The 71,903-nt window shown below is 48.7% G+C and overlaps 2 long non-coding RNA genes across 6 annotated transcripts; one reads left to right on the top strand and one right to left on the bottom strand.

The window, feature by feature from the left end:
* Positions 1 to 41,241: 41,241 nt before the first annotated feature.
* Gm32370 lies at positions 41,242 to 45,911 on the top strand. 4 transcript variants are annotated; one of them, XR_381889.2, is made up of 4 exons: positions 41,242 to 41,705; positions 44,288 to 44,405; positions 45,350 to 45,431; positions 45,551 to 45,616. It is a non-coding gene; the product is annotated as a predicted gene, 32370 (long non-coding RNA). The 4 variants fall into 4 exon arrangements; XR_381890.2 differs by lacking the exon at positions 44,288 to 44,405; XR_872963.2 differs by lacking the exons at positions 41,242 to 41,705; positions 45,551 to 45,616 and adding an exon at positions 45,819 to 45,911 and having other exon boundaries at positions 44,150 to 44,405.
* On the bottom strand, positions 45,597 to 48,614 carry Gm19554 (predicted gene, 19554). 2 transcript variants are annotated; one of them, NR_166752.1, is made up of 3 exons: positions 48,421 to 48,614; positions 48,089 to 48,324; positions 45,600 to 47,854 (listed from the first exon to the last, which is right to left on the bottom strand). It is a non-coding gene; the product is annotated as a predicted gene, 19554 (long non-coding RNA). The 2 variants fall into 2 exon arrangements; NR_166753.1 differs by lacking the exon at positions 48,421 to 48,614 and having other exon boundaries at positions 45,597 to 47,854; positions 48,089 to 48,219.
* Positions 48,615 to 71,903: the final 23,289 nt, after the last annotated feature.

The raw sequence follows: 71,903 nt of genomic DNA, 5'->3' as shown, positions 1-71,903 counted from the left end.
CTCTTTAAAACTGTTATCTTGTGTTTGTCACAGTGGCAAAAGCTGGCCGACCTCATGGCTGTAAGGTCCCCTCTGCTGTGGTCCTCACCCCAGAGACATAACCCGGGACCCACCCCACCCAGTGGCTACTTTTGCATTGCTCTATGTCCCACTTTCAAGGAAAGAAACTGATAATGACCCAGCCACTGTTACCCTTTGTCGCCAAGCTCTCCTGCCTTATTCACTCTGTAGCCTCCTCCTGAATGATGAAAGAATCACAAAGAAAACCAATTAAGGTCTTTAAGCTAAATGTGGTAGACCACAAACAGCTAGGCTAGTCACCCAGACCTGCGTGATCTCAAACCAGAGATCCTTGACAGAGGACATTTTCTACGGACAGGAGACTGTGCTTGGCTGTTTTATTTCTGTGCATCTAGTGCCAAAAGAATATATACTATGCACATACTCTAGGTGCTCGGCAAACATCGTGGGTACATGGTACTCAGGACAGGTCTTGGTGTACTGCCCCCTAGAGGAGGTATCTGGAATAGCGAATTACTGTGCAATCTGATCAATGAGGCAGGAAGCTGTGATAAAGAATTGAGAAATTATTTTCTTAGTTCTCTGTTAGTCAGAGGCCCCCACATGGTTTTGCTAGGCTGATCTCAAGGAGTAGCAGGGATGCTTTGCTCAGAGGCTGTTGAGGAAGAGAACATTTCTTGCACCCCCCCTCCTTAACCTCTAAAGCCACCATCTTTTTTTTTTAAGATTTATTTATTAATATATGTAAGTACACTGTAGCTGTCTTCAGACACTCCAGAAGAGGATCTTGTTGTAGATGGTTGTGAACCACCATGTAGTTGCTGGGATTTGAACTCTGGACCTTCGGAAGAGCAGTCGGGTGCTCTTACCCACTGAGCCATCTCACCAGCCCTAAAGCCACCATCTTTATGTTCCTTGGCTAGCTGCCTCTTGCTCTGTGGAAAGCCCCAACCTAGCACCCTGTTGTCTCTGTAACTTTGTCTGGGCAACAGCTTCCACCTCACTCTTAGAACGATTCTGTGGTCATATTTAAGGTCCTCTGGACAGTCCAGGTTAATCTCCCTTCCCCAGTTGTTAACTAAATCACATCTGCTCGGTCCCTGTTGCCATGAATATTCAGACTCGTGGGACTGGGGACCAGGATTCTGCCTCCTACAGCTGTGACAACTGAATCAACGCCACTGTGGTCTGCCGAGTGTCTGGCATGCTGGGGGACCTTGTCAAGGAGACTCTGGGAAGGGAAGGACTCGCATTGATTGTGGATCAATGCCCTGAGTCTCTCGGATGAGCAGTTAGAGGTTTAGGAAGCAGCTGAGCCAGGATTGAACACCAAGATGCCCAGCCCCTGTGCTAGTAACCTCACAGCACCCCAAACATGAAGCCCTTCAAGAGTTCAGACCGCAAACAGATGAACCCAGGGTGAGTGTACCCTCCACACCACAGCAAACCTCATAGCTGGCTATTGATAGACACACCGACCTGGATACTCATGGTAGGAAAGAGGGAGGCTACCCCCTACCCACCCACCCCATACCATTCTCATGTGATGCTTGGAGGGTCTGATCTGGGCTCTGTGCCCTGTAGGCACAGTGACCACTGCCCTCTCCCCTACACAGCATGATACCTTGTTAATGTTTTATTTTATTGCCTTATTGTGGGGGGTTGGTGTTGATCATTTGCAGCCTAATGTAATGGTGTCTAATGTGCACACTGCTAAATAATTCACAAGTCTCTGGCTACCATCTCTCAGGAGCCCGATCCCCTCAGCCTGCTAACCAGGTCAACTGTTTAAGTCCAGTCATCGTGAACCCTTCTCCTACAGAGCATTCCAGTGGAGTGGGTGTAACCGAGAGCCAGATCAGCCTAGCGGAGGGGTTCTCAGCCTTCCCAATGCTGCAATCCTTTAATACACTTCCTCATATGTGGTGACCGCCCTCCCCATAAAATTATTTTGTTGCTACCTCATAACTGTAATTTTGCTACTGTTATGAATTGTAATGTCAATTTCTGTGTTTTCTGATGGTCTTTGGGGGTCATGACCCACAGGTCGGGAAACACTGGTCCAGGGGAATCTCAAGCCCTGATGTGCAGGGATGTGCCCTGCCCCTTCTACACTGAGCAAACCTTCAGCAACAGATTGAATAATGGCCCTCTAAGATGTCCATGTTCTGACTCCAGGAACCTGTGGACATGTTGGGTCACATGGCAAGAGGAGGCTGGTGGGACTGAGTTAGTAAGTCACGATTGGTGGGCTACGTCCACTTTGTGTGGTGACAAGCATGATGGCAAACACAACTTTGTGGAGCAAAGAGTTCATTTGGTTTACACTTCCAGGTCACACACAGCCGATCACCATGGGAAGTCTAGGCAGGAGCTCACATAGAAACGAGAAGTCAAAATGGAGGGAATCAGCTTTCTGCCTTATTCTCTGGCCCGTAATCAGCTAGCTTTCATACAGTCCAGGACCACCTGCCCAGGGATGTCTCCTCTCAGAATGGGGTAGTCCTCCTATATCAGTTAGCAATCAACCCCTCACAGACAGGTCTGTAAGCCAAACTGGGAAAGACAATTGTTTGGCTGAGACTCTCTCCAGGAGATTCCAGGCTGCATCACGTTGACAGTCAATGCGAGCTAGTGCATCTGATGTATCCCAGTGGACCATAAAGGTGACCACACATGATGTCATAGGAGAGAGGACAGGGTCTGATGGAGGAGGCTTCATATCCCCACCCCCGGAGCTGCAGTTACAGGAGGCTACAGTCCTCCCTATGTAGGTACTGGGAACTGAACTTGGGTCCTGTGGAAGAACAGTGAGTGTTCCTCACTGCTGAGCCATCCTCTGGCCCCACGCCTGGAATGTTTAAGTTCTTGAACCTGAACTTCAGCCTCTGCTGCTCCACTTTGTCAGCTGAGCCATCCCCCCAGCCTCAGTCTTCTCTGGCTGCTGAACTCATCACAGCACAAACACAGCAGCTTTAGATGCTGGCTTCTGGAATGTTCCTGAGAAGTAGCTGGGGAAGGTGTTCTAGGAGGCAGGAATTGGGCCTTATAAAGTAAACATCAAAGTGTCAGCAGGGCCAGCTCCTTCTGGAGACTCCAGACGATGTCTCCTGGTTTTTCCCCACTTTTTAGAAGCTGTCCAGGATCCTTGGCTGGTGGCCTGTCCACTCATTCCCAATGCCAGGACTGAGACTTCTACAGGTATCTCTGTCTACATTGCCTCTTAGGGCACCCAAATTCACGTGCATACCTCCACACCACATACACACGTGATTTTAAAAATAAATCTTTAAAAAAATATATAGCAGGGGCCTGGGGAGATGGTTCAGCAGTTAAGAGCACTGGCTGCTCTTCCAGAGGTCCTGAGTTCGATTCCCAACAACCACATGGTGGCTCATAACCATTTGTAATGGTGTGTCTAAGAGAGCAGTGATGTACTCATATACATAAAATAAATATATAAATATTTAAGAAAAATATAGCAGGCATGGCAGAACATGTGTATATTTGGCACTGGCAGATAGAAGGATCTCTAGGGCTCACTAGCCAACTGTCTTAGTTAGGGTTTTACTGCTGTGAACAGACACCATGACCAAGGCAAGTTTTATAAAGGACAACACTTAATTGAGGCTGGCTTACAGGTTCAGAGGTTCAGTTGATTATCATCAAGGTGGGAGCATGGCAGCATCCAGGTAGGCATGGTGCAGGCAGAGCTGAGAGTTCTACATCTTCATCTGAAGGCTGCTACCAGAATACTCACTTCCAGGCAGCTAGGATGAGGGCCTAAAAGCCCACGCCCACAGTAAAACACCTACCCTAACAAGGCCACACCTTCTAATGGTGCCACTCCCTGGGCCAAGCATATATACACCACCACACCAACCAACCTGCATGGTGAGCCTCAGGTCAGTACAAAAGAATGGTTCCTGCGGAATGACACCCAAGGTGGTCCTATGGCTTACGCGCGCGCGCGCGCGCACACACACACACACACACACACACACACACACACACACACATACACTAACTAGGGCACTCACATATGCCTAGACAACCCCAGTCCATGAACATGCCTACACATGCTCACATTCAGAGCTGAGCACACAGGGAAGGCACTGCCATCTTCTGTGGTCTCAGGCATCAGCTTCACGGTGGAAGAGTCATAGGAGAACATTTGGTCATCTGCTGTTGCTGCTTGTCTACCTTAGAGGACACTGCACACACTTCCAGTCTAGTTCAGAGCTCTGGAATCCTGTGTGCACACAAGGTCTGGGAAAGCCAGGATCCACAGAGGCCATGAAGAGCCTAGCTAACTTTCTCCCATTACCCCTGGGTTTCTGGCACAAACCAAAGGAGCAATGTCGTGGTGGAGAGAGGGCTCAGTTGCTGGCTCCTTGCTGGCAGGTCCAGGTGAGAGAGAGAGAGAGAGAGAGAGAGAGAGAGAGAGAGAGAGAGAGAGAGAGAGAGATCCTGGTCTGCTCTCTTTGGGGCTGAGTGGGATGGCAAGTGTCGGTGGCCCTAAAGAAACACACTGAGCCAGGAGTCTTGTTGAAGCAGGAACTCAACTTTATGGCATCAGCTTCTCGCTTATATAAGTTTGGAACATAGGGAGGGTGTAAAGAACACAGCTTCAGAGGGCATTTTCCCTGAAGCTATGGAAATTGCCAGCAGAGGGGCCTCCATGACTGTGCTTCTTGCGGTAGACTTAGTGGATGAAGATGATAAAGAACGCACGTCCACTGCCCTGAGCTCAAGGCAGAGCAACGCCATGGACTCACCCTCGGCCCTAGATAACTATGAAAACCAGGCCATAGAGAGTGTATGCATGAGAGTGATAAAATAATGATATAAATAAAAGCATGAAATAATGGGTGGAACGCCCTAGTTGTAATTGGCTGGTTTTTAGCTTAAAAACTCTGGTCTGCCACGGCAAAATTTGCTCAACTCCCGAGAGCCTGGAGGAGAAATTTTAGGTCGAGAAATAAATCTGGGTGGACCCCACGTGGACATGGACATCTGCTGTTTAGACAGCAAAGCCTGCACGACCCAGCTCAGCTCCAGAGGACCCGAAGCAAGGAACATGAGTGGCCCCTTACCTGCTTGCCAGCGGGAGGTGAGGATGCGCCTGCCAGACTGGAAAGGTTAGTGAGAGAGTTTGTGTGAATCAATGAACAAGAGGCCCTTTTTAATTTGCTTTTGTGAATTTATGAATAAATAAAAGTATTAGAATTTTTTCCACCGGGTTTGAGGAATTTGCTTCCACCATGCTTTACAGCCCAAATCGTGACAGAGGGGGATTTTGGGTAGGGTAAGATGATGTAGGAGTCCGGGAACGGTGACAGAGGGTATGGAGTGACTGACAGGGCCAATGGCAAAGCTCTACATCAGCAACATCGGGGCAGAGGCAGGGTCAAACAGGTCTTGCTGAGTCACCCCTATGCGGAAGTCTCTTTTTGATGGGTCTCAAAACTGGAGCCAGGCTGGGGTTTGTCCTCAAGGCCCAAACCAGGGCCAACGTGGGGCCCAACACTCAGTCTATAAAGCCCCTGCCATGCAGGCGAAAGGACCTGAGTTCAATCCCCAGAACCTGAGTTAAAAAGCTGAGTGTGTCAGCCTGTGATTGTAACCCCAGCACTGGGGAGCTGAGACAAGAGGAGCATCCCTGTGGTGGGCTGGATGGCCGATCAGTCTTGTCTAATCTTCAGGTTCCAGGTTAAAATGAGGGAGCCTATCTGAGCAGGCAAGGTGGAGAGTGGGCTAGCTAACCGTGGTTGTCAGCTTGACTGCAGCTGGAATAAGCTAAACCCCAAGTTTCTAGGCACTCCCGTGAGCGATCTTCTTACTCAAATTGTCTGAAGCAGTTCCCTGATGCGTCCTAAATCTGAGCCACACTTCCTAGTGACAGTCCAGCTAAAAGGGGGCCTTTGATCTCCACCCCCTTGTTTTTGCTCTCTCTGGCAAGCTTCCTCTCACGTTGCTTTGGTTGGTATTAAATCCGGCTTGCTCAGGATTCTAATGTACAGTGAAGATCAGCAGCTCTCTTTAGGAATCTAAGAGGAACCAACCCAGTGCCAAATTTGCTCCTCAGACACATCCAGCCTTGTGGACTGAACAACTACTGGATCCCTGGCCTTTCCAGCATGATGCAGCCGTTGCTGGGGTACCTGGAGCACAGCCTGTAAACCACTAAGCAATCCAGTATCATTCTCATTCCTTTAGAGAGAGGGAACCCCAAGGTTGCCTCTGGCCTCCATACACACGTGTACACTGTGTACTTACATCAGTTCATATGCACACACACACACACACACACACACACACACATACACGTGCCACAAAGACGCACACAAAGCAGACTTCGTCTGTAAGAATGGAGCCAAGGTCCTTCTCTCTCCCACCACACTGTGGTCCAGGGTTAGGAGCTCGCTCAGGCAAAACTTCCTGGTGAGTATCATCTCTCGACAAAACTCACAGGGATTTCAGGATTTTCTAGGTGTTGCTGAGGCTGGGGCATCATGAGTTGCCCCACAGGAAGGAGAGGCGGGAGCTTTACAGAAAACTAACTAGTGTCGCTGAGGGTTGCTGCCCAGGTAGGACCTCAAAATTGAACCTGGGATGCTGACTGCAGCGAGCAGTTGCGGGGCTTGACAAGGACCACATCCTGGACATATGCTCTTCCTGGAAATGGCAGGCCTGGTTCCCATATGGAAAGACAGCCTGGGGCTCATCTGGACATGTGAGAGGGAATTGGGATGAGCTTGAGTGTCCAGTGGCAACTGGTCCTCAGGCATGGTGGGTATGGGTCTTTAGGCAGGAGGCCTCGGGGTTGACAGAAAGAGTCTCAGCTCTTTCCTCAGGGGCCCTCACTAGAAACTTGGGAAGTTCCCCCAGTGGAGATGGGTGCAGGTGCTGCACACCTCCCCAGGGCCCTAAGGTAAGTCTGCTGCTGGCATAGCACCGTCCTCTGAAAGCCTGTCCTCTTGTGTCCTGTGACCCAAGTGTGGACACAAGGACACTGGTCAAGCCAGCAGCCCATGTCCATTGGAGCACTTAGGCAAAGAGGGGCTCAAGGTATTGAGGCACTCTACTGATTACAGTGTTGTTTCTACATAGCCACCCCCGCCACTAGACAGTTTTTCAGAATCATGGACACAGATAGAGACCCCTGGATAAGCCTTACCTGACCTCTGTCAGTTTGAAAGAGAGCCTATTTTTCATATTCATCCATGAATATTTAGCAAGGCAACAAAAACACCCAGTGACACCCCAGAGACACACAAGTGCACTGCCCTCCCCACAAACTTCCACATCGCTCGGTGTCAAGCATTTTAACTGGACTGGGTTTGAAATGCAAGTCTCTCTCTTTTTTTTTCTTTCTGAGACAGAGTTTCTCTGAATAGCCCTGGCTGTCCTGGAACTCACTTTGTAGACCAGGCTGGCCTCAAATTCAGAAATCCTCCTGCCTCTGCCTCCCAAGTGCTGGGATTAAAGGCGTGTGCCATGCAAGTCTCAGCTCACAACAGTTCTCTATCCAGCTTTCTTCCTCTTTTCCACTTACATACTCAGTGCTTGCTCCGTGCAGACTCTGTGTGTGTGTGTGTGTGTGTGTGTGTGTGTGTGTGTGTGTGTGTGTGTGTACATGCAAGTGCATGCACAGATATTAGTGTCTAAGGGCACATATTAATTTTAGATAACTACTCACACACCTTCGATGGGTCTGTTCTAAGACTGCCTAAGGATGGGTGTGAGTCGTAGAGTTCTGAACTTTGACGAGCCCCTGTGGCAGGCTGGACCACAGCCCTCAGAGACACCTAGACCACAGTCTCAGGGACCTGTGAATAGTCTCTTATATGCAAAGAGATTTTTGCAGAGATGAATAAGTTGGAGACTCAGAGGTGGAAACAGGAGCCTGCCTTATCAGGAAACTTGAAGGTAAGCAAAGTGTCTCTTTGAGGTAAAAGGGAAGACTTGCCAGGTGGGTGGAGCCTCCAGGCATCACTTTGAAATTCTAAAAACAGAGCCACTGTATCTATGGGTCAAGGACTGAAAGTGACCACCAGAAACTACTACTACTACTACTACTACTACTACTACTATTATTATTATTATTATTATTATCATTATCATTATTTTAAAAGGTAAGAGCAGACTCTACCCTGGAGCCACAGGGAGAGCTAGGCATAGAGGCAGGCAGCTGGGCAGCCTGACCTCAGCCCGGTATCTTAGCCTGCTCTCTCTGGCTGTATATCCACACTGCATCTCTAGAAAGGAAACAGACCTCTCTTGATCTGTAACTCTGGAGTATGAATGTCTGTGAGTCGGAGGGAGCATGTGACATGGGCCACACACTGTAGCATGCCACTTTTAAACCAGACACGAGGCAGAAGAAGTGTGTGCCCGCAGAAGAGACAGACTCAAGGGCTGTGCATGTACACACACACACACACACACACACACACACACACACACACACACTCCCGAGAACTGACCCACTTCCACAAGAAATACAAGTCCTAGTTTGGTCCTCAGTTACTACAAGAAAAGACTGACCACCCCCAGCCATAACATTATTTTGTTGTTACTTCATAACTGTAATTTTGCTACTGTTATGAATCATGATGTAAATATCTGTGTTTTCCCATGGTCTTAGGCAACCTCTGTGAAAGGGTCATTTGAGCTCCTCCCCCAAGGGGTGGCAACAGGTGGGTTGAGAACCACTGGTCTAATAGTTTATTCTTTTGTGAAGTTGCCTCTCTTTTTCTTGTTATAGAAGATGTGATAATTAATACCTCGATGTAGAAATCTTTGCTCATGCACATACGTATATGTGTGTAGGCGTTCACATATGTGTGTGTGCGTGTGTGTGTGCGCGCGCACATTTACATATTGAGGTCAGAGGTTGCTACCAGATTTCTTCTTCAGTTATTTCACCATCTTTTTTTTTCTTTTTGACAGAGTCTCTCACTGGAGCTTATGAATTTGACCATCCAGTGAGCTTCAGGGCTTTGCCTGACTGACTCCCCTCCCCAGCTCTGAAATTACAGATGTGGGTCTCTGTGCTCTGCTTTTTATGCGGGTGTTATGGATACAAACTCAAGTCTGTAGGCGCGCACAGAAATCACTTGGATGGCTGCACCATCTTCCTATCTCCTTGCCACATAAGTTTTTTTCTACATTCCTGGCTTGTTTTCTTAGGGCCAGTTCCTAATGGGGAAATTACAGGAACATAGCTTACCCACTCGCCCCAAATAGCAGTGCCACACTGAAACACTTTAAAATCAGTCTGTTGTCTGGAGAGGAGCCTGGGGCTCCCTGAACATGGATGCACACCACTCTGAAGCTAAATTGATCCTCTAGACTGCCACTTCAGCAGAGGCCTCCAGCCAGCCAGCAGGAGACCCGGGGACTGGGATAGACCACTTGCTAGCTCTGTTACTTATCCTCTGGGAACCTAGACAGGTTTGCAACAGGGCAGGATGGGTGGTGACTTCAAAGCTTTCTTCTACCAAGAAAATTGTAGCAGCTCCTCTTGGAGGCTGGCACCTCCAGGAGAAGCCAGAGAAATCATGGACAACCCGTGCCAGATGATGGCATGCTGATTCAGTCAGCCATGTTTGCAAATTCAGCCATCATCCAAAGCGTGTTCCCGCCCTCCTCTCTGTGTAAGCCTGACATTCATTGTGTCTGCATGTTTGTTAAGGCATGTGCAAGCCTTCACCTCGGTGCATAGACTCTGGGAGGTACGGGTCTAATGTAGCAGATGCCACTCCATTCATGCATAGTCAGGGGAAACAAGAGGTGGTCCCTGGCTTGTGATTTGGCAGGGTCAAGCTACAATGTTGCCACCACCACATCAGAGGTGTGAGCCCTGTCTGCGGTACACAGCGACTCTCCTCCCATCAAGGCAACACTTCTAAGCAAGACATTGAAACTATTCCAGACCGCTCCCTCGCCACAGCACTCTTGGAAAATGGATGCTTGCTCATTCAATCTTCTGTTCGTTCGTTCATTCGTTCGTTCGTTCATTCATTCATTCATTCATTCATTCTTTCATTCAGTAAGTCAGTCAACAAACATCTGCCAGGAAGCCATACTGGAGCCTTTGTGGAGCCTGCTAGAAGATGACCACAATGAAAGTCACAAAAATCCAAGCTCTGTCTTAAAGAGGCTGTGAGATGGGGGGCAGTGGGGCTCACTTTTCATTCCAGACCACTGTCCCTCTCCTGTGTGTGTCTGTGGTGCCTGGGAGAGACCATTAATACTTAACCTAGGACCGTTATAAACAATGGAAAGAGCTACATGAGAATGTGTGGTGCAGAACCTGGTCCAGAAGAGATGAGACGCCTCTATCCCATCATCACCCTGACCTAGAAAGAAACACAGCTCAACAGGCCATTGACACAGGAGGCATCTCGGGCTAGCAGCGGCTTTTTACAGAGTTCTGTGGGAGAGGCAGGGGAAAACCAACGGTCCAAGTTTCCGCAGATGCACGAATGGAACTGTGGGAAGGGTGTAGGAGGACAGGTGAAGGTTCACAAGCCCCCATTTGCAGCCAAAGGCTTAGCTCGGTCTGCAGGGATCTGGAGGATGGGCGTTTAGTTAAACACATGTGCCAACAGCCTGCAGCGTGCGCCCAGGCTGGGGAACAGGGCCAGCGGGAGGGATGTGTGTGTTCAGTGCACAAGGAGGAACCGTGCTTGTGAGAGGAAGTGAAAGCTGTTTCCTTCGGATTAGGACAAGATGAGATCTACTTCTCCCCAAATCTAGACATCCGGGCCAAGTCGGGCCTGGGGAAGGATTTCTGCATTTGGAAGACAATCTGGTTCGATGGGGCCAGGCTTCTGTTTGCTCTGCCTCAGTTTGTCTCCTCTGTGCAATTTGCTAAGCTCCCGAGGCCAGGAAGACTCAGAAATCTAGGAAGATCTACCCTACTCTAGTTAGCACTGAGTATCAGCGAGTGGGGCTTCAAGGGTGTGTGAGCCTTGAAGGACGCACACTGTGGCAACGCTTGGATGTCCAACCCCTAGCAACCGCTGACACATCTGGTCATGACTGTTACTGATTAATGCTATCGGTGAGGGGCTGGTTGGTGCCTCTCTAACTCCATGCTTCTTTGAACCCCCCACCCCCACCCCAATTCTCACCTTGAGTCTTTCCATGCCATTATACAAAGTCAGAGCTTCTCCTGAACTTCTGATTGGCCAACAGTCCTCTTTTCTCGAGGCTCAGTGTGATGTTTGCTTTCATTGAGGGCAGGAGTAATCACGGAGTTCAGATCAGATAAAAATGATCTAGGTGTTTCCTCTGTTGTAGGGGCCACCCTTGGGGTGTCACCTCCCCTTTCACTGATGTTCACCCAACACAAGAAGCAGCAGTGTGAAGTAACTGTCTCAGAAGGCACAGAGAGGGCAGGTGACTTGCCTGAAGACACAAGATCGGGAGTAGCAGGGGCGACTGAGTCTTTCATTATTTCACATCTGAGGAGAGGTAGGCCCCCTTCAGGGGTCAGGTTGCCTTAGAAAAACCTACATAGGAATAGCACACCCCTCTACACTCAGGCCTCCCGGTTGCAAACAGAAAGACACCTGTATCCCAGCAGGAGATACACAGCATCGCAGACCAACAGTACTATCTGCCCTCACATTCTCTCAGTGTTGAAGGGTCTCCTGCCACCCCTTTCCAGTCTGGGGTCCTCTCCCGCCTCCTGCTATAAGCCCATTTAGACTGAGCATACCTTCTGCCCTGACACCCGCTCTGTTTAGGCCACATGGAATCATACCTTCTTCTCTCTGAGCCTGGCCATGTCGGGTCCCAGCCCCCACCCGTATTTAAGGAGCTGGTCTGTGCTGATCTTTGAGCTCCAGGTCTCAGATGAGTTCACCCCCAGGATAGTTGAACAGAGGTTTACTCTGTTCTGTCGTCAATTGGGACAAGTCCTTGTTCTCTCCGGGTGCTTCTGCACCACGGAATGCAGGGAATTCAGGAACAACTCTTTGTCTTTTTAAGGGCTTCTTCCGATAAGATCACCTTGCTCCACGGAGAAACCCTAAGAGGTAGGGTTCTTGCTTCCTTGGGCCCATACTTCTTTCTTTGTCTCCCAATGAGAAAACGGACCAGAGATGTGATGCTTGTCCTAGATACACAGCTAGGCGGTTGGCAAGAACGGGCTGGGACCACACAAAACCACAGCCCCTTCAGGAGCCAAGGACAGATGAGATGCTTCCCAGGCTCAGGTTGCTTCTCTTCCGTGGCCAGTCACCTGCGCCCCCGAGGGGTGTGGCCTGGGCCGGGGGGCGTGTCCTCCCGCCGTACAGTTCATCCCCCCCCCCCCCCCCCCCCACGACTGCCTGCAGCCTCGCAGCCAGCTGCCCTCCGCCTCTGCAGATTCCAAGCTTCTCTGCGAACTGGCGAACTGGCACCTAATCATGGCCATCTGCGCGCAGAGCGAGTCTTGGCTACCTCGTGATGCCTCTCCACTTGCAAGTTTTCAAAGTGACGCCGGGTTCTCGGTGCTTGCAAAAATGTCAGCTTCTGACACATCCAATCGAAACTGAAAATAGGGAAAGGTTTCGGGTAAACTGAGAGGCGCTGGGTTGGTTTTCCTCTTGGCTGAAGGGAGGTGGCTTCTCTTCTAGTCTTCTCTAAAATGCAAAGGGCTCTCTCTCTCTGTCTCCTCTCTTGGCATCTGAACAGGGATTTCCATCTTCGCCCGGGTTGTTCTCCAGGGTCCCCAATTGCTCATCGGGCTGTGGCTGATGTTGTGATGATGTGGTCCACTTTCTCCACTAGGTAGTCCCAGTTGTAAGAAGGGACAGATAGGGAGTGACAACCTGTATGGAGCTGACATCTGACCTACTGTGCTCTCTTTCAACCAAAGCAGCCATTTTCCTTTCCTCCACAGAGGTGAGGGAAAGGGGTATGGCAAGAGGGACCACCAGGCACCTGTCAGTGAATGTTGGGGCTGGGATTTGACCCAAATATTCTGTCACCTCCAGCAGATCATGGGTGACATGGGCTCAGGGGTTCTCATAGGAGCCAAGGGAAGAACAAGAGAGGCTGGGAGGGGTTTGGAGCAGGAAGGTTGTCTTAGTTAGGGTTTCTATTCCTGCACAAACATCATGACCAAGAAGCAAGTTGGGGAGGAAAGGGTTTATTCAGCTTACACTTCCACATTGCTGTTCCTCACCAAAGGAAGTCAGGGCAGAAACTCACATAGGGCAGGAACTTGGAGGCAGGAGCTGATGCAGAGGCCATAGAGGGATGTTTCTTACTGGCTTGCTTCCCCTGGCTTGCTCAGCTTGCTTTCTTATAGAACCCAGGACTACCAGCCCAGGGATGACACCACCCACAATGGCCCTTCTCACCCTTGATCACTAATTGAGAAAATGCCTTATAGCTGGATCTCATAGAGGCATTTCCTCAAGGGAGGCTCCTTTCTCTGTGATAACTCCAGCGTGTGTCAAGTTGACACACAACAGCAGCCAGTACCAAGGATCATGGGCCAAGTTGCTTCGGGAGACTGTGTGGTTGTGTTAGGTGTTTGTGGAGACCCAGGGTGCAGGCACACAGATCTGGGTGCTCACTTTCGAGGGAGATGCATCCCAAACAAGGGACAAAGGCTTGGTTAGTTAAAGTCAGCAACCATGGCCAGCCTGAACACAGACAGACCCGCCCCTGTTCTGCTCTGGCCCTCTCTCCCCTCCTCCACCCACAGTGCTCAGGGGACCAACCCGTAGGGCTGTGGGGAACTCAATTCAGGGCCTGGAATCCCCCCAGAAAACCAGCTCAGAGGCTCTAGGAGGCTCTAGAGGCCTTTAGGGCAGACAGGCTCCGAGGGCACAGCGGCCTTCCCCTGGGGAACTTCTCTCTCATTTGTGAGTGGCCAGGAGGCAGGATGCTTGGGAGTGGGCAGACCCACTAGGTTCTAGCTCCTTCCCTGGCCAGCACAAAAGGGGGGCACCCAGTGGTGAATGAAAGACAGCTTAGAGGAAGAGTGTGTAAAAATCCCACCCAACAAAGTAGACACAGGTGGCCAAGCCCCTCGTTGTGCAACACAGGTGAGACACCTGCTACTCTAGTGAATTATAGGAAAATATTTTAATAGTCCTATTTGATGCTGGTGCAGAAAACCCAAGCCTTCTTAATGTCTATTCCCCAATGGCAAAAGGCACAGCCTTCATAGAAGGCCTTGAGGGCTAGGGAAGTGGCTCTGTCCATGATATTCTCACCACATAAATATGGCCACCCAAGCTCAGGTCCCCAGAGACCGTGGACAAAGCAGGGACTGGCAACACACACCAGTAAATCCAGCACTGAGGGTGGAGACAGGCTCATCCTGACACCGTCCAGCCAGCCTAGCTGGGAAAGCATGCTCCAGGGTTAGTGAGGGCCCAGTGTCGGGCATGGTGGTGCCTGCCTTCAGTCCCAGCACTCTGGAGGCAGAAGCAGGAGGATCTCTGAGTTCAAAGCTATCCTGGTCTACAGAGTGAGCTCCAGGACAGCCAGGGCTACAAAGAAACACTGTCTCTAAAAACAAACAACAACAACAACAAAATATGCATAGATAAACACCCCCTACATACACATACATACATACACACACACACATAGACACACATACATGCACACACACACAGATACACAGACACACATACACACACACACAGCCTTTGACTCAGTAAGCCCAACTCCTGGAACTAAATCAGGAGCCAAGGACATGTCAGCTGAGTGTGCTGGTGTGCACTGTCCCTCCAGTACTCTGGAGGCCGAGGCAGGAGGGTTGTGAGTTTGAGGTTAGCATGGATTACAATAAAAACAGTGGCAGCGAGAAGACAACAAATCTCCAAAGCTTGGTGAGCACAGATATAAACCCAGGAGAGAAAGTCAGATGTCTGCTTCTAGTGGAATGGCTACCTGGGCTGTCATCTTTCTGCCGATGGGAATATTACGCAGCTTTGAACAATTACAATAATAAAGAGCCTCGCCGCTGGGAAGAATTTATGATGAGTGACTGGGAAAAAAAGCAAGGCATGACACAGATAGCATTTATGTTGCGCTTAGAGCACTGTAGGATGTGTGGTCACGGGCGCGTGCTAGAACAAAGCACACAAAAGCGGTAATAATTGTCGGACGATCTGGAGAGTCAGACTAAGGGATTTCTAACGCGAGTGCCGCATTGCTTAATCAATACAAATGAAAAGCAAACACCCAACCGTCTGTTGACAGTTTCCTCCCCCTACGATAATATAGCAGTGTCTATTTAAGGGATTTCGCTTTCAAAGCCCTACTTAGCGCCCCAACAAAGAGGGTCTAAACTTTTAGTTCATTTCGAATGAGCCCCTTGTAATAGGTTTATTCCCATTCACGGCGTGTGTAATTTGTACATTTTAGATGATTGATTATACAGGAATTCAGGGTTTTCATAATTTCCTGATGGGTTTTTGAAGCAGACAATGCACATTTCCTATTTCCTAAACAATCCGGATCACAGAAAATATCCAAAATAGCTCTGCCCAAGCCGTCCTTTCTTCCCTCTAATTTCGAGCGAGTTTTTTGTTGTTGTTGTCGTTGTCGTCGTCCCTCCTATGCCCCTGCGAGGAGGGATTTTGCTTTTGAAGCCGCCTGTCCTTGCAGACAAGAAATTATAGTCATCTTACCCTAATGTGCCGCTGGGTAAGAAAAGGACTTATTATCCTCCAAGAATCTGCACACAAAGGCTTCTCCCCAGCAGGCAGATGCCGGCTCTGTGGGGCAGGTAAACATCAAAGCTGACCCAGAGACTTCCCAGTGGATGTTTGCGTAGCCAATCAACGCCAGCAACTGCACCGATTCCTGTGTGGTGGGTCGAATCTCCAGGTTATCATTCAGCCACATGCCTGGGGAAACTGAGGCCCAGCAAGAGGCTATGGTGTTCTCAAGACCATCTTGACCGGTTAGTGACAGGCAGGGTTACCTTGCCATCACTCCTGGGGTAACACATCTTATTCAAAACTGGGGCCAAGCCAGGTGAATGCACTTGTAATCCCAGCAGCATCTCCAGGATGCTGAGGCAGGAGGATCCCAGATTTAAGGCCATCCTGTCTATATCAGCAAGTCTATGCATCCCGCCTCCCCCCCAAACATAGGGCTGAGTCTTCTAAAAAGTGAACATGTCCTACTTAGTTAGTTTACTTAGAATGCACAGAGGCCAGAAAACTACACACGTAGGACGTGAAGAAGTGTGGTGAATGCTGGTATAATTGTATAACTAGTTTTTTTCTGTTTTAGGTTGTCCTTTACAAGGGAAAAAAACCTTATTTAGTTATACATATAACATTATTATTATTATTATTATTATTATCATCATCATCATCATCATCATCATCATCATTATTATTAGGCTTTTTGAGACAAGGTTTTTCTGTGTAGTCCTGGCTGTCCTGGAACTTACCCTATAGACAAGCCTGGCCTTGAACTCAGAGATCCGCCTGCCTCTGCCTCCTGAGTGTTGGGAGTAAAGATGCGAGTCACCGCCACCCGGCACATCTAACTCTTACTACAAAAGAAAACGGAATTTAAAACAAGTGAGTACATTCCATCTCAGTCCTGTCACCTTGACACACGCTAGAGTCATCAGAGAGGAAGGTGGCCTCCATGAGATCCAGCTGTAAGGCATTTTCTCAACTAGTGATCAATGGGGGAGGGCCCAGTCCATTGTGGGTGGGGCCATCCCATGGTTGGTGGTCCTGGGGTCTCCAAGAGAGCAGGCTGAGCAAGCCATGAGCAAGCAAACCAGTGACCCCTCCATGGCCTCTGCTTGAGTCCCTGCCTCCAGGTTCCTGCCCTGTTTGAGCTTCTACCTTGACTTCCTTTGGGGGAAGTGGGATTAACCCTTTCCTCCCCAGTTGATTTTTGGTCATGGTATTTTATCCCAGCAATAGAGACGCCACTGAGACAGGTGGTTTGGGGGAGCCACTGACAGAGGAAGACAAACCCTGATGAACATACACTGACCCTAGACTAGGATGCTCTCAGATTGGTTTGCCCTGGAAGGAGAAAGCTCCCAGTTCAACCCTTCCAACAGAGACTAGGACAGAGCAGCCAGCTCCCTAGCATTGTGTCGGTCGGCATGGTAGGTGGGAGGGTGCCACTTCCTGGAAATGGGCCAAAGGGAGAAATGTTCTCGTGTGGAAGACCCACCAGTGATTCTGTACCAGTCACACATCTGGTATATGCAACACCCGTTCCATCCTGAGTTCCTGTTGTGTCCCATTTTTTTTCTTTTGATGTGATAAAATATCCCGGCAGAACTAACTTTAAGGTGAAAGGAGCTTATTTTGTTTACAGTCTAATTGCAGGGAAGTCGAGGCAGGAGCTTGAAGCAGCCACAGTCAAGGCATATGAACGCAGTCACGCTTACTCCTACTCAGCCCTCTCCTACGTTGGACATCCAGAGCCCAAACCTAGGGAATGCTACTGCCCATCATGGGCAGCTCTTCACACATCCATTAATATAATCCCAGTGATCCCACATGGACACACCCACGGGGCAGTTCTACCCAGACAATCCCTTGTTGGGACTCACTTCCCAGGTGACTCTAGGCTTTGTCTAGTTGGCAGTTGACACTAATAGTCTCTTGATGCTTCAGCATCAGAGCTGTCAGCAGGAAGAGCTGGTGTGGGCCCAAGTGTGCGGAGCGTTTCAGTCCATCACGGTGAGGATGGGACAATGGAATCGTCTGTTTGTAGCAGCAGGAGCTCATGATAGCTGTTTACACGGGATCAGGAATGAGAGACGGTGGGGCTGGAACTAGGGCCAGGATGTAACCTTCATATAACCTGGAGATCTCCTTCTGCTAGCCAGGCCTTTCACAAAATAATGCCTTTGGGAGAGAAACAAGTGTTCAAAACAGGAGCTGTGGGGGACGTTTTCAGATGCCAACCGGGACACCTACCAGGTTCTCTGCTGGAGCGAGACTGCTTTGTCCCACCCTGCATAGGCGAGGCAGCTGGTTCTGGACAGCAGCCTTCTTCCTTCAGGTCTGCGCAGATGCCCACAGCCTGTCAGGCCACTGCGCACGAGGCTCAGTGGCAGCAGAAGTGTTGGTTTTCAGCTGAGCCCACTCCATCTAGCTCTGAACGGGAGTCCATTAAGCGTGGTCTCTCCCCAGCACAGTGCCTGAAGGTTACGCTCCTCAGAGATAGCCGCTGGGTAGGCTATTATCACACGCAGAAGCGTGCTTCCTTAAGACAAAGGTCACCAGAAGCTTCCCCGGCTGCGAGCTCTGCATAATGCCACTCACAGAGGATGTGTAGCGAGGGGAGAAAGGAGCCTTTTATGGAGAGGAGGAGGAGGAATTTGCTGGAGGCGAGAGAATGCACCCTAGAAAGCTGTTTTTTGTTGAAAGCAGCGGACAAGCACGGTCCCCATTCAGTGGAAACAGATTCCATCAAGCTCATTTCCCTGGGGGTTTTGGATGACAATGGCATTGCCTATAGGGCACAGCAGACAGGCCTTGAACACAGGACTCTGAAGACCAAGGTGACACTTGCTTTGTAGTGCTCTGCCTATGTGCTTATTTTATTGAGTGCATTTAGTGGGGAAAAGGGTGGGAGGGGGATGGAGGGCCTTGTGCCTATTCGAGACTAGAAGGAGGCTGTAGGGCCTCTTGTGGTCTGGACATTGGAGGTTTAGTAAGAAGCATGAGGACACAAATGGCTTTTGTCCCTTCCCGATGGTGCTTAGTCTGTCTGTCTGTCTCCCCTCCCTTTCCTTCCCCCCTTTTTTGCACACATATACACAGGCGTGCACACACACAGAGCACAGAGGCTGACATCAGGTGTCAGTCCTCAGGAGCCATTCACCTTGGTTGGCCTCCAGCTCTCCAAGCAAGCTGGGCTGGCTGGCCAGCAAGCCCCCACAGTCTCGCCACTACCTCAGTATCCCTGGGATTACAAGCACGCACCACGGCACACACTGGTAAAAAGGAACCAAACAACAGCATGGTGTCTGGGGCTCCAGCTCAGACTCTCATGCTTGCAAGGCTAGCAGTCCTCCAACTGAGCATCTCTCAATCCTGTGAACCTGTGGTTCCAGCCTCTCCTCCCAGCCACCTTTATGTAGTTCCACCCTTTGGGTCTCAGGAGGTGCCAGGGAACACGAGCTGGACAGTTAACTGAAGACGCTCCATCTCTGCAGCCCAGGGGAGCCTTCATCCAGGCTGGGTACAGAGCTATTGCTTTGGAGTCACCCATGCTTCAGCCTCCTGCCGTTCTCTGGATTTAAGCCCATCATGACCTGTGGTGTCATTTTAAGTCAGTTTGTCATTGGGATCGTATGAAGAGAGGATGCATTGCTGTGAATGAGAAATGAACCATGGAAGACTCGGGCTTCCTCTTCTGACCATTCCACTGGATGGTCAGGCCCCTGACTCTGCTCTGCCCACAGCCTTCATATGTGCATCCTTCTGGCCATTGGCAGGCACCTGGTTTAATGTCCCACCTTGTCCCAACCTCTGGGACCATTGTGCAGCCCTTGCCTACCCAATTCACACAATCTTAGCCTTCCTTTGTCTTGAAATCAAGCTTTAGCCCCTTCCCTGGCTCTGTTCACCCTCCGGCTATCTATGTTTCCTGGCTCACATCTGGGTCCTGCAATATACAAACTCCAAATGCCCTTGGGCCCGTGTCTATCCCCAAAAGCCACCATTCTGTAATTATGGATAAAATCATCTTCCTAGGGCTGGTGGCTGAGTCAGTAAGGTGCTTACCTTGCAAACATGAGGACCGGAGTTTGATTCCTCACAGATCTTATTCTGCTCTTGCAGAGGTGCAGAGTTTTGTCCCAAGCACACACACTGAGTGGCGCACACTGAGAGTGGCACACAACCACTTATAACTTCAACTCCAAGGGATCCTGTGCCTCTGGTCTCCTGGGGCCCCTGCTCTCACACGCACATAAGCACACATAGATATAATTAAAGACAAACACTTTTGTGTGTGTTTTGGTTTTTGAAACAAGTTCTCACTGTGTAGTTCTGGCTGCCTTAGAACTCACGATGTAAACCAGACTGGCCTGGAACTTATAAAGATCCACCTGCTTCTGCCTCCTGAGATCTGATACCACCATGCCTCGCTAAAAAAAATCTTTCTGTTTAAAAGGGAAAAAAATTTGGACAGTAACTGAGGAATGATAGCCAAGACTTACTCTGGCCTCTGTACACATGTGCATGCGTACACACACACACACACACACACACACACACACACACCCTACAAACTATAGGGACAAGGACTATACGTGCCTATTCCAACTCTAAAATAAAAAATCATCTTTGCGCTTCCAAGTCCATTTCAAATTCCCTTTATTAGTGAGACTAAGAACCTAAAAGGGGATGGACATACATGTGCATATACATACACATGTGCACACACACACACACACACACACACACACACCTCCTTTTCAAATGAGAAGAGGAAAATGGACATGTTTAAGGTCACACCAAGAAGTTAGTTAGGAGAGCACGAAGTCAGCTTCACTCAAATCCCACCTGACAGTAGCAATGGCTGAAATCTGTTTATCTGTGTATGTGCCCCTGAGTGTAGTTCCTGCAGAAGCCAGTAGAGGGCATCAGATCATCACTAGAGCTGGAGTTACAGACAGTTGTGCGCTGCCATGAGGATACTGGGGATCGAACCAGGGACCTCTGGCAGAGCAGCCAGTGCTCTAAATCACTGAGCCACGGCTCCGGTGTTCATTTTGTCTTTTGTTTTGTTTTTTACATTTATTTATTTACTGCGGACGAGGCATGAGTACTGGTTAGAGGTCAGAGGACAATCTGTAGAGTTTGGTTCTCTCCATGTGAGTCCTGGGTATTTAACTTGGGTCAGCAGGCTTGGTGACAAGGGTGACAAGTGCCTTAACCTGCTGAGTTCACTGGCTGGCCCAGAAGTTTGAGATTTGTAGATTTGCCGGGCAGTGGTGGCGCACGCCTTTAATCCCAGCACTTGGGAGGCAGAGGCAGGTGTATTTCTGAGTTCGAGGCCAGCCTGGTCTACAGAGTGAGTTCCAGGACAGCCAGGACTACATAGAGAAACCCTGTCTCAAAGAGAGAGAAAGAGAGAGAAAGAGAGAGAGAGAGAGATTTGTAGATTTAATTTGAGGCATCTGTAGAGGTCGGTAAGTAAACAATGTTAGAACGTGTATGATAAAGGTAGAGGCAATAAGGGTTTGAGCAGGGATGGGAGGACGTGAGTGATGTAGAAGATGGACCAGAAACGGGTTAAAAGCTAAGATAGTGGCATATGCCTTTAATCACAGCACTTGGGAGTTAGAGGACAGCCTGGTCTCAGGACAGCCATGGCTACACAGAGAAACCCTGTCTCTAAAAACAAACAAACAAACAAAGAAAAGTTAAAGATACATATAAAAGCTTTGTGTACTACTTTATATGCTAATTTTTTTAAAAGATTTGTTTATTTTATTTATATGAGTGCACACCAGAAGAGAGCATCAGATCCCATTTCAGATGGCTGTGAGCCACCATGTGGTTGCTGGGAACTGAACTCAGGACCTCTGGAAGAGCAGTCAGTGCTCTTATCCCCTGAGTCCTATATGCTAATTTTAAAATATAAACATATTTAAATAAATAAAAATACGATTTTAAAGAAGTTTGAACAGAGGTTTCCTGCATAGATGGACAATGCTGGTCCCAGAAGACACAGGTTATTAACAGAAAAATGTTAGTGCTGGACACGTGATACCTTCCTAGAGTCAAGCCCTCAGAACAACCATTGGTCTTAGTTTCACACTGTCACTACATGGTGAGACCCACTGATGAAGGCAGGACAGAGAAAATAACCTGGAACTAACGTGGAAACTTCCTCCTTACTGGCTAGGTTCAAGGTGCCAAATGGGGCTAATGCAGGCTTGTGGGGGCGGGGAGAGGGAAGAAACAGTCATGGTCTTACCTAGTCCTGGACACTGCAGGCTACAATCCCGACCTGCCGGGACAGACATGCCTATGGGTGGAATATGTCACAGTAGTGTCACAACACTTATGGTGGCAACCAACGTCAATGTGATTGGATTTAGGGTGTGTTCTAGAAGAAGGGATCCATGCTTGGTTTGAACAACCTCATCAAAAGCCCATGGCTGGGCAGGTCAAAGACCCTGGCACTCCCCCATTTTGCTAAATGATCTAGATATTATGTTTACACCGAGAGGTTAGACCTGCTCTCAACCTTGGTCAGAGAAACTTCCTTTTGTAGTGGGTAGGAGCAATGCAGAGATCCAGGAATGGCTAAAGTGTTGAGACTACAGGACTGCCGAATGCTCACATCATACGTGGAATTTTTTTATCAACCCTTTTGCGCTCCAAGGCTCAGGGAGCCTTGCTGAGAGAGACCTCCATGAGTGGCTGTTCCCACTCCAGTCCAGTGGTCAGTGCAAACAACAGTGGGCAGACCCGCAGTGTGAGGGAGAGGTGCATCCGGGACCTGATAACCTGCATTCGGGTGAGGATAACGATACTTAAAAGCCATGATTTGGGCTGGAGCAATAGCTCAGCCAGTAAAGCACTTTTGTAGAAACAGGAGGACCTGAGTTCAGGTCCCTGGCGCTGTGTTAAAGACCGGGTATGGCATGACACATTTGTAACGTCAGTGCTGGAGAATATAGAGACAGGTAGATCCCCGGAGCTCCAGGATCGAGGGTACAAATGTATGCTGTGATGCCTCCGTGTTCAGGGAAAGAACTCGTCTAAAAGAGAAGTTGGCATGGCTGACAGTCATTGAGGAAGACACTGGACCTCAATCTCAGGCCTCTGGATATACACACACTTGTGCACCTGTCCTGCATGCACACCCGTGTTCACACTTTTATACATGTAACTAACAAGTCCTTATTCCACGCACACACATACAACCTTGACTTTGAGAGGGCTTGTTTGTATCAATTACTTACTAATACATCTCTCTCCCCGTGGCCATTACACCCCTATCACAAAGCTCCTCCACTCCTGAGAGCGAGATCCTGGCATCCTCTCCTGACAGCTCCACTTCTCTGCACAAGAATTTGTGCTTCAAATATCCCCACACTTGAGACCAATTGCTGGGAGGGTACGTCTCTCTCCGAGCATCCCATTAACAGAATGTTCTCCTAGGGGGAGAAAGCAGCAAGGCAAAGGCCGCTAGAGGAAGTCTTTGTTGGGGACAATGCCTTCAGAGAAGGCGCTCACATTCCCAGATCAGGCACTTAGCACGCGTCTTGGTTGGGGACAGAGGTCTCCCTGAAGCTGCCCACTTCAGTTTCCTCTTTGTCAAAAGAAGAAACATCCAAAGTACCTTGTGCGTACACTGAGCAGAGCACTGCTTGCTGTGTGCTTCATCTTCATTACCCAGTGCTCTCAGGATCACAGGAAGACCTTGACTCCGACACTGCCGCCTTCCGCTTTGGGCTCCTCCGCCCACGCAATGTGGGCATTGTCTGCCAGTGTAATTGACGCCAGATGCATAGACATTACAGAGCGCACCACTCCAGGTAAATGGACCCGTGTTCTGCTTCCTTTCAAGGCTTTGAGCCTTTCCCTCAACCCGATGAAGCCAATGGAGCGTCTCTGCTTAGGAGGTCAGCAGAGGCTCAAAGGAAAGTATTTTCCATGGGGACCCCCCCACTTGTCTCAGTAAACAGTGTGGGACACCCCAGGAGGAGAGTGGTGGTGTCTGAGCTGTGTGCTCTGATAGGGGGGAGGCTGAGTGGCAGGTGTGAAGGGGATGCGAGGTAATTAATTTTATTTTTAAAATTTTACACAGTGTGTATTGTGAGTGTGTGTGTGTGTGTGTGTGTGAATGAGCGTGAGTGTGTATGTGTAAGTGTGTGCATGAGAGAGTGTGAGAGTGTATGTGTGAGTGTATGTGTGAATGTGTATGTCTGAGCAGAGGCTAGGTGACTCTTGTCACAGCTTGTTCAATGAGGGCAGGGCAGGGCAGGGCAGGGCAGGGCAGGGCAGGGCAGGGCAGGGCAGGACAGGATCCATCTATATGGTCTCTGAGGTCCCCAGGTAATATGCATCCCAGACCACCAAGCAGAACTCTTGGGCACTTTCTGTTTTATCGTCAGCCAGGATGGATTAGACAACTGTGTGGCATGAGAGTGCCTTGGAGAGTCCATTAGCAGCCAGGGAGATGGCTAAGTGAATAAAGGTGCATTCTACCTAAACTGATGACCTAAGCCATTCCCCGGGGAATCACATGGCAGAAAGAGGGAGCTTGCGGGGGTGGGGGGGGAGAGCATGTTCTCCTACAAGTGATCCCCTGACTTCTCCATGTAGGCTATGGCTTTCAGGCACATTCCCTTCTCTCTCTCTCTCTCTCTCTCTCTCTCTCTCTCTCTCACACACACACACACACACACACACACACACTCCCTCTCTCTCTCTTACACACACACACATACACACTCACACAACACTCACACTCATGCATGCACACACTCTCACACAAACACACTGTACATGATTATTGAAAACAAGAACATTAATATGGCCAACGTTTCAGTGTGTATATTAAGAGTACCTAAAACCTGCTTTTAGCAAGTTTCCAGTGTGCAGAATCTGGCTTCTAACTAGTCCTTACGCTGTGTATAAAGACAGCGTCTTCTTTCTTTACTGCAACGTCATTTTCTTTGATGTGCTTGTCCCTCTTTTCCTCATCTGGTGTCTCGGGCTGGATGAGAATGGTACCCACAGGCTCATTTGTTTGAATGTTTGTCCTTTAGTGGTGGGACTGTTTGGAGAAGGGATAGGAGGTGTGGTCTTGTTGGAGGAAGTGTGTCACTGGGGTTGGGATTCGAGGTTTCAAAGTCCCCACACCATTCCCAGCGTCTCTCTCTGCCTCTTGCTTGTGGGTTATAATGTGGGCTCTCAGCTGCGGCTCCAGTGCATTCCTGCCTGACTGCTGCCATGTTCCCTGCCACGATGGTGATTGTCTTAATCACTATCCCATTGCTATGAAGACCATGACCAAGGCAACTCTTTCAAAGTGCTTAACTGAGGGCTTGCTTACAGCCTTGGAGGTTTACCAGTCAACACGATGGCAGGGAGCGTGGTGGTAGGCAGGCGTGGTACTGGATCTGGGTTCTCAAACAGAGAGGGCAACTGGCCCTGGCATGAGCTCAGAGCCCACCCCCAGTGACACACCTCCTCCAACCAGGCCACACCTTCTCCAACAAAGCCACACCTCCTAATCCTTCTCAAACTGTGCCATGCCCTGGTGACTAAGTATTCAAATATATGAGCCTATGGGAGCCAGTTATATTCGATCATCACAGCAATGGACTCTAGATCCTCTGGAACTGCAAGCTCCAAACAAACCCTTGCTTCTATAATCTGCCTTGCTCCTGGTGTTATACCACAGCAGCAGAAAAGTAGCTTAAACAGCTGATAACCTTCATTTTAGTGTGTGTGTGTGTGTGTGTGTGTGTGTGTGTGTGTGCTTGTGTATATGTTTGTGCGTGTATCTGTGTGTGTTTGTGTGTGTGTTTGCATGTGTATGTTTGTGTCTGTGTGTTTGTATATATGTTTGTGTGTGTGTTTGCATGTGTGTGTCTGTGTGTTTGTGTATGTTTGTGTGTGTATCTGTGTGTGTTTGTGTGTGTTGTGTTTATGTGTGTGTGTGTTTATGTTTCTGTGTTTACGTGTGTGTATGTGAGTGTGTGTCTGTGTGTGTGTACATGTATGTTTGTGTGTGTTTGCATGTATGTATTTGTGTGTGTTTATGTGTATGTGTGTGTGTGTGTTTATGTGTTTGTGGGGAGACCTGAGAGTGAGTTCAGGTTCTCAGGCTTGCATCTGATCCACGAACACTCTTCCCCACTGAGCTATCTCATCAGTCCTCTTTCGCCTTTCTTTAAAACTTAATTGCACATACAAGTGAGTCCAGGTTTAATTTGTCCTGTGTCTGGTTCTGTTGCTTAACATAATCTGCTCAAGTTTTATCCATATTGCCAAAAATGGTGAGCTTGCTTCTTTTTGAAAGCTGTATAATAATCCTCTGTTGTGATTTAAATGTGTCCCTGGCTATGATCATTGGGATGGCACTCCAGTGATCATGCCATGACTCCCCCTGCGCCTATAACTGGGGTCAGATGTCCTTAGACAAAGGCAGAGAGAATCTCTCCTTCAGCAGTTTGGGGCTATGTCTTACTTATTCTTCTATTGTTCCATGGCTCCTGTCAAAGGGCAGGCATGCCTCCACCCTCCCAATTTTGCTGACTACAACGCACTTCTCTCTCTGAGACTCGTTCCCTCCCTCCCTTTGTTAGCTCCCCCTGGAAGATAGCTCAGGCTCTGGCATCTCCAACATCTCGGGGTCTCCAGTGTAATACGGGCTCACCCCCACAGCTCCACACACTGGCCTCTTGGAGCCCCCACACAGGGACTCCCTTGGCCTCATAGCTCACCTTACCTCAGATGATGATTCTGCAAGCCCTTTTCCTTGTGTGTTCTTCATGACTCTAAAGCCAGAACCACGTGGACTTGAGGTGCTCAGATCTTGATCCACAGACGACCTGCAACATCTGCCTGCTTGCTTGGGATGGAGCCTGGTCCCTCGGAGTCACATTTAAAACCAGCTTTTGTTTATTGTTGCTTTTTAGGAGCCGAAGAGTCCTCAGGATTTTCTCTTTCACAAGTTGGGAGCTTAGCTGGGTGGGGATGGGAGTGACCTTGCCCTGAGGCCACTCCTACTTCTATTCCTCAATCTCCTTGTCTCTTTCATCACAGGCCTTGGCTCCAACTTTAAATTCCCCAGTGCTCCATTTCTCTTCAAACGGTACACTTTTGTTGTTGTTGTGGGTTGTTTGTTTGTTTGTTTGTTTGTTTGTTTCTGGGCTTTTGCCACATCTGCCCCTTTTCACTGTAGACCTGCATAAGAACAATTAGTAATAACCACACACACAGTCAATATTAGGCTGTCTCAAAATCTCTATCAAACAAATTAATCCATTTCTCTTCGATTTAGCCTCGGCAAGTTCTCAGGATGAGGACATGAGGCAGACACATTTTTTGCCAAAGTATCATAAGAATGGTCTGTAGCCCAGTTGCAAATATTGTTACCTTCTGCAAGCTCTTAAGCTGGGTCTCTGTAGTACACATGGCTCTCCACACTACTGTCTTCCAAGCTCTTTCTAGGATAGTCCACTAAGGTTGTCTTACAGCATTCAACTGCTTCTCTCATCCAACACCCTAAGACCTTCCAATTCATCAAAAGATCCACATGGTCAGATCCATCCAGAAATAGACCACTCCCTGGTACCAGCTCCTGTTCTGGTCACCTTTCCATCGCTGTGATAAAACACCAAGACCAAAACAACTTATGGGAGGAAGCATTTAAGTTGGCTTATGATGACAGAGGGTTAGTCCGTGATGGCCGAGCAATGGCATGGCAGTGGTAACAGCTGAGAGCTCACACCCTGAGACAGAGACAGACAGCTCAGGGTACAGTGTAAGTCTTTTGAAAACTCACCCCAGGGGCGGCTGAGCCCTGAGATCATTTCCTGAGGAACCTCTACATGGTCAGCTACAGCAGGTCACCCACCATGATCATCCTTGCTATTTTCCCCCTCCCACCCCCATCTCATGACTGAGGTCACTCTTTCAGAGCACACCTTTCCTGAGGTCTCTGTCCCTATCAACATCTTCAGAGTGTAAGGCTGCTGCTGCATTGGGGATTTTATACACACAGGCTCATCTGACCCTCACGGTAACCCATGGATTCTGCCAAGACCCTATTTACACACAAGGACTTGGCCCAGTAGTACAAAGTGACCAAGACCACAGTCAAGAATTGGGGTGCATGGAGTTAACCCAGGCTCATGTAGCTGCCAGGCTCAGCCACAGGCAGATGTAATTCCTTCTATCCAAGAAGCAGAGGCTGACTAAGAGCTACAGAAGTTGAAGTTCTTCTGATGGTAGGCACCAACCAGAAACTCAACCCCTCCCACGTGGGAGCTGCTGGAAAGCAGATTGCCAAGGGTCACCTTACCCATCATCTTGCACAGAACTTAGCCCTAGAGGTCACCTGTCAAGATGGCTGTGTCCTGGGGTATGAAAGGCAAAGCAAGGGCAATCACTTGTAGCTGCAGTCCCTGAACACAGGTTAAAAAAATGCAGACCACACATGTTATAAAACAATGCCGCCGCCGCCTTCTTCTTCTTCTTCTTCTTCTTCTTCTTCTTCTTCTTCTTCTTCTTCTTCTTCTTCTTCTTCTTCTTCTTCTTTCTTCTCCTTCTCTTTCTCCCTCTCCTTCTCCCCCTCCTCTCCCCCCTCCCCCTCCTTCTTGCAATGTTTAAGCAGTTTACAATTACACTGAGCCACATTCACAACCATTCCTGGTTAGGAACAGCCATGTGTGCCTTATGGGCTGCAGGTTGGACGCATGTGAAGACATTCATTCCAGTTTGCAACCTGGCTCCATTGATGAGAAAGGACCTGGGTTCTATCTCCCCTGCCCTGTGGTCTGTGCAAGGGAGGGAGAGTCCTACTGGGCAGGACCAAGGATGACATGGGCCTCATCAGCCTTCGTAACTGGTGACCATGAACCTCTGGAAGAGAAGTGTTGCTTCTAGGCTTCCAGCTCTTGTGGGTGACCAGATAATTTGCCGGATGATCCAGAAAGAGTAAAGGATGGATGATGGGTTCCGTGTGCAACGTGCTGGGGACGGGATAGGAAGTCTACACCGTGACTTGGACAAGAGCAGTGGGGGAGCGGCATGTGTTTAAAGGTGACCCCAGTAGGGAACGCCTTTGGAAATCACCAAACAGGTTGCTCAATGAGATGGCCCAAGCACAGGCATGAGAAGAGGTTGCTCAGAGGGTGCTAACAGGGACCAGGGAAAGAACAAGATGCAGGAGAGGGAGCCGCTGCTGTGATAGCCAGAGAAGGGGCGGGGCGGGGCGGGAGGAAGGCTGCGCATGCTCTGTGGTGGAATGCCCCGGCACTGACGTCTAACAGCCGTGGGAAAATATTAACAGTGTTCCAGAGAGCAGAGGGGCAAAACAAGAACTGTAATGCATGTGCTGGACTTTGGACCTTCCACAGGGAGAGCCACGTGACGACTGTTCTCCCCGCTGCCCCAGCACCAGTCCTCACCCCACTCCACAGTCTCACCTATCACTTGACATTCTTGCTTTGCCTAAGGAACCCAAAACCAGAGAGCCACGGCATCCTACAGTCCCCTGCTTCATTGAAGGCCAGGTGACGCCTGGCCCCTCCATAAAGACAGGAAGAGTGTCCCACTGAGAACACATAGAATTCCCAACTCCAGCAAGAGCTGGGCCCGTGTCACACGAGCAAAGACACCAAGGCCCTCAAAGGACCAGGACAAAAGCCTCCACAATTGGCTTTGATTTTTCAAAACCTACTTTTAATGGGTTCTTAAATGTTTTAACCTCTCTTCTAGCCCACCACCCACCAGAGGGAGTGGGAGAGAAAGGTTATTAGGATAAGTGGGGAGTAGACCTGTTTCCTATGGCCAATCTGGATTCCAAGACTTTTGGGAAAGTATATTAATGTCAGCTCCTGTATCCACCAAACATTCTTTGTCAACACCATTCATTTGTACGTTAATTTGGGTCTCTGATCATTGACCATGGTTTGTCAGAACACACGTTGTTTTCCAGTACTCCCCAAATCCCCTGTCCTTTCTCCTGGAGCCACCTTGCCCTTGATGTATGGAAACAACACCAGTTGAGCAATTCTGTCCCCCACATCAATTTGCATCTCCTTTGTCACATACGCCGTAAGTTTTTATTTCTTCCTTGCGATCCCCATCAACTATACCTGGATGCACAATAAATCCTTGAGAATTTGATCCACTTTTTCCCAAGATTATCCCCACTGTCCCTGAAGGTAAGGGACCACACACACCAGTGGGTAACTCGATGTACTTGAGTGCTCAGGAGACGGAGGCAGCACCCAGGAAGGGGACAGCCACGGTGACCTTCAGGCCTGGGCATCTCCTTCTCGTGCCCTGGAACACGCTTCACAAAGATGTTCGTTTTCACAGTTCGAGGAAAAAGAAACTTAGATGTTTTTAAGAATGAGAAACTAAAGGCAATTAAAATGGGGGGGGGTGGCAATCAAATGTCATTAAACTTCAGAGGAAGCGTTTCACACACTGACAAAAGAGAAATAGCAATGCCGGTGTTCCCGTTATGTTTCCAGAGGGACCATGTATGGCGGTGGAGGAGGCGTCATCAAGACACGGAGAACTGTATGAACTGGGTAGCTGGGACAGGGGATGCCTGTTCTTTGGGGGCAGGCAGAGCCGCAGAAGAACACTTTAGAAGCCCTACTTAATTTTGAAAGAAAAGGGAAATTATTTGCGATTTCAATCTTAGCTGCGGCACAGGCCTGTACCACCAACAAGGCAAGGGAAATTAGTTGCCATGGCAACTTCAGGTTGCATCATTAAGAATTTTTAAAATGTTGAGAGTTGGGAGGCAGGGCTTAAACACTGAAGGAAGAGAGGGAGAAGTGGTGGTGGGGAAGCAGGGTGGAGGGGGAAGCTAAGAGGCAGAGAAATAAGCCAGGGACAAGTGACAAAAGAAGAAACTGAGGAGTGGGGGAGGATGGCTCAGTGGGTAGGGGGGCTGGCTGTGGAAGCAAGACCTCTGCTTAAATTCTTGGGTTCCATATAAAAGCCGTGTAAGCCCTGAGTGGAACAGAGGCAGTTGGATCTCCAGGGCTCGTTGACCAGACAGCCTGCTTCAGGTTCAGCAACAAGCCCTGTCTCAAAAGATAAACTGTCACAGAGGAAGACTCCTAATGTTCTCTGACCTCCACATGGAGACTCATGGTCACTCACACCCGCACACGTATGTGTAGCATACACACCACACACTTGCACACATGCACGCACAGGCACACGCACACGAATGCACACACCTGAAAAGGAAGGAAAGGAGGAGGGAATAATTCCGGGGCGTAGGAGCAGCAGGAGGCTCAGCCCCGATTTGGGCTCCTCTCTGCCTTATGTTCTGTTAGAGCATCCCTCCTCTTCGTCTATAAAAGAAAAAAGAAAAATCTTTAGAAAGATGAAGAGGGCCACACGGAGCAAACTCCACTTGTTTTGTTTCTGGTAGTATTGAGCAGGTCCTTCAACTTCATGTCCCGCTTATAGAATTCTTTTCTTTTCTTTTTTTTTTTTAAGAAACTAATTTCTTTTTTTTTTTTTTTAGATTTATTTATTTATTTATTTATTTATTTATTTATTTATTTATTATATGTAAGTACACTGTAGCTGTCCTCAGACACTCCAGAAGAGGGAGTCAGATCTCGTTACGGATGGTTGTGAGCCACCATGTGGTTGCTGGGATTTGAACTCCAGACCTTCAGAAGAGCAGTCGGGTGCTCTTACCCACTGAGCCATCTCACCAGCTCTAGAATTCTTAACCTGAGTTCACCCGCCAGACAGGAAATTAAAAAAATCAAACTTTGCAATCAACATGCAACTTCTCAAAATTCTCCTGTGGGACCTCACGGGCAGGAACAGTGAGGTGCTCTTGGAAATGGTGGCATGTGCACCTCCAGAAAGCGTGGTCAAAGAACCATGGTGAAGGAGCTAACTCTCATTTCAGCATTATGCATGTGTTCATGTGTGTAAATGTGCATCTGTGCATATCACATGAGTGTATACTTATATGTCCATGTGTGTGCACGTGTGTATATATGTATGTGCATATATGTATATATGTATGTGCAAGTGGGTATGTGTGTATATGTATGTATGTGTGTCTGAATGTGTATATATTTGTGCATGTGTATATATATGTATATATATGCATGTGTGTATATATGTATGTTCATTGTATATGTGTGTGTGCATGTGTGTGTATATGTATGTGCATGTGTATATGTGTGTGCATATGTGTATATATGTATGTGCATGTGTATATGTGTGTGCATGTGTATATATGTGTGCATGTGTGCATGTATGTATATATGTATCTATGTGTGTGTGTGTCTGTCTGGATGTGTATGTATTTGTGCATGTGTGTGCATGTGTGTATGTATCTATGTGTACGTGTGTGTATATATGTGTGTGCATATGTTTGTATATATATGTTTGTGTATGTGTGTACATATGTGTGTACATGCCTTCATACCGGAGGAGAAGGGAGCGTAGATTACCAGCAAGATCATTATGCTTACCTGGGAAAGATCTAGAAACTTTGAAGCATGCTAACAGTTCTCCGGCTGCCCCAGAAGTCCCTACTCTTCCTCATGTGAGTCCCTGCACAAGCCCTCTCTTGCACTTGTGGCTGATCTGCAAAGATGACTCCCCACTCAAACGGCTTTTCTAGGAGTGAGAGGCTCCATTCTTCCCATGGGAAGTCATCGAATGTACCCATATGTCATAGCAATAAGGAGCTTGGGAACCAAATACATGGTGGCCACTTCTGTGGGCAGCATTTCTGGAGTCCTGAGAGCCCCAGGCTGGGCCCCACTTTCTAGTCTGCTTCCTCTGTAACAAGAGGACAGCACTTGTTGGCCCTGAACAAACTCTATATCCGTTCTTGGGGTCATTTCTTCTCAGGAAGGTGAAGACGCTGCTACTGGTTGCTGTCCTCAGGAAGCTGGTAAGAAGATCTAACCAGTCAGGTGCAGCAAGAAACTCCCTGCCTTGTGTGCTCCTGTGAGGCAGGCTGCCTCTGGCGGTGGGGAAATCAGAATATTCAGAGGCAGCTAACACACAAGAGGTCTGACGCCTGGGCTCTGTGTATGTATGGAAAGAAGCGAGGGCTGTTCTCAGGGAACAGAACTTTTGGTATAGGCTGTGCACCCCACAGGCAGGAAGCGTTTGCCCAGATACACAAAGGAGACATAGGATAATGAGAGACACAGGTGGGAAGGAGAAGAGGTTCCCATGGGGTCTAAGGGCCTTGAATGCCAGGATTAGGAGCCAAGAATTTTGCCTTCCAGACTCTCACAAGTGTTTTTGGGCTGGGGAATAAACCCGGAAGCTGTATGCACAGGGACCGTTAAGAAGGCAGCCCAGTATGTACTATAGCTTAGAGATTGATATTTCCCTGAGAGAGTCAAACTTAAGATTTATCCTCCCTAACCCAGCCAAATGCAGTCATCGGAAAGAAAGATCCTGTCAGCTATAAAATGTATGGAGTTATTATGGTTATTTATTATAACAATCATGCTCACACAAGTAAGATTTAGACCTCTCCTTCAGATTCATTTCCATGTTTCAATCACTTAGAGGCACCCCCGGTCCCCAGGTTGTGTTTTGACTTCCCTGGGCTGTAATCACAGCCCGCATACAGTTGGCAGGATAGGATTACACAGGAAAGTCCTGCTTCTCCTTTCCAGAGGAGTCAATTCTGGTGTGACACATGCCATAGCTTTATTTTTTAAATAATTTTCTTTTTTTCTTTCTTTCTCTCTTTCTTTCTTTCTTATATTATCATTTTATTTATTTATTTATTTATTTATTTATTTATTTATTTATTTATTATATGTAGGTACACTGTTGCTTTCTTCAGACATCCCAGAAGAGGGCGCCAGATCTCATTACAGATGGTTGTAAGCTACCATGTGGTTGCTGGGATTTGAACTCAGGACCTTCAGAAGAGCAGTCAGTGCTCTTGACCGCTGAGCCATCTCCTCAGCCCCACGCCATAGCTTTATAATGTCACACATCAAAGAAGTGAACTACATCCAAGAAAGAACATTTCCTACCAATGCGACCAGTACACAGCCTCCACACAGCTTTGGCCCAGAAGAGGACTGACCAGTCCCAGAGGCGACCAGTCAGGGCATCCCATGGTGCCAGCCATTATAATGAGGATGGTCTGGTCAGGATGAGGTAAAGATGTCATAAGATCAGAGGAGGAGACAAAGGGGACATGAAAGGTAAGTCCACTGAGGACAAGAGCCAACATCTCTTATAAATTATAAAAAAGATGTCACTCACAGATGTGCCTTAATTGAAACTAAAAATTCTGAAAATCAACATTATGTTCTCTTATGGTCAACACAATTCAGTTCCTGATGACATCTGTGTCTGGTCATGGGACATCCTCCAAGACTCCTCAAAGACAATGTTTGGGGAGATTGTGGGAAGAACGAGGCATGCCTGGTAGGGTGGACCTCTGAGGTTAAGCGTTTTGTTCCTTGTGTGGTGTGGATACCCCACACCAACGGCCAAGCTGCTGCGACCACACAAGGACAATGTCTTGGCCAGTGCAGACTGGGCTGTGGAATCTTTATGGTGAAACCAAGATGTCAAATCATCAGCTCGAGATCCAGCTCAGCACCTAGATGACCCCAAGCAACAAGGACTCTTTCTGAGCTTCAGTTTTGGTTTCTCAGTCTGTAAAAATAAAACTGTAATGCCTTCTACCTGGTCAACAAAGAGGAGAGGCTTAAAGCACCACCCTCCATTGTGAGAAGAATCGGGTGGGTTTGTATACTAAGTCCACTCTCAATTGCTGTAACAAAGTGCTTGAGGCTGGGAACTCGATCATGAAAAACGTTCCACGTAGCTCAGTTTTGAAGCCTGAAAAGCCAACACCAAGCAGCTCCATCAAATTCCACCTCAGACAAGGGTCCCCCGACTGCCTCACGTCACATGGAGGATGATAGTACCGTGATGGGCAAATGTGTCAGAGAAAGAGCTCACACAGAAAGGTACTGTGCTGGAGGGGTAGCCCTGCTCTGATGAGGACGACCTTCTCTCAAGGACTAACCAGGGGCTCGTGGGAATTAGTCTCTTCCAAGAGTCCTCAGTAATTTCCTACTGGGTACTGTGTGTGTGTGTGTGTGTGTGTGTGTGTGTGTGTGTGTGCACGCGCGCGCACATGTTTTCTTGAGCATATGCATGCGCACACACATATGCACACACACATGCACACATAGACACGCGCACACACACACACGCATGCACATGTGAAGGCCAGAGGTGGATGTCTAGTGTCCTGCTTTATGGCTTCCCCACTGTATTTTCTGAGACAGGCTCTCCCTCCTCTGAACCTGAAGCTTGTCAATTCAGCTAGACTGGCTGATGAACAAGTCCCAGATCTCCTCTGTCTCTGCCTCCCCAGTGCTGGCCTTATGAAAGCACATCACTATCATCTCTAGGTCTTTCATATTGGTGCTGGGGATTGAACTCACATCCTCCAGCTTGCCTGGCAGGCACTTTACCAATGGAAACATCTCCTGGCCCCTAGGTTCTTTTTTTGTTTTTTTTAAGATTTTTTAATTTTTATTTATTTTGATTTTATGTACATTGGTGTTTCGCATGCATGTGTGAGAGAGTCAGATCCCGTGAAACTGGAGTTACAGGCAGATATGAGCTGGTATGTCTCCCACTTTTTAATGGTGCAGAGGCTACCACGTCACCATGCTGAGGACCAAGCTGAGCGTGTGCACACAACCAACCCCCCCCCCACACACACACACACACGGGAAAATCCTGAGAGCAATCCTATCTGAAGTACAGAAGCCAACTTTAGCAACTCAAAGCAAGAACTGAGAACTGGGCACACCTCAAGAAACTCCATGATGACCTTGCTGACTGCGTCTGCTCTCCGTCTGTGGAGACTCATCCCTCCAAGGGTTCACCCCGTCAGACCACCTCCTCCGGGCAGGCATGCATCTCCCTCTCTATTTCTTACTCAAAGTGTTCTTTCCGGAACGCTATGGGAGCCTGTGTGTGGTGTCTCCGATATTAATAGCACCAAGTGTCAGAAGCTATGACAGCGGTAAAAGTGGGCATGGACTCAGGGCCCCCTCTTTTCTGGGAGGCAACGCTCCCCCCAGGCAAAGAGAAAATAAACACAGCCCTGGGAGAGCACAAACGCCAATAAGTGTGAGATTTTGATTAAATAATAGATATGTGTTCAGAAGCACTTCTGTATAGTATGTGATTAAGAAAGATAAGTAGACATTCCTACAGGCCTAATGATAATAATTACCGCCACGTATCAAGTGCAGAATATGACACCAGAAAGCCCGTCATTAACCTTTCCCAGGGTTATTTTTTGGGGTGTATTTTTGACACCGTGGACACGGGCATTCAGAAACTAAATACAACCAGAACTGAAGCAATTACCCTCAGAGAGGGCCCTGATTGTGCCTGGGATCAAGACAGGGGTGAGAAGGGGAAAGAGAGAAAGAGAGAGAGGGTGGTGGGGGACAGAAAGTCTTTCATATAAAACAGATGCATGCTTAATATGGAACATCTGGCCGGTCTTATAAAGATTTCTATTAACATTTCCGCAACTGTCAGTAACTCGGGAAACTGACAGAACTTCCTCGTTTAAATTTTTTGCTATAAATAACAACCTAAGACCCGGCTTTTTTTTTTTTTTTTCTTTCCTGCCTGTGCACAAATTTTGGTCCCCGACATCTGATACCTAACTGTTCAGTGCTTCCAGACCTCCCTGAGAAGCCGAAGCTGCTCTGAATTCTCACCTCCCTACTGTCTCCCCCGTAGGACTGGCTTTGAGACCATTTAGACTCCTTTACTGTGTGCCACGTGTATCAGTCAGCCCCTGGTGCATAACAAACACACCCACCATAAACGCACGCAGTGCTTCACAGAACAACCATTCACTCTACCTTTGGTTTCATGGGAGCGGTCTAGGATGGGCTGTGCTGTCTGCTTCTTTTACTCTGGCCTGGATCATGCATGCAGTGCTTGGCTGGGACTTGGTGGTCTAGGGAGATCTCCTAGGATGGCTCCTTTTTGCTTAGAGTTCTCTCTTATATCTTCCTGGCCAAGCCAGCGTTCAAATAGAGCAAAGGGTAGCATGCAGAGCCATATCGGGCCAAGACGTGGAGCCAACACAGTCACATGCATAGATTTCACAGTCACGTGTATAGATTTCACAGTCACGTGTATAGATTTCATAGTCACGTGTATAGATCTCACAGTCACGTGTATAGATCTCACAGTCACGTGCATAGATCTCACAGTCACGTGCATAGATCTCACAGTCACGTGTATAGATCTCACAGTCACGTGTATAGATCTCACAGTCACGTGTATAGATTTCACAGTCACGTGTATAGATTTCACAGTCACGTGTATAGATTTCACAGTCACGTGTATAGATTTCATAGTCACGTGTATAGATCTCACAGCCACGTGTATAGATCTCACAGTCACGTGTATAGATCTCACAGTCACGTGTATAGATTTCACAGTCACATGCATAGATTTCACAGTCACGTGTATAGATCTCACAGTCACGTGTATAGATTTCACAGTCACGTGTATAGATTTCACAGTCACGTGTATAGATTTCACAGTCACATGCATAGATTTCACAGTCACATGCATAGATTTCACAGTCACGTGTATAGATTTCACAGTCACGTGTATAGATCTCACAGTCACGTGTATAGATCTCACAGTCACATGCATAGGTCTCACAGTCACGTGTATAGATCTCACAGTCACATGCATAGATCTCACAGCCACGTGTATAGATCTCACAGCCACGTGTATAGATCTCACAGTCACGTGTATAGATCTCACAGTCACGTGTATAGATTTCATTGGTCAAAGCAGCTATTAAACCAATTTCACGGGAGCAAGAAGTGGATCTAACTCGTTGAGACAAACAGCAATTGTCAGGTTGCAGGATAGAAACTGAAGAGCCACTGCGGCCATTTTCACAAGCAAATTCTCACCCTAGGGTTTCCATCAGGGCGATGCTGTCATCACAGCTGGACAGGGACAGCAGAGCCCAGGAAGTTCATCCAGGAACACATGGCTCCTTAGAGTCGCCTCAGTGGTGAGTCATCTCACCAGCTCCGTTTGTTTGATTTTGCTTTAACGATGTATCTTATCTTTGTGTGTGTGTGTGTGTGTGTGTGTGTGTGTGTGTGTGTGTGTGTGTGTGTGTGTGTTACTTCCCACATGTGTTATGTCCATAGAGTTCAGAAGATAACATTGGATCCTACCTTACTGATGCTGTGAAGAGACAGCAAGTCCTATAAAGTAAAGCATTTAACTGCGGCTGGCTTACAATTAATGCAGAGGTTTAGACCATTGTCATCATGGCAGGAAGCTTGGTGGCATACACGCAGACATGGAGAGGTAGCTGAGTGTTCTAAGTCTGGATTCAAAGGCAGCAGGAAGAGAGTGTGTGTGGGCCTGGCTTGAGCTTCTAGGACCTCAAGCCCTATCCTCCAAGAAGGCCACACCTCTTTATAGTGCCTATGAGCCTACAGGGGCCACTTTTTTATTCAAGCCACCACAGATCACCTGGGCTGGACCTGTAGGTTGTTATGAGCCACCTCTGGGGTGCTAGTATGACAAGCACCTCTTGTCACACAGGTTTGTGAGGTGATGGGAACTGGACCCCTGCATCCAGGGCTTTAGGCCTCCTAGCAAGCACTGGGCTGACTCAGCTCTACCCCCAGCCCTGCATGTGTGTTTGTGATGTGATCCACACGAACAGCACACCAGACTCTTGCCATTTTATAGACAAGGAAACTAAGGTGTGAAGGGGTGTCTGCTGACTGGCCCAGGTCTGCCGGTGTGAGTGCTACAAGGACAGATGCCAAGAAGCGTGAGAGCAGGATGAAGAGGAGGAGGAGGAGGAGGAAGAGGGAAAAGGAAGAGGGAGGAGGAAGAAGAGGGAGGAGGAGGAAGAGGAGGAGGAAGAAGAGGAGGAGGAGGAGGAAGAGGAGGAGGAGAGCGGAAAGTATGAGCCTACAGCCATGGCACTGGGCCCATCCAGACCTGGGCAGGGAGAGGGGGAAGGAAGCTGGCAGAAAGAGCTCCAGACCGGTTAGTCTGAGTGAGCAGGAGGCAGCCTTCCCAGCGGCCCACAGTATGGAAGTGGGATGGGGTGGAAACACATGCACACGTGACAGAAGCTGAGCTCTAAGGCTAATCTATGCACTGACTATGGAACTGAGATTCCACTGACATGTGCCACATTATAAAATTAGAAAGGGAAGGTCTCAGGGCTCAGGGCTCGGGACTCGGGGCTCGGGACTCGGGGCTCGGGACTCGGGGCTCGGGGCTCAGGACTCAGGACTCGGGACTCGGGACTCGGGACTCGGGGCTCGGGACTTGGGGCTCGGGGCTCAGGTCCCACTGGGCGTCCAACTCCCAGAAAATGAAGAACACAGGGAGCAGGAAGGAGTGGGCAGGACAGTCCAGTGGGGCCGTGCAAGTCCTGAGCTTCCAAGGAGGAAGGATGGAGATTCTGACCTAGCATCACGAGGACCTACTGTGTGTACTTACCTTTCCCCTACTGTGTGTACCTGGCCTTTCAATTCTGCAGGGCCGGCTGGATCTGTACTCAACAGCAGGTAGAAAGAGGCTGATCCCACACTCGTTTGGGTAAGGCTGGACCCAGAGCCTCCTTTTTTAAGAAGGATCCAGGAAACAAAGCAGAGATGGCTGTCGGGGCCCAGGGTGTCTGCCTCCCCCGGGGTGACATTTCCTGGTAGCTGCCAAGAGCCTCCCACTGGTGTCTCCCATCATGATTGCCACATGATGCCCTGGCGTTAGAGATGCTATTATCAGGTCTTGGTGTCGCAGGGACAGGAAGCAAGGGCTGCAGAGCCTGAGTCACTGTGGAACCAGAGACAATTAGACAGCGGGTGCTGTTAGGGATCGTTGGCGTCATCAGCCATGTGACACTCCACACCTGCAGTCTATACAGATGAGGACACTGAAGTCAAGGGGGAACAGGACGCTCTAGACACGGGTTTGCTTTTCTTTTTGTCTTCCTTCCTTCCTTTTTTTTCTTTTCTCTCTCTCTCTCTCTCTCTCTCTTTCTTTTTTTTTTTTTTTTTTTTTTTGAGACAGCATCTCATATAACCCAGGCTGGCCTAGAACTCCTGATGCTCCTGCCTCTACCTCTCAGGGTGGGGTTACAGGTGGGTACCCCTGCACAATGCAGTGGATCAAACCCAGGAATTCCCACCTGCTGGGTAAGCAATCTGTCCGCTGAGCTACAGCTACAGCCCCTGCACTGAGAGTCCCAGCTATGACTCTCAACAACCAAAAACACTTTGGGGCTAGAGAACAAGGCGGGGGGTGGGGGGGAGCTGGTCTGTGACCTCAGGGTGTACGTCAAGTCCTGGCCCTGCCCACTCTATGCCAGGAACATCCCCCGTACTATAACCACAAATAGCTGCGGACATTGCCTGAGTGCTCCGGTGACTGGGCATTGGGTTTATAGCTGAAGTGACCCCTTGTCACCAGCTACAGCCCATGTCCTTATCGTTACAGCCACACCAGAGATGCTGCCCCAAAACACTGGGAGCTTGAGAGGGTTCTGAATGCCCCTGACCGGTCCTGGCCAGAGCCGAGGCTAGCACAGACAATGGGAGTCTATATTTGACTGGCGTATAACCCAAAGAGCTGTGTTTTATCTTCAGGTTGAGGCTTTCCCTAGGCTTCATATCTGCAGCACAAAAGGGGGACAGATGGACAGACAGACAGAAAGGAAGAAAGATTTAAAAGGAGAAAATTATTGAACACCAATGTATTTGCATCTCTTTCCTTTCCTTTATTTTTTTTTAAAGAATTATTTACTCATTTTATGTATTTGAGTACACTGTAGCTGTCTTCAGACACACCAGAAGAGGACATCGGATCCCATTACAGATGGTTGTGAGCCACCATGTGGCTGCTGGGAATTGAACTTATCTTGACTCCTCTAGAGTCAGTGCTCTTAACCACTGAGCCATCTCTCCAGCCCCATCTCTTTCCTTTCCATTCCCTAGGGCTCTAAGTGCTTTCAGGCCATGGGGTTCAAGAGTTGAGTAGAGTAGAAACCGTGGACGCTTTCCTCCATGATCCCTCCATAATGTTCCTGGGACTTCAAAGGACAGATAGACAGACTGACAGACTGTTTATTTCAGGGCTCTGCCAGACTCCGCTGCTCTGGCAAGCCTGGGCTCCTACACTGGGACCTTTCAAACACCTCCCCTAATGTTGTCCTTATAGTTATCAAAACAGCCTGTAACCCTCTGGGAGGGTCTCAGCCTCATTCCTTGGTTCAAAGATAAAGCCATTTTCTCAAAGTCACGGTGAAGATCTAATAGCAGAAGCACTCAGGGCTTCTGACAGCCTGCCAGTCACCAGGATGGGCGTGGCTCCTGGCAGCCTGCCAGTCACCAGGATGGGCGTGGCTCCTGGCAGCCTGTCAGTCACCAGGATTGGCGTGGCTCCTGGCAGCTTGCAGTCACCAGGATGGGCGTGGCTTCGGGCAAAACTGTTCTGCTCCCCTGATACCAGGAGGCTCTAGAAGAAGACATGTGCTGCTCCTTGGAGGTTGGAACTGCCCCCCGCAGTGGCATCTGTGAAATGGGTGCCATCTCACAGCCTTCAGAGTCTGCATGATACAATCATGAATTCAACAGTGTGGATGTGCACACATGTGCAACACCTGGAGCTTCAGGGACTTCCTGTCAGCAGAAGGTCCTCAAGTCACCACACAGCTATTCAGTCACCTCCACGGGAACAAGAAGAACACATTGTGGGGCCGGGCCGTGGGGTGGGAGACACAACAGCGCACTGCCTCTTCTGTTACCAGAAATGCCTCTGATCTAAGGATGCACAGCAACACTGGGCCAGACTGTTGAGGCGTTGTGAAGAGTGAACCCTCCCTGCTCTGCATCAAAAGGCCTCGGGTCACTGACATTGGGTTAAAAGGTAACTGTCGAATACCACTGCCATCTGCGCTCTGTGTGTGTGTGTGCATGTGTGTGCACACGTGCATGTATGCACGTGTGCGTGTGTGTGCGCTCGAGTGTGCGTGTGTGCACATGTGTGCATGTGCGTGTGTGTGCCTGGGCATGCACTGTGTGTGTGTTCAAGTGTGCATGTACTCTGTGTTGTATGTGCACGTGTGTGTGCACGTGTGCATGTGTGCACGTGTGTGTATATACCGTGTGGGGGGGGGTGCATGCAGGAAAGGATCCACAGTTAGAGGCTGGTCAGCCTCGGCTGTTTTCCTCAAGCCCAATCTACCTTGTTTTGGGGGACAGGGTCTCCCTCTGGCCAAATAGGCTGGGCTGGCTGGGTAGCCCACCCTATAGGTCTGCTCGTTTCTGCCTCCCCAGTGCTGGGACTACAACTGGGCACTGCATGCTGGGGGCTTGGGGATTCAGATCCTTGTCTTTGCATGGTAAGCATTTTTGGTGACTCAACCAATCTCCCAGCTCATCACCTGCTTTTGAAATGCCCATGCGCTTGGACAGGAGGGGGCCCCTCACCACCACCACCACCACCACCACTCCTGCCAAGAAATACCCCAGAAAAGGTACAGGATCTGTCTGAAGTGCACAGTTCTCATCTTAGAGTCTCAGCTGTAGAATTGTAGGCAAGCCATTTTGAAGTGTGCCCTGTGCAGCTGAGCTGGTAGCTACTGCACAAGGCAGGAACTGGAAACGGGAGACAGTAGGTGGCCCGAGGATGGGCCACTTCCTTTTCAGTAGCCTGCCTTTCCCTCCAAGGGCTCTGTCCTGAAGAATTAAATATCCCTTTCTTTCCCATCTGCTATTTATTTTCCTGCCCTTACCTTGAAAGGGGGAGGGAAAAAAAAGGTTTTTTGTTTTTTTGTTTTTTGCTTTTGTTTTATCTCTGAATGTCCAGGGGAGAAGAAGGGGAGAGTGGGAGAGTGTGGCTGAGCCTAGAGGGATCTGCAGGGTAGCTATCAGAGGAACCAGCTGAAGATGGATGTGGTCACTCATTGGGCTGGGCTCCCACATGGAACATGCACAGGAAGCAGGGTTTGGGACTGGAGATAATTACACATAATAAATTTGCCTGGTCTCCAGGGCTGCCAGGAGAAATGTTTAGCCCAGAAAATCATCCAGCGCTCGGCACAACTGGGGAAGTCAGGAGGCTCACTGTAGGAACCCATCAGGCTGCGAGAAGAAGTCACGCTGAAGCAGGAAGTGCGGGATCCTGGATGTGGAGCCCAGCCCAGCATCAGAAGGATGCTTTCTGGAGGGATAGTATGCTCCAGTTACAGAGGGACTCTGGCCCCACTACAGGCAGAAAGGCTAAGTTGGGCAGGGCTGTCTCTTTGAAGAGCTGGATCTCGGGGAAAGGAGGTCACAGAGATTTGAGTCAAGCTTAAAACCTTCCTGTCTGGAGCATCTTCTCTGACCTGGCCTATTTTTAGAAGTTTCTTTTAAGGTCAGCGTGGGAAGCCATGGATTCAGCCGCATGCATTCCCCTGGACACTCTCCACAGCCAGCACGTTTAAAATGGAGCCACTGAGAAAAGGAGCTGGGGACACTCAGCAGGGTCAGCTGGCACCCTCCCATGCTGTATTGTCCCTGAGGAGTAGCCACCATCACAATGGCCTGGCACAGAGCTAACACCCATCACAGATGCAAGCTGCCAGTTCCTGGGCCACTGGGCCAGCACATTAGCATGGATGGTTCAGATGCGGAAACTGTAGCTAACTGAGAAACAACGGTCATCAGAGGCCACAAAACAAGGGCTGCGGTGAATCCAACATGTCTCCCATTGGCTCTTCATTTTTGACAGGTTCTCATGTATCCTAAGCTGACCTCAAACTCATTCTGTGACTAAGTATGGCCTTGAACTCCTGATTTTCCCACCCCAGCTCTCAAGTCCTGAGGTTGTAAACACATACCCCGACTCTCAGGTGATGTGATGCTGGACCCCAGGGCTTTGTGTATGCTAAGCAACATTCTACCACAGCCCCAGCCATGGGCTCATACTTTGAATGCTTTACCTACAGCTACGGAGAACTATTTTGAAGGCTGATCAAAATATGTCATTAGGGGTGGGTCTTCAGCTGTGGTCTCTGCTTCCTGCCTGTTGCCATGTGAACAAGCCATCACTACCAGTTCCCACCGCCATACACCAAGACCTCCAGTCTACCTTTTCTGCCGTGATGAACAGGAACTCACAGAAACAGTGAAAATAAATCTTTCCTCTCTGGCGCTATCTGCGGTGGGCTTGAGAGATGCAGAGAGGAAAGACCACGCAGCATTACTCCCCCTCCCCCTTTCCGGAATCCACGGAGGAGTCATCCTCTTAATTCTGCACAAGAATCTCAGGAGAGAATCTGATTGGCTGAACTCTTTTGTCCTTGTTTAAGGGAGGGGCAGTATTTTGATTGACAGGTCCTTCCTCCGTGTGTGTGTGTGTGTGTGTGTGTGTGTGTGTGTGTGTGTGTGTGCGCGCACACACACACACACACACACACACACACATGAGTAGGCACCCACACTGAAGCCACTGCCCATGAACAGGAGGATGAACAGTCCCCGGAAGCAAAGGAAGATTCTAGAAAGCACTCCATTCCTTAAAGACTTCTGGGGATTAGCATGCTACCCGTTGACTTCCATCCTCTGCCTTTACATCCCTCTGGTAAGTCTGTGTGAGGAAAGTTAGTTAATTCCACGGCTGTGCACAGCTGGCCGTGACTCAACCATCAAAACCATGTCTATAAATGTAGGAGCCGGGCTGGCAAGGGTCCAGAACAGCCAGGGCAGGGTTTACTCTCAGTGCCCAATGTGATCTCCAACTGGAGATGTGTGCTAGACCACTGACCAGATAAAGCACTAATGAATGAGAGGAGGGAATAGGACAGATCGCCAAAGTCCTATGGATAGCTAGAGGACTGCAGATCCCGCTCGCTCTAGCTGCCAATCTTCTCAGTCTGGAATAAGCCACGCCCACATGAGCCAAGCAGCTACACCACGCCCATTTTTGTACTAAAGGCAGGCACCGCCCCTCAAACAGCACTCAGCTGCCCTGGCCATCAGGGGGCTCCACTATGCTCTGAGATGAAGGATGGGACCAAGGAACCTTCAGACCTGCACTGAACTCCTAAGACCAAGGTTCCTAAAACCATGGGTTTTCCAGGGCACTGATTCCGGGAAGGAAACGGAAGCCTTGAAGTCCCAATTCAGCTCAGCCTTCCGTGTTCATGGAAGTTACTCCCAAGCTTCAGCCATTGTCAAGCAAACAGAAATGGCCAGAAGGACCTAGCTTTCGGAGTATTTTTATATGACAGAGAAAGAAAAAAAAATCACAAATTCCCCTACCCTTCACTCAAAAAAGATTTGTTAGTAGCAACTCACTCTTGGAGTGAGGAGAGGGAGGGCTGGGGGTGTCTTGTGTATATTCAACAAACTGTTTCTTCCTCTCTGTCTCTGTCAAAATAATTGTCAACTCTATGGAGCTGTGCACGTGTCTGTCTCTATGTGTGTTTTTATAGAACGAAGAGGAGACAGGGCTTCTTGTCTTAACTTTGAGACCCAGAGGTCGGGATGCGATGGACTTTCACCTTCTCTCCTATTCCATTTCAGGACAGTTGGCTTCTTGCAAAAGGATCTCTGTTCTTCCGAAAGCCACAGAGCTTCTCAGGATCTGTTTTCTGCGAAATCAGGGGTCAGTATGCGCATCTCAGTCCCTTAGAAGACTAATATACCCGTTTACCATCAATGAAATTAAAAAAAAAAAAAACCCTCTCCTGCTCACACGACTGCACCCTGTCACTTTTCCCACAGGCGTGGCGCACACAAATCAAATCAAAACAGAAATCATCACGCCCTGTTATGGATCTCAGACACAGTTTCTTTTAATAAAATATGCAAATACTTTGCAGTAAATTGATTTCCCAGTTTCATTCTCTTATCTACATATTTATTATTCATGCCTCCTCCACTCCTCCTTGAAGCAGAGAAGTGGGGGGGGGGGTGGATGGGACAGATCTCAAAGGCTGAATTTCCTTGCTTTCTTACTTAGTTAAACTGGCACAAAATGTTATGTTTCCAGGAATTAAAGATACCTGTAAAAATCACTTTCTGTCTCAAGTGGACTAAGGACAGAAGGCAAGAACGTTCTCCTTGATTTTATTCTGTGCACTGAATATCCTGGACGGCACGACATGTCTTGGCGAAGGAAACTGGTGAAGATTTAAGCTAGAGTTTCTTGTACTTTTTCCAGCTGTGACTATTTTTTTTAACACAAGAAATTTATTTTTGCATAGGTAATATATAAAATATTCAAATAAAAATTTACTGGTAAAAATCACCAATACATTTATTTAAAAGAATTCTTTGACATGCATACGTCGAGTCTGTTTGGAGACTCGAGTACATTTTATATTGTTTCTTTTTCATAAAGAATTAACGTTGGGGTCAGTGAGATGGGTCAGAGTGTAAAAGCACCTACTATAAAGACTGATGACTGACATCTGATCCCTGGGACCCACAGTGGAAAGACAGACCTCACTGTGGATGCGTCTACCCTGCTGCTGCTACTGCCGCTGCCGCCGCCGCCACCACCACCACCATCCTCAGCTGACTCGGGAACTCCACTTCCTCAGCCTTCCACTATGGAAGACCAGGGGCTCTCGAGGAACTCACCAGGCCTCCAATACCAGATAAGAACTGCTGGGGCATCCAGCCTCGAGGACAGAACAACCACTGGTTCTCAGCCTCTGATATGATGACAGCCATTGTTGGACTATACTATATCATGGAAGCCAATCTAATAAACCCCCTCTTGATATATATTCAGCCTATTACTTCTGTTCCTCTAGAGAGCCCCTACTAATAGACAGAACAGATCTCAATATAAGGTCACTGGTGCAAGTGGCTCATTCTGGAGGCACCTCCTGGAAGCCCAAGAGAGGGAGTGGGGGAATAGAGCAAGCAAGGAAGGAATCTAAAAATACATGTGCTGTGGACTGGGGACCCAGGCTGAATTCTGCTGGGCCCTCTGATAAACCCATACATGGTCAGTCCATGGAATTCTTAGGGGACAGGGGGCGGAGATGGGGGGGGCTGGAATGCTGACCCACCATTGGCTCGGAGATTTCCAAGACCATGGGATCAGTCTCAAGACAGAGAAGAGGTTGAAGGGGATTGAGATGAAAAACTACCAATGACTAGAAACAGTGGCCCAGTCACAAATGACCCAACCAGCTGAGAAAGGGTCAGCCCACTACAGCATCTGATGCCTATAGACAGGCAATGCCTTCCTGGATCAAATGTAGAGAACGCAGGGCTTGAACGAGAATGACAGAGCTAGAAGACCTGTCGGGGGAATGTGTAACTATTCTATGTGACCATCCCGGGTGTCTTGGTGGGACAGGCCAATAAACCTCCAGGCCCCCAGCAAGAGAATGAAGAATAGGTGTTGAAAGGAGACTTTGAGTCACCTCACCTGCAGGGACAAAGAGAAGTCAGGGCTCAACTCCAGAAGCTAGTTTCCTTCTTGGAATGCTCACTGTGGAAGCCACAAGCTGCCCAGAACCCAGAGAGGCTGAGCCTCTTGCATGGTGGTAACAAAACAGGAAGTAGCTACAGAGCACTGTTGTAACCATCATTAGTATATGCAATCACTCAAGTTCACTGTTCAGGTGGCTGGCCTGCCATGTCCCTCAGACCCACCCGACAAAGCTCCCGTTTCCACGTGTCCCGCTCACAAAGCCAAGGTCTGTCTTCTCCCAGGAAGTGCTCTGCTCCTTCATGCTGGATAAAGCGTGGGTGCAATCTCGTATCCTGGACAGGATGAAAGCCATCTTTCAGAGTCCAGCCATGTTGGAACGATCCACACATCCGCTATTTAAAGGTCAGCATTAGGGACTTCAACCTCCGGTTGTAGAGATGAGATGCTGAGCCGGGTGGACAATCCTTCCTTTCAGAGTGAAGACCCACGGGTCCTCGGGAGATTCAAGAAGTCCACAGCTTCCTTCTGGGCTTTGGCTGTAAACCGTCTATTTCCACGTTCCTCCCTCAGGCCGTTGTTTCATTATTCAAGAGATGAATTTTTCAAAGAACCCATCAGAGCAGGTGCTGAAGAATCTAAAAAGATAGGGCCCAAGACAGTCCTTTGAGGAGGGCAAGCAACTCCATTAAAATGGGGTTCCAAGTTGCTCGATGGGAGTCCAGGATAATCCAGATTAAACCCACCTGGAGCTTCCTCTCCGGGTGGGGTGCCAGGGGAGGCACAGCCAGGATGGAGAGGCAGTTTTGTACTCACAGGGGATCCTGGCTATCTTTCTTACCTCTAAGCTCCTTGTTTTCATTCTCACTTACCTTGTGATCTAAGATAGCTGTCAAGCTTCAGCCACCTCATCTGCAGCCCAGGCTGTAGGAGGGAAAGAAGGCTTAAGGTCAAACAGGTCCCCTTTCCCACTGGCCTTTTAAGAAGATTCCACAGGTTTGTTGATGAACTTCTGCAGGCACCTCATTGGCCACAATGTCACATGACTACATCTAGCTGCGAAGGAGGCTGGGAAGTGTAGTCTTCTACCCGAGACCAGGTTGCCTCCCTTAGTGGAAAGACAGAGAAGGGAGAAGGGAGAAGTGGGCACCAGAGAGGCAGTCAGCAATCTAGGACACCTGCGACCTCCACAGGCCTAGCTTACCAGCCCAACTCCAACCAGCAGCCTAGAAAGTTGGTGGGAGGCTGCAGAGCTAGTCCCCGAAGCTCATTCATTCCCAGAAAGTTCAAGTTGCCATAAAGCTCTCTGTGTTTGTCTGGCCAGGCCTCAAATGCATCAGCAATGGCGGAGCTGCGGGAGGATTCTCGGGCTTGCTTGTTAATGAACTTTGCAAGTGTGAGCCAGGCTGGTTTGTGGTCACAGGTGGCATCTGATTCCCACCCATACCCATCCCCCGCAGCTGCGCAGGAATCAGGGGGGTGACAAAATGTTCCTAAGAGAGGGAAAATTACCCAGAAAATGTGTCCCAAGAAAAGTGAGCTTTAAAAAGTTTGTCTCGCGCAAAGCATTATCTTTAAGTCCTCCAGCTAGGCTAAAAGCCTGTCCTGTTCCTCCCCGGGATTTCTAGTGAATTAATAATGCCACTGATGAATATTCAAAAGTAGGCAGCTATTGTGCCTCCAAGCACATAATTAATTATTCATTACACATTTTTACTCACTGAATTAAAAAACACAGGGTGCTGTGGGAAATGAAGTGTGCTTCGCGGCAGGGGCACGAAATTCCACACTGCCCCTTTAAGGACTATTATTCTCTATTTGTGGTTACCAAGCAACATAAATGCTGGGCAATTAGATCATGGGTTGTCCCTGAAGACTGATGGGATAATAAGCTGTAGTTAAGTATTAAGTTGACCCAGTGAAGGTCCCATCTGAATAAACCTGGCTAGGGCCACAGCTGGCATCTTTTAAATGAAACTTTTACATTAAGACCATACAAAAGGTGACTGTTCAGGGAGCATGCGCACAATGCGCTCTCTGTAAGCCTCCCGCTAAGGTTCAAGGTGCCTTCACTCAGTACCTCTGTCTTTGTGAAGGCTTCGGAGTGGCCTGCTTTCCTCTTGGGCCAACTGGGCTGGGACATCACGATTCAGCGTGGTGGAAAGTCACTGGGAAGCTTGCAAAAAAGGGTACAGGTACTGCTGAGAACAGAGCCTGTAGCCTGGAAGAGCTAAAAGTTCCAGATCAACCCTGATGGAACCAGAACAGAACCAGAAGAGCCAAACAGTTCTGCCAGGAACTGGAAGAGTGTTAAAAACCTTCCTTGCTCTTGATTAACAAGGACTCTTGGCTTCTACACTCCAGCAGAAAAATCTCCTTGTCCTGGGTCCCAAAACAAAACCTGAGAGCCCAGAACCAGAACTCCAGATACATCCCCTAAACTTGAGAAGGCTAAGCTGATTTCATGACAGACTTCAAATTGTAAGTTAAGACTAGGCTTAAGAACTGGGCAAGTCCAGGCAAGCCCAAGCAAGTCAGATACTAATAGAAAGAAACTCCAGGCTCCACCCTTCACACCCCATAATGGTTCTGAAATGCCTAGAGACAGAGTAAGATAAAGGTCTCCTACCCTGGAATTTCAATGTGTTTTAAAATGAGTCTTCAAGCTCACTTGATTGTCTCTCTACTTTGGTAATGGGAGACCCCAGCATGCTAGACCTCTGCATAATAAAACTCTTTGTGTTTACACACCATTTTAGTCCGGGGTATTATTCTTCAGCAAATCACGGACCTTACATTTGGGGGCTTGTCTGGGATTCTCTGGAGACCTCCCCCCAACCCTCAACACAAATAGTGGAGTGTTTTTCCAATTGGTAAGTCTGGGCCCCCAATTGTGTTTTATCTTGTCTGTATCTGTGTCTCTGTTTCAGGTTAATTCTGTTTCAGGTTTAATCTGGAGGCCAAGAGGGACAAAGCAGACTCAAGGGAAGACGCTCCTGATGCTCTACCAGAAGCTGGAGAACTTGCTATTCTCATCTGGATTCTGAGCTGGCTGTGGGTCTCTGGGCCTCCCATGCACAGGGAGGAAGACCATCTGAAACAGCCTTTGGAGTTTTGTTTTCTGGGAATGTCCTTCTGTGTCTGGGTGTGCTCTGTGATTTTTGTCCTCTCATACTAATTTTTCTTTGATCCCTATGAATGGGACAGGCACAAAGCACCCCAGTGGGCTTGGTCCTGAACCATTTTAAGGACTTTTGCCAAGCCGTAGAAGACTCCAGTCTGGTTGTTTGTCACTAAAAACTAACTGTCTTTTGCAGGAATAAGTGGCCCACCTATGGCCTGAGGAGGAAACTATCCATCCCCCCATCATTTACAAGGCAAAATTTAGTTTATGAGGCCTGGGGCCATGCAGAACAAGTGCTATGGACCTTTCTGCTCCCCACACTTCTTCTAAAGGAAGGTCAGCCTCAACCCTTGCCTTGCTCCCCCTTTCTGCTCTTGAGGAGGATCTCTGTCCCGCTCCTTATGTTCCTGCTGCCGCTGCTGCCACCGCCACCGCTGCTGCCCTGTCCAGCCAACACAGGTGGAGGGAGGAGAATCCCCTGGCTCCCCCTGACTCTCCTAACTCTACTTGGAGTCCACCTCATACTCTGGCCACTACTGCCCAGAGGGCCAACTCTACTATGGCCTTACCCCTCTGAGCTACAAGACCCCCAGAAGCTCAGGGTAGACAGTTCATGACATATGTGTCATTTGCCAGCAATGAGCCTTACAATTGGAAGTTGCAGAACTCCCCATTGTTAGAAAGACCTTCAGCTCTCACGGGTCTTCTAGATTCAATCGTGCTGACTTACCTGCCCACCTGGGATGACCATTAGCAACTGCTCCAGGTCCTTTTCATGACAGAGGAGAGAGAGGGAACCAACCAGCAATTGGTTCCGGGAGCAAATGGGCTGTCCAATCAAATCCAGGCTGATATCAATGCAGCCTTTCCTTTGACTTGACCCGACTGGGATTTTAACATTGCTGAAGGTAAGGAGAGGCTCTGGGTCTTTTTGACTCAGAAATCAGAGAGCACCAGTCAGCTGTGAACCTGGCTTCTGTTAACCAAGCTACTGCTAACATCCATTGGAAGCTTCAACCACTGAATGGCTTTGCAGCCTGCCTCTGGCACCCAAAAGTCAGCCCCCATTTGCCTTTGAATGGCAAGACTTTGAGAGAAGCTTCAAGGGACAACTGACTCACACACGCCTGCCTCAAGGATTCAAGAACCCAAGACACTGCCTGAGGACTTGGGTAAGTACCAGCAGGCCCACCTCCAAATAACTGAGCTCCAGAATGTCTTGCAGACCCTCGACTTGAAAGCAGGCCAGGAGGCCACAGAGACCTGCTATAGGAGAGGGGTCAATTTGGCTACTGTGTGTCTCTGCTAAGAAGGCCCAGCTTTGTCAACTTGAGGTCACCTATCTTGGGTACATATTCAAGGGGGGCTGGCCAATGCATGCTGTCAGACTCCCCCAAATCAAACCATCCTTAGCATCCTGGTCCCATCAACCCAAAGGCAGAACAGGCTGGGATCTGCAGGGTTTTGTAGACTTTGGGTGCCAGGGTTCACTGAGATAGCCAATCCATTAGATGAGGCCACCAGTGGCCAAGAAGAGAATGGATCAACCTCTGAGATGGACATGGCTTTTAAGACTCTAAGAAGAGCCTTGTTGGAGGCGCAGGCCGTGGCCCTTCCCGACATTCAAAAACCTTTCCACCTGTATGTGGATAGAAGAAAGAGAGTAGCAAAGGGGGTGCTCACCCAAACTGTGGGACCATAGAAAAGACCTGTGGCTTATTTATCTAAGAAGCTGAACCTGGTGGCCCAAGGATGGCCAGACTGCCTCTGGATCATAGCTGCCACTGCCCTGCTAGTTAAGGGTGCTGACAAAATAACCATGGGGCAGGAACTTGTTATTCCATCCCCCATGCTATTGAGGGGACCCTCAAGAATCCATCCAGTGGCTCTCCAATGCCTGACTGGTGCATTTTCAGGCTCTATCTGTGAATCCCTCTCGCATAAGATATAACCCATCATCTGCTCTAAACCCAGCCACCCTGGTTCCTAACCCATCCTCAGATGGGCAGTATTATTGCAAGGGTGGCAATAATGGACTCAGACTCTGTTATTTGAGCAACTGCTTTGCTGTCAGTAACTTCAGTCCAGAAAGCTGAACTAAGGGCTCTAACCCAGGCAAAAGGAGCCATATGTCTTCAGAACATATGACTGTCTAGTAACTATTAAGACCTGAGAGAGACCTTCATCCTCTGCTACCGCTTGTTGTAAAGCAAAACTCATACTTGTGATTAGGTTGCTGTTTCTTTACTCACTCCCGCACTGGTAAGCCTCTTGATGTACAGGGAAGCTGTCCAAGATGTGCACCATAAAAGGACGATTGGCTGTGGAGGCAGGTGGATACTAAAACATAGAATGTAGTCCATCCACCTGGTGATTGTCCTATCCATGGGCTCATTTAGGGACATGGGGTCTACACTCGCCTCACCTTAAACACATGGGATCTTGTTCTGTTTAGGAACATGGAGAACCAGACAGAAACCAAAATATTTGCACTAATGTAAGTCTCAAAACCCTGTAAGGAGTGTCCTTAACTGAAAATGGGGAAACTGAGGTTCAAATAACTTGAACAACCTGGCTACTACCTGCCACACAGCTGGAGCTAGGGATCGACTCACACATTATTCAACAGCTAAGGTTGAAAGGGAATTAGAATAGACAGCATCTGAGGACTGATGCAGGGCCCCTGGGGTCTCTGTGGCCAGAGTGAATCCGTGTTCCATGGATGCTGGGCAAGAGGGACAGTGGAGAGGAGCCTTCTAGGGCTTAAGAGATAGCTGTCTGCAGAAACTACATGGAGGCATAGGGTCACAGATGGCTGTGTGGGCTGAGGCATGCATAGATAAATGGGGTCAGGGATGGATGCATTCATGGATTGGTAGGTAGATATAAGGTAGCTGCATGGATGGATGCATGGTGACGTGGGTGTATACCTGCAAGCATGGGTTGGTGGGTAGATACATGAACAGATAGATACACGAGTGCATTCATGAATAGATTGGTAGGAAGATACAGTGGATAAACAGGAAAATGCATGAATGGATTGGTGAGTGAGTGTGTGAATGAATACGCGGATACACACATGAACAAATTGGCGGGTGAATGCGTGAATGGATAGATGATGCATGAATGTGTTATGGAGGGTGCATGTATAGATGGACAGAGACACAGATGGGTGATAGGTAGGTTTCCCAGGAATCCTTAGCCCCACCTTCTCTTGCTCTCTGTGAGGAGTTGAGCCTGCAGGTTGAGGGGTCATTAGAGGGTTCTTGAGAAGTCTCTTTAGGTTTCCTGTGATTGACCATCTTTAACTGTGGATCACTAAAAGTCACCAGAGGCAGAACTGCCCAGGATGGCAGACTGAGCAGCTCCAATCATGGGGATAGCATTCTCAAGAGTCAAATCAGCTACACAGAGCTTCACACTAACTGGAGACTTGGTCAATCATGAAAAGCATGGAGCACAAGTCTAGCAGTCTCACCTGGCACTGCCCCCACCTGGAATCTCCTCTCCAAGACTAAGACAGTCGGGGCTGAAGAGATGGCTCAGTGGTTAAGAGCACTGACTGCTCTTCCAGAGGGCCTGAGTTCAATTCCCAGCAGCCATGTGGTGGCTCACAACCATCTGCAATGGGGTCTGGTGCCCTCTTCTGGTGTATCTGGAGAGAGCAATGGTGAATACATTAAATAAATAAACCTTTTAAAAAAGACTGAAACAATCAGGGATTATGAATCCCTCAAACCAGCAGCTTTGGTGTCAGAGGGGTGGAAATGTTTGATGAAGAAGCACAGATCCTCCTGCCTGGCAACCTTGTTGGTGACAGTCACAAGCCTTCTGCCAAAGGAAGGCTGTGGGGTTACCTAGAATGGGACCATGGTTCTGGTTGGGGCAAGGACAGAGCAGCAGAATAGCCAGGAACTGGACAGAGAGATGTAGGAAGTAATGCAACCTTAGGGAACCTTGGTGAGCTCACCTGACTTCTAGGAGGAGAGACATGAGTATGCTCAAGTACGTCATGCCTCTGGCCTATGTGTGCCAAAGAGATGTGAAAGAAAAAGTCAGGCAGTCTTTGAGATTTCTTGAACTCTGAATGGGTTTCTGTAGCCAGACACGCTGTAGATCTGAAGGCATGGATACTGCAGACAATAGTATGTCTTGGGAACTAGACTTGGAAGCCAAACAAAACGGATGAAGGCAATTTAACTGAGGGCACACACACACACATCTGTAGCTATACACTTCTGTCAAATAGATACCAGAAGTTAAGCTCAGGCAGGCCATTAGCAAAAAATCAAAAGGTGGAAGTGTTGTGCCAGGGAAATATTAGTGATCCCCAAAACACACACAGGGGCCCATCTGATACAACTCACAGCAGAGTCTTTATTCTATTTGAGCTAGCTCGGGCTCCTCAATGCTCCACCGTCACACAGGATGGTTTTGGTGGTAGTGGAGCTCTGAATGTCTATCAGGCAAGGCCTTAGAGTTAGCAGCAAGCAGGCAATACGTGTGCAAGCATCTAATTGGAAAGTTACTGCGGCCTTTCACATAATTGGGCTGGGAGTCATATCATAAGCATAACTTCTACATTGGTAGTCGCTAGCATGAGGTGGGCTTGTAACCTGGGGTGCAGGTTTGTTAGGGGAATAACCTTGAGACACTGGTCTTGTTGAGGGTGTAACCTGGAAACTGTGTTCTTGGTGGAGATTAGCCTAGAGACTGGAGCTAGGCTTGGGTTTTGATGGGGGGCAACTTGGAAACTAATGCTAGGTACCAGCCTGTTAGTTTACCTGAGTTCAAACTTAGGTCAGGTTCTCTAAAATGGAGTCTGAACTTAAAAGCTTTGGCATCTCAGAAGCATCCACTTTTGGCAGTAAGAAAAGCAGAGTCCTGGGCTGGTGAGATGGCTCAGTGGGTAAGAGCACCTGACTGCTCTTCCAAAGGTCCGAAGTTCAAATCCCAGCAACCACATGGTGGCTCACAACCATCCATAATGAGATCTGACTCCCTCTTCTGGAGTGTCTGAAGACAGCTACAGTGTATTTACATATAATAAAAATAAATAAATCAAAAAAAAAAAAAGAAAAGCAGAGTCCAGGATGGTCACATGTACCAGCCTCTTTGCCCCTGTGACAAACACTAGGAGAATACTGAAAGGAAGAAAGCTTAATTTGTCGCATGGTGTCAAGAGACTCAGTCGATGCTCATTGCTGTGGGTCTGAGGTGAGGCTGGGCATTACAACCCAGAGTATATGACAGAACAAAGCAGCTCACTTCACGGTGGACAGAAAACAGAGAGGGAGGGAGCCGGGGTCAGGGTTAAGATACATCTTTATGGAATATGCACTCCCATGACCTACTTCCTACACTTATGCCTGCCTCCCACTAATGCGGTCATATTAGTAGATCCCTCACCCATTGAGTACCTCAGAACCCTCAGGATCTAGTCACCTTACATGCCAAGCAAGGCTCCAACACAGAAGTCTGTGAAAAACAGCTCAGATTTAAGCCATCATGCTATATTATTACAAGAAGTTTGAATACTTGGTATCCACACCCTGCATCCCCAGTGGAACTGTTTGGAAAGGATTAGAAGGCGTGGCCTTGTTGGAGGAGGTATGTCAATGTGTATGTGTGTGTCTGTGGATAACAAACGTGGAAATGCTCCATAATTTATCAAGAGCTATGGAAATGTAGGAGAGTCATAAGCTCTCCCACCCCATACAATGCTTTAGATTTGGACTTTATCCACTACCAGCTGTGGGATAGGGGTAGGGTTACCTCTCATCTCTTTACAATGGTTTTCTTGGTGCTGAGATACTCTGAGGAGAAAGTAGAGGAGCTTTGGGTGGTACAGGATGTACACTTTTGATCCTGTTGTCCCAACACTACCATTAGCTAATAATGATTATGGTCTTATGTTATTATAACTTACATCCTTATTATTGTAACTGTCTTTTTTTTTTTTTAATCTGATACCTATGTTTTTGGAGCTTGCCATGCCAGACTTCTCCATATGACACTTAGAAGGGACACTCCCCCATCCCCAGCCCCAGGGCCATCTCCATGAATCTATCTCTGGAACTTTCCCTGATGCTCAGTTTCACATGGCACTGGTAAGAGATACCCACTCTGTGGCTCTTGTCTCGTTGTTTATCTCAGGAACCTTTCCTGGAACTCCAATACCTGTGGCCCTGGCAAAAGACACTCTTCACACATGGCTCTGTGCCCCCAGGACTCCATCCAAGCCCCATAGCCCAATGGAACCCCAGGACAATAGGATGAAAACACTTCACAAACAACATTACTAACACCCTGGCCCCAGACACCCAAGTCCCATGGAAAAAAACACGAATAATGGAAAAAAAATAGTTTTCTTCCCTGCACATCAACTATACCACAGTAATTCTTCTTCCCCAAGAATAATAATTTAGATGAATTTCAAGACATAGAGTTCAAAAGAACAATTAGACATGTTAAACATGTTCAAAGAGTTTAAAGACTTCAAAGAAGGCATGGGGGAGGGACATGCATGAACTTAGAGAGGACAGGGACAAACTGATTAAAGGCCAAGAAATCACCAACAACTGAAGGAACAAAGCAATTTAGAGTATGAAAAGAGACCTCAATAAAGACAAATAACAAGGAAAGCCCAAAGGGAAAGGTCAAATAAAGGCTCAGTGAGAAGGCTCGGCAACGTGAAGGAAGAGTATCAGGGCTTGAAGACAAGAAAAGAACTAGATAGTGCTACCAAGGAAAATGATTAACTAAACAAACAAACAAAACCTATGTAAGACCTTTGGAATACCATGAAAAAAAAATCTATGGTTTCTGAGCTTAGAAGAAGGAAAAGAATTCCAGGTGAAGAAAAACATTTTCTGTAAAATCATAGAAGAAAACTTCCCAAATCTTAAGAGATGCCCATGAAGATACAAAGGCCTACAGAACACTAAGTAGACAGGATCAGGAAAAAACTTCTCATGACCTATTATAGTTTGTCTTAGTTAGGGATTTATTGCTGTGACCAAGGTAACTCTTATAAAGGACAGCATTTAATTTGGGCTAGCTTGCAGAGCTTCAGTCCATTATCATCATAGTAGAAAGCATGGCAGTGTTCAGACAGACATGGTGTTAGAGGACTGGATCCAAAGGAAGCCAGGAGAGGACTCTCTCCTGCAGGCAGCCAGGAGGAGGGCCTCTCTTCTTACACTGGAAAGAGCTTAAGCAAAGGACTTCAAAGCCCCACACACACCCACCTCTGACAGTGATGCACTTCCTCCAACGAGGCCACACCCCTTAATAGTGTCACTTCCCAAGGGCCAAGCATAGTCTAATCACCACACAGTTAAAACACTAAAAGTCTAGAATAAAGAAAGGTATTAAAAACTGTAAGAAGAAAGAGTCAGGTCACGTGTCAATGTGGGGCCATAAGAATAACATCCAACTGTTCAACAGAAACTTTTAAATACAGCCAGAAGTATTTGGAGAGATATAATCCACATGTCGCCAGATTATACATTGCAACAGAAAATACCCATAAAACCTGTGTTTCATAAGTGAAGGAGAAAAAAAGCTTTCCATGATAAAAACAGGCATAAAAAAAGGAATTTGTCACCACCAAGCCAGCTCTACAGAGGGTACTGGGAGGAATTCTTTGGACCAAATAGGAGGTTAAACACATGCAGGAAGCCACGGGGAAAAACAAATGATAAGAAAGAGGACAAATACCACCAAACTGACAAAGTGAGAGAAACTTACATACATCTGTCAATAATAATTTGGGATATTTCAAAACTTTATTTTTAATTAGGTGTCTTATGTGTGACCGTGTGTATGTGAGTTCAGAGGCCCTCGGAGGCCATACATGGCCATAGGATCCCCTTGGAGTTGAGTTATGTGTTTGCAAATCGGCTGATATGGATGCTGGAAACCAAACTCCAGTCCTCTAGAAAGGACACAGACTAGAAGATTAGATTAGGAAACAGTCTAAAGTATCTGTCTAATGTAACAATCTAATCTATCTTTCTGTTTTCTGCCTCCAAGAACCATCTCATGGTCAAAGATAGATGCCACCTTGGGGTAAAAGAATAGAAAAGTGTATTCTATGAATGTGAAATGAGTATACAAGCAGCCACAAGTATTCAAATATCTAGCACAATAGAATTAAAACCACAACTACTCAGAAAAGAGAGGGTCACTGTGATGGTTTGTATAGTCTCAGCCCAGGGAGTGGCACTTTTAGAAGTTGTGGCCCTATTGGTGTAGGTGTGGCCTTGTTGGAGTAGGTGTGTCACTGTCGGCATGGGCTTTAAGACCTTCATCTCAGCTGCCTGGAAGTCAGTCTTCTGCTGGCAGCCTTCAGATGAAGATGTAGAACTCTCAGCTCTGCCTGCACCATGCCTGCCCGGATGCTGCCATGTTCCCACCTTTATGATAATAGACTGAACCTCTGAACCTGTAAGCCAGCCCCAATTAAATGGTGTTCTTATAAGAGTTGCCTTGGTCATGGTATCTGTACACAGCAGTAAAACCCTAAGATTGTCACCTTTTGTTCTTTAAGGGGACGGTCTATCGAGAGGATTTTATAATTCTAAACATGTATCCACCAAGCACAGGTGCAGCCAGCTTCATAAAACACACACCACTGGATGTTCAGCCACAGATTAACCCCAACACAGTAATGGGGGGAACTCAGTACCCGACTCTCACAGGTCATCCAGACAAAATGTAAACAGAGAGGCATTAGAGTTAATTAATACCAGAAATCAAATGGACCTAGCTGTAATCCACAGAGCATTCTATCTAGAGACTGTCCATTCTTCTCAGTAGCTCTTAGAACTGTCTCCAATAGGTTACCTGTTAGGGCACAACACAAGCCTCAGCAGATAGAGGACTGTGGGAATAGCACCCCTACTCTATCTGACCACAGATGAGTAACGTCAGATAATAACCGCAGGAAAACGTGCAGAATGCACATAAACCCTCGGGGACTGAACAAAGCACTATTGACGTCCAACGGGTCACTAACGAAAGCAGACAGACTCACAGAAGTCCTAGAACTGAATTTTCACTCAATCGGTATGAAAATGCAACATACCAATATCTATAGGCCGTAAGGAGGGCAGTCTTAACAGGAAAGTCTAAAGTGCTAAGTCCTTACATAAAAGTGTTGGAGAGAATCTCAAATAAGTAATTAAGTTTACTTGTATAACTTAATGCCTTGGAAAAACAGAAACAAGCCAAAACCAAAGCAGTAAATACGGAGAAATATTATTAGGGCAGAAACTGACTAAATCAAATAGAAAAAAAAAAAATCGATGGAGTGTTGAGTTGTTTGAGAAGATACCCAAGATGGGCAAGCTCTTAGTCAAATTAACCAAAAAGAAGAGAGAAACCCAAATTAGTAAATTAGAGAGACAAAAAGGAAAACATTATGATAGATAACAATGAAATTCAGAAAACTGTAAAGGCATACCTGTATTTGATTAAAATTTTAAAGTCTAGAAGAAATTAATAAATTTCTAGATGAGTACAATATACCAAAATTAAACCCCAAGATGGAATAAATAATTTAACTAGATCTATAGCCAGCAATGAGATTGAAGTAATAATAAAAGTTCTCCCAATGAAAACAGCCTGAGACCAGATGGAGTCACAGTAGAATTCTAACACACCTTCAAAGACCTACCATCAATATTTCTAAAGTTACTTCATAAAACAGAAAAAGCTGAATGCTGGCAGTGTACACCTTTAGTTCCAGTACCTAGGAGACAGAGGCAGGTGGATCTCTGAGTTCAAGGCTGGCCTGGTCTACAGAAAGAGTTCCAGGATAGCCAGGATCCTGTCTCAAAAAACAAACAAATGGAAGGAAGGAAGGAGGAAAGGAAGGAGGGAGGGAGGGAGAGAGGGAGGAAGGGAGAGAGGGAAGAAGGGAGGGAGGGAGGGAGGGAGGGAGGGAGGGAGGGAGGGAGGGAGGGAGGGAGGGAGGGAGGGAGGGGAGAGAAGGGAGGGAATGGTTGGTTTTATCAGCTTGGCAGTGTGGAATTAACTGAGAAAGTTCTCTCAGTGAGGGACTGTCTAAATTAGGCTGGCCTGTGAGCATATTTGTGAGAAATTATCTTGACTAGTGGAAGAGACATGCTCACTGTGGGCAGCCCCATTCCCTAGGCAGGGGAGCCTGGGTTGTATAAGAATGGAGAAAGCAAGCAGAGCACAAGCATGCTCTCTCTCTCTCTCTCTCTCTCTCTCTCTCTCTCTCTCTCTCTCTCTGTGTGTGTGTGTGTGTGTGTGTGTGTGTGTGTGTGTGTCCTGGATTGTAGATGTGACTAGCTGCTTCATGTTTCTACCACCTTGACTTCTCCACAGTGATAGACTAAACCTGGGACTATGAACTGGAATAAACCCCCTTATCCCCTAAGTTGCAAAACTGAAACTTAAGACTCTTGCTGCTCTAGTCTTCTGTTTATCCCCCAGCTCCCCCACATGGACCAACCCCAGGGCCTTTGTGCTGACATTCTGCCTGCAGTGGCCTTTCACCTTCTGACACCAGGCGCATACTCTGTCTTCCTCAACCCAGCTCAGATGGAATCACTTGCAGTAAAGCTCCTAGGTTGGCAGGCTCCTCCCCTCCCCTCCCCTCCCCTTTCCCCTCCCTCTCCTCTCCTCTCTTCTCGTCTCATCCTGTCTCCCATTCTATTCTGCCTCTTTCTGTCTGCTTTCTTTCATCTCTTCTTCAATTTCCACTTCCTGTCTCTACTTCCCTATTGGTGTTTGCTTTCTCTCTCTCTCCCTCTCTCTCTGTCTCTCTCCCTCTCTCTCTGTCTCTCTCTGTCTCCTCTCTCTCTGTGTCTCTCTCTGTCTCTCTGTCTCTCTCTCTCTCCTCCCTCTACACTCCCACTCTCTACCACCCGCTGCCCATCAAACAGTTCCTTCTTCGTCCACATGCTGTGCAAGGAATTTTCCCCCTGTTGCCTGCAGGCAAGTTGGTGAAGAATGAATTTTTAATTTGTTTTTCCCTTATTTGGCTTCTCTACACGGGCAAGCAGACCTTGTGTACCTCCACATGGGACTAGAGATGACACACCTTGATCTCTGAGTTTGGTTTTGTCATTTCCCATAGAAATCAAACTCACACAGAGAGCCAAACACAAGGTCAGAGAGTGGGAACAGCCAGCCCGGGACTCACAGTGGCCTGCTGCCAGTGCTGGGTATGAGGACCCTTCTATGGGGTTCTTTCCCCTGTAGAGAACTTCGGAGAAAGACTGTTGCCTGAGTGGCCAAGACAGGAGGGAGCTGCAGTCAGGTCCCCAGCTGAGGAATGGGGAGCAAGAACCCCAAAGGAGATCTTTGCACCTATGTATTCACGGTGGGTGATGCTCAGTCTGTCGGGAGACAGAACTTCCCAGGTGAGGTCTCCATTCATCATGAGCCTCCCTGAGCTTCCACCACTCCATAATGTTCTCAGGGTTGGTCACACAGAACCAATGTCCCCCAGGAGGGTCACGGGGACACTCAATGTCCTGGTTACACCTAGGGTCATTTATATCCTTTGGGTCTCAGCTCAAATGTCACATCACTGCAAAGTCCCCTTGTCTCCCAGGTCAGGGCCTTCTGGCTTGTGCAACTCCCCCACCCCCACCCCCACGACTGCCTTGCCCAGACCCTCTGCTCCTCTGCAATTTTTTGATTAATTTGTATCACTTGTTGCCTGAACACCTTCTCCACATAAAGCAAGTCCCTTTAGCCAGGGCCTTGCTGTTTAGTATTCTCATCACCTCGGAGCCTGTTACATGATAGACAGCCAGGAAATATCCATGGGGGCGGGGGGGGGGGGGAATGAATGAGCAAATGGATGAATTAATGAATGAGATTGTCCTTTCCAAGTGATGTGTTTATAAAAAGATGAGAGAAAGAATATGTTCTGTGTGTGTGTGTGTGTGTGTGTGTGTGTGTGTGTGTGTGTGTGTGTGGTATGGGGGAAGGGGATGTCTCAGCAGGCCCATGCCAAGGTATCCCTTCCCCTTGAGGGACCAGTCACATGACAACGGTACAGTACAGAATAGAGTTTATTCAGGGCATGGGAGGGGAGTTAAGAGAGTAGTAGAGGCAGAGAAAAGCAGAGAGAGAGAGAGAGAGAGAGAGAGAGAGAGAGAGAGAGAGAGAGAGAGAGAGAGAGAGAGAGAGAGAGAGAGAGAGAAGTAGAGGAGTAGAGGCCCGCCATAAGCACGTGGGGGGCGGGGAGGAATGGGGAAGAGGGGCGAGGGGACAGAGCGGGATCAAGAAGGAAAGAACAAGAAGGCAAGAGCCCAAGAGAACAAGAAAGGAACAAGAGAGAGAAGAAGGGGCAAGCAGCCCCTTTTATAGTGGATCAGGCCTACCTGGCTGTTGCCAGGTAACTGTGGGGGTGCAGTTTAGCCAGAATGCTAACACCGAGGTTCTGATGACTTGTGGATGTCATCAGTGATGAGACTGGGCAGTCTCCTGTAGGACCAGTGCGAGCTTACCTAGGATATAGGCTTGATCCTTGCCAGATCCTCTCCGCTCTAGCCTAAGTCCTTACTGAGCGGGAGTTTCTCCCGCTCGCCCGCCCCGGGCCTCACATCCACCAGCCCGCTATCCTCTTCAACCAGACCCGTATCTCCTTTGGAGTTGTAATTAAAATAACATATTCACCAGCTGTTTTTTTTTTTTTCCTCTAGATTTAATCTGCCCGGGCTCTGATTTGCATAGTAAAAGCACTAATTAGCCCCTCTGAGTGCTTGGGCACGGAGAGGGCAGTAACTGGTCACATCGTCCCTGCAGACGGGTTCCCAGTGCTCTGGGCAAGGATCCGGTGGCGGCCAAGCCCTGGGCATGCGCAGGCAGCCTTTGTTTCCCAGTATTTGGGGACTGGGAGGCTACTGGGCTTCTTCCTCGTGGCTCGCCTTCTCTTTGAAGTGTCTTGTTTGATCTGTTTGCTTGTCTGTCAATTTTGTTTTAATTCCTTTGGAGTGTGTATGTTTGAACCTTCCTGGCCACCCCGGGGCTCAGAGTCCCAGAAAGTGGAGCTAGCCTTCAACCTCCATGACAACCATGAGCAGCCATAAATCCCCAGCCCACAGGGCTGTGTCCCTTCCCAAAGCTGCCCCCAAGGTAGAGCGGGGGCAGTTCCAGCCTGTTGGTCCTTTTAAATTATATCGTTACTGGAACCATTCAAAGGAATAGCTAATTGCTGTTGTTATTATTTCCTTAAAAATAAATTGGGTGCTGTGAGGAGGCGACCATAAAAGCCGCCAGCCTGTGAAGAGAGGTTCTAACAGACCCGGAGGCAGGTAGCATCAGCATCCCTCCTGAAGTAGCTGGGATTTTCTGCGACTTCCAGACTGAGCCATTAGATGAGGAATGTGCCTACCCAACCTGTGGCTACAGGAGGGAAACTGAGGCCTAAGCATTGCAGGAGCTAGCGACAGCCGGCCATGGTAACAGCTGGGGTCCCAGAATCTCATAAATTCCAACCCAAGATCTGCTATCCTTCCTCCCCCAGTCCCCCACCCACCCCGCAATGCACACTCACTACTTCCAGACCTCAGGCTCTCCCAGGCAAACAGCAAGAACTGGGCCACAGTGAAACAGCCAGGTAGGGATGGTGCTGGCCCCAGGGGACCAAGCCAACCCTGACGAGAATGAAGCCAAGCGTTCAGCACTGATGGAATGCAGGAGCAGTCTGCAGATCCTGAGCATGGGGGCCTAAGATGACTGCCATACACTCGGTGGCCACCCACCCAGGGACCGTGCCAGCCCTCCTCGAGGCATCCCTCCCTCCACCCATCCTCACCTGATGTGTCCAAGAGGTCACATCTAACTGGGATTGTGACTCCAGTGACCTCCTGCCTGGAGTGTCAGCCAGGCTGAAAGCTTCAAGGTCAAGTGTACAGCACCGAGGTGTGGGGCCAGTGGGGGAAGGAGGCAGTGCCAGGATGCGCTTTGTGGAGACAAGGGGGACGTTCTTGACTCTGGGGCAAATCACTAGAAACCCAAGGAAACCAGGTCAGCTAAAAACTTATGTCATGTGGTCCAGACAGGAACAGCACAAGAGAGGAAGGGCCAGCAGACAGTGTGTGTCCTGGATCAGATGTCGGGGAACTCGGCAGAGGCAGGCACTCCAGCCTAAGCTGCTACTGCAATAGGTGGTAGGGTGATGGTGAGGTGATGGTGAGGTGATGGTGAGGCTCTGGTGAGGTGATAGTGAGGTGATGATGAGGTGATAGTGAGGTGATGTTAAGTGATGGTGAGGTGATGGTGAGGTGATAGTGAGGTGATGGTGAGTGATAGTGGAGGATGGTTAGGTGATGGTGGAGGTAATTGTGAGTTTAATGGTAAGATAATGGTGGGGTAATGTTAAGGGGCTGAGTGGGGTAATGATGAGTGATAGTGAAGTGATGGTGAATGATGGTGAGGTGATGGTGAGGTGATGGTGAGTTAATGGTAGGTGATGGTGAGGTGATGGTGAGTGATGGTGAGGTGATGGTGAGTGATGGTGAGGTGATGGTGAGGTGATAGTGAGGTGATGCTGAGTGATAGTGGATGATTGTGAGGTGATGGTGGAGGTGATTGTGAGGTGATGGTGAGGTGATGGTGGGGTGATGGTGAGGTGATAGTGGGGTGATGATGAGTGATAGTGAAGTGATGGTGAATGATGGTGAGGTGATGGTGAGGTGATGGTGAGGTGATGGTGAGTGATGGTGAGGTGATGGTGAGTGATGGTGAGGTTATGGTGAGGCAATAATGAGGTGATGGTGAGTGATGGTGAGGTGATAGTGAGGTGATGATGAGTGATGGTGGATGATGGTGTGATGGTGGGGGTGATTGTGAGGTGATGGTGAGGTGATGGTGGGGTGATGGTGAGGTGAGAATGGGGTGATGATGAGTGATAGTGAGGTGATGGTGAGGTGATGGTGAGGTGATGGTGAGTGATGGTGAGGTGATGGTGAGTGATGGTGAGGTTATGGTGAGGCAATAATGAGGTGATGGTGAGTGATGGTGAGGTGATAGTGAGGTGATGATGAGTGATGGTGGATGATGGTGTGATGGTGGGGGTGATTGTGAGGTGATGGTGAGGTGATGGTGGGGTGATGGTGAGGTGAGAATGGGGTGATGATGAGTGATAGTGAGGTGATGGTGAGTGATGGTGAGGTGATGGTGGGGTGATTGTGAGGTGATGGTAAGGTGATGGTGGGATTAGATTGATGGCGGTGGTTCTTGGTGAGTCTAGAGTCCTGACTTCTGAAGAAGAGTCAGCACAGAAGGCCAAGCGGAGAGGATATGGGAATGGGAAGCAGTGAGCTGGGGGCTTGGTTTGCGTGGGCTGCTATGAGGACACCCAGTTCCCACCAAGATCCATCTGGGATCTTTTAAGAACAGAAGATGGAGAAGAGACCCAGGGGAAGGCAGTGGTCTGAGCGAATCCTGCAGGGAGAGGAGAGGTTCGGGGTTCTGTTTATACAGACCTGGGCTGGGATGCTGCTCAGTGGTGCAGGACAAGAATGGCATTCAAAGCTGGAGTTCCAGTCTCCTTATTAATATTTCCCCTAAGACCTAAATCCCTCTAGGAGATCCCTGTGTTCTGGGATGTTCTTTTCATAACCATGGGGAGTAGACTCCTTCCAATAAGGAAGCAGAAACCCCACAAGAGTAATCTGTTGCTAGGCATTTCTCCCTAAAGTATGGCAAGCCCATCGTGATGAGCTGAGCTGCAGCTGACTCCTCAGAACACACTTGGCCCCGCTCAGATCCACACACTTTAGAAACCCAGTCTCTGTGAACAGCTCTGACCGGTGGGTCACAGTGGGGTCCTGAAGCACTGCTTTGACCTAAGGACCACATTACCAGGGTACACCGGAGATGACCAACGGTCCCCAGTACAGAACTGTTTGACTCTGGGATCTACTATTGGTTACACAGCTGGGTAGGTGTTCAAAAGAGGCCTGAAGGCCCAGGAGCTGTGCTCTGCTTTAGAGGACACAGGGTGACAGTCGTGTATGGTGATGCTCTTCCCTTTGGACTTGTGGAGAGAGAAAGCCAAGTTAAATGGACAGTTCTCTTATACTGGTCAGGATGCTTGTCTCGGGAATGATGCTACCCACAGTGGGTTGGGTAGCATCTTTTAATTAACAATTAAAACAACCCCTCACAAATATGTCCAGACACCAACCTGACCTAGCCAAATCCCAGGTGATTCTAAAACTGATTGTCATGCAGTCTCTGGCTGACCCCAGGCCTTATGGCCCAGCACCTATGGGGATTTTTTTTGTCCCCCCTACCCCATCCCCCAGCTCCTCCGGGAGCATGCCAGGCTTTAAGGACTCATTTGTAAAGAAAGCTAAAGACTCTCCCTGCCTCAGAGAAGGGAGATTGGGGGTGGGGTGTGTGTGGAGAGTGTGTATGCGTGTGTGTGGGGGGGTGAGTCTTATTCTTTCCCCACAATTTCCTCTCTTCATGGGCCTAGGAGAAAGGCCTGTGGTCGTGATGGGGTCTGAGAGCACTCCTCTCTTTGAGTTCTCCTTTCTTCCTGCTGGACGCTTGGTCTAGAGACAGGCTCTGAGCCTGTCAAGTGTTCTTCCTAAAGCCACCCGTACCCTGAAGAGAAGTTAGGACGGAGCCAAGAAAAGGGCAACGACAGCTGCTGGTGGTCAGGGGAGGCCAAGCAGGTAACTTAAGGCCATCCTGAGTGGCTGTAGCCGCTGTTACCCACAGGCTGTGTGTTTCTAACAGGCTCCATGGGAACACCAAGGCACCCCAAAGACGAGGCTCCCAAAGCCTTACAACATTACATCTGCCTCACTGCGTGGGTCAAAGTGGCCAGGGGCCTGGCCAAGAAGCATGAAGTAGGGGTGTAGACTGCACCCTTCGATAAGAGCTTCTTGGGGTTCTAGCCAGCACCCCACCTCCCAGCAGCTTGTACAAACTGACAAGTAGAAGAATGTTTATGCCAGCACTACCCTACAGTGAACTACGAACAACAGCGCCCATCCCTGCTGCTGGGAGAAATCAGAGCTGGGGAAACCCTCCAGGCACCAGATAGCTCTCCATTTACAACCTGGATCCGCTGAAAGTCGATTGGGGAAGACTCAGGTTGAAAGCCGGAAATCCTGAGCAGGGTGTGACTCTTGAGGAAATGTTTTGTGTTTGTTTATTTTCTGTGTGTCTGTACGTGTGTGAGTTCAGGTGCCTGGGAGCCACAGTGCACTTGAGGAAACATCAGGAGTCGGTCTTCTCCATCACTGCTTTCGAGGCAAGGTCTCTCCTCTTTCTGCCGCTATGCTGCAAACACCATGCTAGTGGGCTGCAGAGCTCCTAGACCATTTCACCTGTTTCCACCCGCATCTCAGTGAAGAACCTCTGAGATTATGATGGGTGCCACCAGATGGGTGCCACCTGATTGTGCCACCTGATGTGTGCCACCAGATGTGTGCCACCAGATGTGTGTCACCAGATGTGTGTCACCAGATGCATGCCACCAAATCCCACTGATTTACTGGGGTCCCGGGGGTAGGTCTTATGTCCTCAGGCTTGTGAGGCAAACACGCATCCCTGCTAAGCCATTCCACCCCTTGGCGCATTTGTTTGATATCTGACATATAGTACTCATTCACAGGAGGCACCTTGAAGAGACCCAGTCAAGGTCATCAGTATCTCCATCACGTCTAACAATTGACGTTTCTTTGTTGTGAAGACGTTCAAAAAATTCCCTCTCCTCTGACCATTATCAAACACATACACTTTTATCGCTGTGCTCTACAGTCCTTAGGGCACAGAGCATTCCTGAAGCTACTCGCCATCTCACTCACGCCCATTTGCCAACTCTCCCTTGCCTCCTCTCCTCTCTAGGCTTCCCTCTCCAGCTCTGGTTATGACTGCTATAGCCACTACCAGATCAACAGTGTCAGATTCCGCACGTGGCATCACGAGGTGCCTGGCTTATTTCACTGACCATAGTGATGTACGACTTGCATGCTCACAGGCGTGTAACTACATGGCGGGGAGACTGAGGGGTACGCATCCCTGAGATGGCCCACGGTGCTCTCCGTGAGGAGGACGAGGGAGTGACGTGTGCTGCATCTGGGCAGATGGTGGAACGGTGTCTCCAATGGAGAAGAAAACAGGGTGGGCTGCTCAGCCCAATGCAGGCACCCCAAGAGCCAACATGAGGAATGGCGGCGGGAGATGAAGTCCGGACTGGCCGAGGTCAGTGATACATCCCCTGGGAGAACCTGCTACATCAGGTGGCAGCACTGGGAGCTCTGTCCTTTCAATGTCACCTGTTTCTATAGGGTCTTCCTCTGAACTCGCCTTGTCAGAAAGGCCAGGCCACTACCATCCGATAGCTGGATAAAGCAGGAACCAGGCATCATTTAGAGCCCAGGGCTGTCTGTCTTTCTGACACTGCAGTACAAGATTTGCTCATGTGTGATATCCTGGGACCCCATGTGGTCCATGGGCTTAGATCTGACATCCCTGGTTTACACACAAGGCAGCTGAAGCTGTTCCCCAAGTGGAGAACTGGGGGGATGCTGCCGAATCCACCTATTTACTAGGTACTTTTTGTGGGCGGTGCTACCTTAGCACTGAACCATGAGATCCAATGACGATGGCTTCTGCCATCATGGAACCCACACAGAGACTACTCAACCCAGCAGAAAGCTGCCCTGGGCATTTGTGCATCTCTCCTGAATGATGTTATTTGCTATGGCTTCACACTGAGCCGGGCTGGTATCCAGAGGCAAGCATCCAACACCCAACGGCTTGAGGAAGCAAGAAAGAAAAACCTTCCTTGGCCTTGGCTAGGCCTTCCTTGCTGGCTTCCTGTTCCCTCCATCTGAGCTCTGGATTCCAACCCCCTCTTACTGAGCCCACACCTCCCCCACCCCTACTATGATAGCCTCTTATTTAGAGCCCAAGGTCTTTCTGGGACCTCCATTTTCCATCACCTTTCTCGAATTTTCTATATCCCCACTAGAACAGACATGGAAGAAAGCATAACACTGTCGCTATCTTAATTGACATTAATCCAGAGTTTCCTTTGCTGGGGACTATAAAGATGACCTTTGGCTTCAAGGGTAGAGAGCCTTTGAGCAGAATAAAGGATAAATACATAATAGATAATATAGAGGCCAGACAGAGGTCACAGCTGTCTCCCCTGACTGCGTTCCTCCAAGGGAAATTTCATCTCCTTGACCTCAGTGCTCCTGCTTACCCATGGGAGGAGAACTAACCCTCCTGCCCCCGTACCCCAACCTGGGAAACATGAGACCCAGTCAGTGATGTCACCTCCTCCAGAGAGCCTCCTCAGGCCACCGCACACATGTGGAGCTCAGAGGACAACTTGCAAGAGTCACCTATCTCCTTCTGCCATGTGGGTTCCAGATCTGAACTTGGGTCGCCATGTTTGGCAGCAAGCACCATTGCCTGTCTGATGGTTTGGCCCAGGGAGTGGCACTATTAGAAGGCATGGCCCTGTGGGAGTAGGTGTGTCACTGTGGGTATGGGTTTTAAGACTCTCATCCTAGCTGCCTGGAAGCCAGTCTTCTGCTAGCAGCCTTCAGATGAAGATGTGGAACTCTCAGCTCCTCCTGCACCATGCCTGCCTGGACGCTGCCATGCTCCTGCCTTGATGAAAATGGACTGAACCTCTGAACCTGTAAGCCACCTCCAATTAAATGTTGTCCTTATAAGAGCTGCCTTGGTCATGGTGTCTGTTCACAGCAGTAAAACCCTAAGACATGCTGGCTCTCTAGCTCCTTTGATGTTTTTCAACACATTGTGTGTGTGTGTCTGTGTGTGTGTCTATGTGTCTGTGTGTGTCTATGTGTGTGTGTGTGTGTGTGTGTGTGTGTGTGTGTGTGTGTGCCACATGTTTGGTGCCAGGGATGGAGCCCAAGGTCTTGCATATGCTAGCCAAGCACTCTCCCCCTGAGTGATACCCCAGGCTAAGCCTCAGTCTCCCAACAATAGTGGCTGACTACACAAATACTGTGTGTCTGCTCTGTGTTGTATGTTGGGGTGGGGCGGGGGGAAATGATAATACATGGTTCTCCCAAAAAGACTCACGAGAGCCAGCAGTTAAGAAATGAATTGCCAGACTACAAACCTAAAGTACACAAGGAAAGGCATAGCGAGAACATATAAGGCCACTTGAGTAACTTGGGGGCCATGAAAGGTCTGGGGGGGTACTAGTGGTAAAGATGGGGGAGCAACCCTTTGGCACAGGACCGCAGTCAAACTCCAAGACCTCATGTGAGCTGGCCCTTGGGTGCCCCAGCCAGGTCCTACCCCAACACACAGCTTCCTCCTGACATGTTCCGTCATCAAGGCAGAGGGCAGAGGCCGTGACCCTCGAATTCAGTGTCAGAGCCGCATCTTGGATGGAGGATTGCACCAATTTATGCGTCTGCAAATAGGTGCTTAGATTGCATGCCAAAGTCCACAGTGCTAAGTTTCAGTGGCAGGAAGAGATTGCTAAAATAATTGTGCCTGGCAGCGCTGGGGCCAGTTCCAAAAGCTGTCCGGTGATCCGGCGCCCGCCGAGCCTTCCGTCGCTCGATGCAACAGCCAGCTGCCTCTATATCCTGCCCAATTAATCTGGAATGAGCTGGAGAGTGAGGCTGTAGGTCCTTAGCAATCTTCTTCTCCAAGAAGAATCACAAAGTCACTTCCTGGTCCCTTCCCCTAGTCCCACCCTCTCTCCTCTCCCATCTCTCCTCCCTGGGGCCTCGCTGCTGCCAGCCCCTACAGGTAGATGGTACCAGCTTGGATCAGGAAGCAACAGACCACCAAAGAGCTGGCAGCAGAGGCCTCTGCACTCACTGCCAGCCGTTAGCCGTTGACTAGAGTCCCGCTGGCTTGGACAGCAAGCCCCACAGATTCCTACCCGCTGCCTCCCTCCAGTAAGAATGAAGCACCGAGCCTTGCCCGGAATGTGCCTTTGGCCCAGCCAAAGTGTGCCATACCACTGAAACTCCGGAGGCATTCTCCTGCGGGCGGGGACCTGTTTCTTTCCCGTCCTGGTGCACACGAAAGCAGTGGGGAAGTGAGAGCCACAAGGTGCACAGAGGGAGGAGGAGGGGGAAGGATGGCTGAGTGCCATCTGTCCTTGAGTCTCTCTCTCTCTCTCTCTCTCTCTCTCTCTCTCTCTCTCCTGCCTGCAGTAGCAGCTCCAGACACACGTGCTTCACCCTGTTCCACAAAGGCATACACACCATGAATGTGATGCTCAAGGACCTCAGATCTGGGCGAAGCCTACGGACTCCATCATTCCCCAAAACGGGGGGGGGGGGAGGGGGGGGGCTTTGCTTCCTGGAACTTCTTCCTCAAGAGTACAAGCACCACGCTCTCCTTCCATCATAGTGGAGGGGTGGAGGTGAGGGCAGAAGCCACACACGCTGGACAGGTGGCTCTGGGGGTGGTTGGAGGCTACTATTACCCCCTTTCTTGGCCCCCCTTTCCCAACCCCCATGTATGTCTGAGACCATGAAGGTTCCTTTTGTATGACTGTCCCCGTGCCTGCTACCCTTCTTACCCTATTCTGGGTTATT

The sequence above is a fragment of the Mus musculus genome, chromosome 12 (genome assembly GCF_000001635.26).
Source record: "Mus musculus strain C57BL/6J chromosome 12, GRCm38.p6 C57BL/6J".
Lineage (NCBI taxonomy): Eukaryota > Metazoa > Chordata > Mammalia > Rodentia > Muridae > Mus > Mus musculus.
The sequence above is the reverse complement of the archived record's forward strand: the minus strand, read 5'-3'. Positions and strand labels throughout refer to the sequence as shown.